The sequence below is a fragment of the Perca fluviatilis genome, chromosome 10 (assembly GCF_010015445.1).
Source record: "Perca fluviatilis chromosome 10, GENO_Pfluv_1.0, whole genome shotgun sequence".
NCBI lineage: Eukaryota > Metazoa > Chordata > Actinopteri > Perciformes > Percidae > Perca > Perca fluviatilis.
Window position 1 is genome coordinate 29,748,652 of NC_053121.1, and position 60,948 is coordinate 29,809,599.

General features: G+C 39.8%; 2 protein-coding genes and 1 long non-coding RNA gene across 4 annotated transcripts in view; 1 reads left to right on the forward strand and 2 right to left on the reverse strand.

Moving 5' to 3' along the window:
* LOC120567321 overlaps positions 1 to 1,860 on the reverse strand; it is a 197,077-nt gene extending 195,217 nt beyond the window's left edge. For both annotated transcript variants that reach the window (XR_005640541.1, XR_005640540.1), the window contains exon 1: positions 1,589 to 1,860. This is a non-coding gene — a long non-coding RNA (uncharacterized LOC120567321). The remainder of the gene's footprint in view (positions 1 to 1,588) is intronic.
* Positions 1,861 to 5,005: 3,145 nt separating this feature from the next.
* elovl6 (ELOVL fatty acid elongase 6) lies at positions 5,006 to 26,736 on the forward strand. Its single transcript, XM_039813924.1, has 4 exons — positions 5,006 to 5,283; positions 24,527 to 24,658; positions 25,479 to 25,630; positions 26,132 to 26,736. Exons 1-4 carry the CDS (start codon positions 5,201 to 5,203, stop codon positions 26,572 to 26,574), a joined length of 810 nt encoding a protein of 269 aa, XP_039669858.1. The 5' UTR covers positions 5,006 to 5,200; the 3' UTR covers positions 26,575 to 26,736.
* A 6,515-nt stretch (positions 26,737 to 33,251) lies between these two features.
* On the reverse strand, positions 33,252 to 59,387 carry egf (epidermal growth factor). The gene is made up of 24 exons (XM_039814431.1): positions 59,041 to 59,387; positions 58,742 to 58,938; positions 54,160 to 54,359; positions 53,798 to 53,979; positions 52,317 to 52,544; positions 52,019 to 52,221; positions 51,765 to 51,878; positions 51,377 to 51,499; positions 48,043 to 48,165; positions 46,936 to 47,061; positions 46,362 to 46,498; positions 45,919 to 46,067; positions 45,487 to 45,591; positions 45,081 to 45,304; positions 44,395 to 44,562; positions 43,408 to 43,557; positions 43,139 to 43,306; positions 42,925 to 43,041; positions 41,748 to 41,870; positions 40,285 to 40,450; positions 38,610 to 38,774; positions 35,897 to 35,999; positions 35,553 to 35,649; positions 33,252 to 35,255 (listed from the first exon to the last, which is right to left on the reverse strand). The coding sequence occupies exons 2-24, from the start codon at positions 58,866 to 58,868 to the stop codon at positions 35,050 to 35,052; spliced, it is 3,504 nt and encodes a 1,167-aa protein (XP_039670365.1). The 5' UTR covers positions 58,869 to 58,938; positions 59,041 to 59,387; the 3' UTR covers positions 33,252 to 35,049.
* Positions 59,388 to 60,948: the final 1,561 nt, after the last annotated feature.

Below are 60,948 nucleotides of genomic sequence, written 5' to 3' on the forward strand. Positions count from 1 at the left end.
TGCATAACTAAAAACAACATATGAACGAGCACATGTTCCACAAAAACAAATTCCTTCCCGAGGCTACTTTGCAGAGGCACAGTCGCTCCATCGCTTAGCACCGCCCAGAACGATTGTGATTGGTTTAAAGATATCCCAATAAACCAGAGCACGCTTTTCTACCATTCAGAATGCTGTGTCGACTAGCCAGACCCTCCTCCACGGCGCTGTGAGGAAGGTCTGGCAATGCAAGTCTAGTGGAATCACATTAAATGTGGCCATTCCCAAAAAAAGCACCTCCAACCATTGCAGGACATATACCACTTGGTGAACCTGGATCACCTAAACCCAGTAAACCACAAAGGCAGAAGCAGGTCACGACATGGCAGTACTGTATATGCATCAGAGGTATACGTGCAGTTTAGTGTCCAAAATTCCCTGTAACGTTACCCCATTTGTACAGGTCCTAGGCTATCCCCTGACCAATCGACTATCCTAACCTTAACCACTCGAGGTCAAATGCCTAACCCCAACCAATCGAGCTGCTTCGTAGGGTGTGTCTTGGCATGGCCATAGTGGAATTTGGAACACTAAACTGCACGTAAACCTGCAGCAGATATTGTACACGTATATCAAATCACTGACATTCATACACTATGAAATGCCATGTAGCATTAATAAATCAGCAGATGACCATCAGTAGGTGGACATAAACATAAGGCTGGCATTGAATCTGGCTGAGCGGAACAAACCACAGGAGCTGAGATTATAAGATATAATTATAATGATGACAAACAACCCGACACATAATACCATTTCTTGGGGGCTGAGCCATTTCTCTAATGTTCAGCTGAATATCAACAGAGCGTGGAAGAAACCTATCCTGTGTGTGACAATGACCGTGATGGATTTCCTATAAAGCCCAAATGAGAGAGAGAATTGTGCATGGGCAGTGTGTGGCAACATTAGACTTTCTGAAAAGTTTCTACTATTTAGTCCACACCACATTTTGAGTGCAGCCTAAATAACAGAAACACTATAATGCAATACAATTCAACAGCCCAACAACATCCTTCAAAATGATCATATAGTTGAATCAACAAAAACTGAATATTATAACCTCCATTATAATTACCCAAGTGTAGCCTATATTCCCCTCTACACAAGCCCCGGTTTACATTGAACCAATAGAAAAAAAAACCCAAAACGATTGTAATTGTCTGTAGAGGGAGATATAATGTAATCAAGGCAGCGCGCGCGCACGCGTACACACACACACACTCCCAAATTTGTCATATTTGACCCTAATGTAAATCAGCAGTATAAAATCATAATGCATCCACCAAACACCAATCAATGGCTACAACAAGAACTATTCACAATTAACACTTAAAAGCAAATATTGCACTTTAGATAGGAAGAAAGCAGCATCGGGGCAGAAAATAGGCTAATGGCTAGCAGCCTCCAAAGACAGTGTGAGCACAAGACTAGCAGCAACTAGCAGCATCAGCAACCTCAATGATACAGCCCATGCACACACAAAACCAACTGCACAGACCTCAGACACCAAGTCCAAACATGAATGTAAGCACAAGTACCAAGAACTTACTCGGTGAAGTGTCTCCGGGAAGGGTTGCAGTGAGTGGCTCCAAGCAGGACAGAAAACATTAGCTTGGTGGCTTTAAGCGAGCATTCAGGCCACAGCTTATAGTATGGAAGTCGGGGAAACAACTGATAGCGCCAAACGAAGCGACATTAGGACTGTTAATAGGCGAGCTTTATTATGATATGTATACATTAATGAGCAGCTAAAGTTCACAGATGTGTTACAGCAGAGTGAGCTAAAGAGCAGCTTTGCAGACCAAACCAGTCGTCAGGGCATTGCCAGTTTAAATAGACCGCCAATAGACCGCCTTGCAAAAGGGTGCGTTAATTATGGGTTGCAGCAGGTGTGTAATGTCACGTGATAGTGTAGCACCGCACCTGAACACCTGGGAGAGTTCTGTCAAAGAGAAGTTCACTATATATCACTCTTTACCACTGTTAGGTTAACAAAACAAAACATAGGCCTACATTAGAAATATGTCTTGCATTTATTGTTTGTGGTGTATGGATCGAGATGATTTCTTATTTCTATTGATAACTGACCAAATGTAGACAACAGTAAAGTTAATAAAATTGTATTTATATAGTATGACTATAATATTTGTCTATAGGGTGGGAGGAGTTCATGTCTTGTATTACATTTCTTTAAATTAAGAAAATTTACCATATGCCACATATAGCCTATGTGACAAATTACAAACTGAACAAACTCCCATCACAAATGTTTCCTTTATATTTCACACACATAATTCTTAATAAGATATGGCAAACATGCTCTAAAAAGGTGTCCCACTTTAGCTAAGCAAACATGGGAGAGTGCTCCAAAAGTTCTTAGTCCAATGTATTTGCTGGTTCACTTTCCCTGAATAAATGCCAACCAGTCTCTCTTTGGCTTGTAATCATTTCCACAATGATGAAATAAAAGTCACTGTTCAGTGACAAATGGTGGTGTGGCAAGATTTTGGGTTCCATTAAGTCCAATGACCAAACAAGTCAATGCCTAAAGACCCCACCTTTGCTGAACCCACCCATTGTAAATGTCAGATTTGTCATGAGTCCCTGAAGCAAAGCTTCTCTCCACTCCAGTTAGACCACAATGCAACAATACATTTTGCATTCAGAGTAAAGTGATCAATGGATATGTGTAAACTTCAGTTTATATCTAGCCTACAAAACAGTGATGTCTGTATCATACTAAAAAAACATATCTTTCATGTAAGACAACACATACACCTACAATGGATCATGGGATTTTACACGCAGTGACAAATACAATACAAATCTCACTTAAAGTGACTATATGTACCTTTTTAATGTTTCTGAAACTGTGTAATTTTCCATCTGATTATCATGACCTTTAACCTCAAACGAGACTGTTGAAACAGTGAAAAGAACACTATTTCTATATAGTTTTTATTAAGGCCTCTGCCCGGGTCCGATTTTTCCCGAAAAGTCACAAAATGAAGAAAGAAAACACCTTTACGACAGCAGGTGTGGTAAAAACGCTTTTGTCAAAAGTGGCCATTTGAATCAACACAAACTGAAAGTTACTTTGAGAACAGAAGTATTGTGATGTTCCGGGGGAATGTGGAAAGCCTTTCAGCATGCAGAGATTGACATGTTGTTCTATAGACTTCACACTGTTGCCCCAGTTGGTATTTCAAGCAGTATAGGAGCAAATATGACTGGACTGTGGATGTTGTGTTGTAGAATTGGTGACCCACTTTCAGATGTGAGTGCAAAGATGATTTGTTGCTGAGAAGCTTATAAAGCAAACATGTTTTTCCTGAGAGAAAACCTTAGCTTTACAGTGATTCTCCCATTCCTGCTAAATTCCTACATTCTTACAAATAGATGTCAGCAAATTGATTGGAGTAGAACAAACCAATGACAAACTGTTCAAGATGTGGTCAAATCTTTTATTCAGATGATTTGTATGCTGTCGATGATGTAACCTATGTGAAGAAAATGTCCCAAGAAAGAATCCATTCAGTTACCAACACGATTCTCCATGTTTGAATCAGGAGATTTTTGCCTCAATGTTTGTGTATAAGATAATGGGTAAATATGCTGAAAGTCCAAGGCAAGCTGCAACATCATCAGACAATATCATCAACCCACCATCCAAAGGTAAGTCTGCCAAAGAACACAGTCTGCATATCAGTGCTAAAAATTGTACAACCTGCAATCAAATTGGAAGAAAGTATGTGTAGTGTGTTTGCATGCATGTCTGGATTTGCCTGCAGCCCTGTAGACAGTATCTAGGTGAAAGTTTAATCAGGCAGTGCCAAAAGGGCTCACCCCACCTATTTGTCTTTGAATAGCTCCCACATGTATAGGTTGATACAGCAGTCATTACAACAGTATTTTAAAACATTGGGAAACAGCAAATAAATGTGCAACAAAGTGCCACATCACCTTTTATTTCGTTACGTGATCTGAAAACCATCACACCGTTTAAAGGCTGTGTTGGTTGGAAATTGCATTTAAACATCCATATATTGTTCATGCTTGAGACGGTAGACCTCCAAATCCTGTCCAAACCATCATCGTGCAACAACAGTTTTAGATTGGCACCTCTTTTCTGAGGTAATTAAGAGCAGCTCCACCTTGACCAGCGAAATAGAATGCATTTTACAGAATTGAGTTAGAGTTGAAATGATTGGTTGATTAGTCCATTAAGGGGGAGTTGGAAACTATTTTGGTGATTGGTAATTTTTGTTTTTAAGCAAAAATACGGAAAATGTCATGTTTATAACAACTAAAATGAGAATATTTTAGCTAATAGTGACTGAAAAACTTTAGTTTCTGGACTGAGTAGGTCTCTCTCTCTCTATCTATCTATCTATCTATCTATCTATCTATCTATCTATCTATCTATCTATCTATCTATCTATCTATCTATCTCTCTCTCTCTCTTTTTTTTTTTTTTTTTTTTTTTTTTTTTTTTTTTTTTTTTTTTTTTTTTTTTTTTTTTTTTTCTCTCTCTCTCTCTCTCTCTCTCTCTCTTCTTCTCTCTCTCTCTCTCTCTCTCTCTCTCTCTCTCTCTCTCTCTCTCTCTCCGCACACACAAACAAACAGTCCGGTTCTGGTGGTTGATGAACGCATAGGTGCTGATTAACGTTCTCTGTCAGGTAAATCATTAAGTCAGTAGGAGGCTATACAGTAGCCTACATTAAGTGGTTTATGGTCCTTCTGTAAGTAATTTTGGGGTACAATTTGGTTTTGAAGAAGCAATACCACAGGCCAAAACAATCGACCCGTTCCAAACACGCACATTTTCAACGGGAACTGTAGGGCCTACTAGTTATTACAATTAAATCAAATTTGAATTTAACTCATTTTCAAGTGCACTTTAATGACGGAGGAGAACAAAAATCGGCGGCGTTAGGACCTGGAGTCCACCTTCCTGCGGAAGAGGGCGTAGGCTCTGTCAGCCGGTTGAAGAGGAAGGGCCCGCGACTGCCGAGCTGCTCGCGCACGAACCGCGAGGTCCAGACAGCAGCACGAGCGATGCGAGTCAAGGGTTGTGAGGAAACCGACTAACCAAACAGAAACACCTCGACCGAGTATCGTCTTGTTTCAGCAGCGTGAAGAGAAACACAGCCCAGCGAGCATGTCGGTGCTAGCTCTGCAAGAGTACGAATTCGAGAGACAGTTCAACGAGGACGAAGCCATCCGATGGATGCAGGAGAATTGGTAAGGCTACGCTGCCATGTAACGTTAGCGCCTCGTTTTTAATCCCACATTACAATAAACGTTTTCAACTGCAAATTCAACGCGGAGTGTACGCGAGGGAGGCTGTAACCGTGCACTTGTGTCAGCCTCGCCCACCGGGATTAACCACGCCGTATCCTATTATGTCAGGCTCTCTGTCATCAGCCGCAAATTGCAGCTTGTGTTTCATAAAATGAACAAATTTACGCAGGCCTTCAGCCCCGTGCGAAAGCAAGGCTCTGCCACACTTCAAGCCTGTCTGAACTCATGGCACTCCGCTGTTGCATTGTGCATCTTTAACGGGTAGGATTTATTCCGTGATTTGTTTATTAGTTATTTTATTGTGAAGGTCATCCTTGATTCCAGCTGCCTCATCCATTTACAGTCACTGGCCCAATAGCATATTGAACCAATTCCCCTCAGTCATCCACTGCTTTTCTCCTTCAAACTGTACAGACATTTTTAAAGACTATATCACAGTAAGTCATCCTTGTGTTGTACAGGGGAATTCAAGTCAACTTACTGCATGTTAACCGTAAGGTCACTCAAAACTATTCTGAACCTTTTTATGTTTTGCTCTGTATGAAAATGTTTAGGGTTGAAACCAACCATTATTGTCATTATTGAGTCATCTGTTGGACTATAAAATTTCGAGTCCAAGGTAATGTCTTCAAACAGCTTGTTTTCTACAAGCAACTGTCCAAAAATCTAAAGATTTTCAATTAAAATTTTATATAAGACAGAGAAGAGGAGCAAATTCACACATTAGAGATAACGATTCAGTGTTTGATGTTTTTGCTTAAAGTGTTCATATTATGCTCATTTTCATTTTCAGTTTCATAATTGTATTTAGAGGTTGTGCCAGAATAGGTTTATGTAGTTTAATAAAAAAAAAAACAACATATTTTAGTTGTACTGCACATTGCTGCAGCTCCTCTTTTCACCCTGTGTGTTGAGCTCTCTGTTTTAGCTACAGAGTGAGACCTCTCACTTCTGTTACATCTTTGTTGGGAGTCGCACATGCGTAGCAGCTAGGTCCGCACAGCTAGCTTAGTCAGTTGCAGAGTATGAGGGCGTGCCACGCTAGCAGCTAGGCGAGCATTATAAAGTGACGCACGTTTGTCACGGAAGTAAAGGCTGGACTACAATAGAGCTGTTTGTGAACAGTGTTTTCTGTTGGAGATGGTAAGTCCCTTTGGGGTGGACTTTGGGCTTTTTCACTTTGTAACGTTCACAAAAAACACAATATATAACACAATAAAGGGAAAAAGCCAAAAAGCATAATATTAGCACTTGAAATGATTAATCAATCATCAACATAAGCCCTATTCGCATGGGATAAGTATTATCTAGGGACTTTGTGTGAATTATAAATTACCCACCCACGTCTGATTTTTTCATCTGGCGCATTCAAACGGGATAAGTGAAGCCTGTGATTTTACTCGAATTTACTGACATTAAGCAACAGTAGAAACATGGGTGTGGGTAGCTCTGCTACGTGTGTTTGTGTGTGGTCAGATCTCGAGGACACACATGCACACAATCTCAACCGGGTAGTCAGTCATCGTCCGAACTGCGACCTCTCCTTTTTCTTTCTCTCACTTTTTTCTCCGGGTGGTGTCAAGCAGGGTGCGGTTAGATGGATAAAACAAAACCTTTCACCAGGTTAAAATCTATTAGCTCAACCTTTTACGCTTGATTTATTTGTAACATTAACCTCTAATTATGAAGTGAGCCCCCTCACTTGATTGTGCATTATTTTTGATAAGCTATTGCTTGGAGATGTCTTGTCGTTATCTCTAGATGTATGATACAAACATAAAAGATATACTTACCGCATGCTGCTATACATGTCATCCATCGCCATCTAATCATTCTTTTTGTCTTTGCACTTGTGGTGGTTTTCATCTTTCTCTTTCTGCAAATTGTATATGATGTATAGCGACATGACCCAGCACCCAAAACACTGTCAAAGCACTCCAACGCACCCTCCATTCTTCGCGAAAGATGGATTAAAAAGGCGCAAAAGAAGGAAATGGGTACCTTGAAAAAAAACAAAAAAGCCCCGCCAAATCCTGGACAAATCAGAGATGCCGATTCGCACGGGACTAATATTATCACAGGACCTCCGTTTTCGGCGAAATATGGTAGGTCATTTGCGGGGGAATTATTGCTTCACAAATTACAGACATGACCGATTCGCACGGGATTAAGATCACAGACAACCGCCGAAATTATCACAAATGACTGGAGGTCACCAGGTAATACTTATCCCGTGCGAATAGGGCTATAGTTGACAAATTTCTCTAAATTGATTATTAGACTAGTTTTAGAAATGATGGAGGTTTTGGCAAAAGGAGTGGAGAACGCGGACCAACTTGATTAATTATTAAACAAGCTTCAACAGAGTAACTTGCGGTGTGTTTTTTTTGAAACCTTGTAATGACTGAGCATATGGAGTGTCATGTTTACCCAGGGCAGTGTCTGCCAGGCTTTACACAATCTACAACATTATCCTAGACAGACATGTCACTGTGGCTACTGCAGACTAGAGCTGTCAATCTTCCTCTGTAATACCATTCGAATTCCATTTGATTTTTTGTTATTTGAATAATATTCAAATATTTCATGCTCAATTGCAGCAGTTTATATGTACTACACTACTCTGGCTTATGCATTGTCAATACCACTATATGCTATAAGCATGTGGTTGTTGTTGTTACATGTTCGGTCCACCAGAGAGACTTCTAACATCAGCCTGGCCTTGAGGGGACCTGCACGCAACTTTGTTTACATAATTTTTTCACCACGAGCGACAAACATAAATCAACAGAGAACTCTGTAATGAAACATTCACTAACAAGTGTAGTGAAGCGGCATTGTTGTAAAGGCTAACGGTGCTCGGTTAGCTCAATGACATCATGTTAGAAAGTACAGCTGAAACGATTTGTCATAAACTAGGTAAGTAACAAACAATGCTAACTGCATTAATAACCAAGCCAAACCGTGCTGTCACTATTTTAGTGATTTATAAGCAACCGGTTTCTTGCAGATTGTCACGTTACTGAGAATACAACTGTTAGAAGGTAATATATGAAGTCGAAGCTAACTCTGACAGCTGTGAGGGCAGCTAACATTACCTTTAGCGGTCTCCATGAAGCTCCCAGCTACGCTAACGTTACTATACCTCACGACACAGTTCGAAAACAAGAACGAGCTGACAATAATGTTAACATAAGCACTTTGGCTCGGTGGATGTCGATTTTTAAAGTCATGTTAAAACTATTTCCCGTCCTTCGTTACGATTTCCAGCCGCAGCCTGTCACTCCCCCTGTACTAAGTTAACTCATTACGTAACGTTAGTTCCGTCATGTTGTACTAACGTACGGTACGTAACGTTAGCTTGGACCTCACAATGCCTTGTGTTTCTCACTCCCGCTAACTTATTGTTCATAAGACGTGACATGAGTGACACATGCATGTAGGCTAAGGCGAGAAGAGGGAGATTAGCTAACATTTGCCAACATATTTATAAAAAAAAGTCACATTTGAATAGTAATTTCAGCATATAGTACTGCTTTTTTAACTATTCGAATTATATTTGAATTTCGGTATTTGTTCCAGCAGCCCTACTGTGCCCCGGGCTTTGAAGCCAATTTAACATAGCGGTCAAAGAGTTGATTTACAACTTTTTACCATTGACTAGCATTGCTAAAGAGCAGTCTGTAGATCAGTGGATACATTTTTCTTCACAATCCCTTGCGAAATGACTCGTTTCCTGAATTTGATCCGATCTGTCTGAAAACCTTTAGAAAGTCTAGAAGAACTGCACAATTAAATAATTTAATCCCCATTCAAATTAGCATAGTGCTAACCTGGAGGTCTCTAGTGCGCCTGCTCTATGGGCCCCCTATTGCAGAAGCAGTGTCGATCATCTGGGTATTTTTATACGTGGAAGTTGAACTTTTTTGGCTTCTTGCTTCACTGAGCAACTCTCATAGTAATAAACTGGGCTCTGCCTCAAAAGCTGTATCCAGTTCTTGACTTGCATCCATGGGCTACTGGGGTTAAGTAGATATTGCTTTGTGTTTGTGTGCATTGATGCATTTCAAATGTAGGTCATGTGCTGGTCCATCCAACCATACGTTGCATGAACTCACTGTCGGGTCATTACTGTCCAGGTCCATGCCAGGTTGAGCAAAAAATGGTTCTAAGCAATACAAAATATGTCAAGCGTTAAGTTAGCATAGGCTTCATTATGCATTCAGTGGCACTAGGTTTGTAAAAAGCAGCACACTGTGAGCAGGAGGCATTAATCTCTGTGAATTGCCTGTGTGTTTTTAAAAAAAAGAAAAAAATCACATTTAGCATATTATTTTTTTAAACAAATTTGGAGTGAGTAGAGCTCATGGAGCCAGTCTTAGAACAGTTCCTTTTATTATTTATGGAAATGAAATCTGTGTGTGAGAGTGAGAGAGAGCGACAGCATGGGAGCAGTGTGTAGGAGCTGTCCATAGCCTGGTACTGACAACCGACCAATAACATTAATCTTCTGATGTCGGCTGACGGCGCATTAGCCAATCACATTGCAGCTGACCTATGCTGACTTTTCTCCTGCTCCTGTAGCAGAGGATGTCAGACTGGGCCAGTGCACATGGCTGATAGAAAATGGGATTTGATAGGTTATTTATTACATTTAAAATGTAAAGGGAGGAACGGACTAAGCTTGGCATGTTTTTATGAATTAAAGTTGAATTAAAGAAAAGGTTGACATGGTTTAATTTTCAAAAAACACCATATTTTTGTTGTACTGCACATTGCTGCAGCTCCTCTTTTCACCCTGTATGTTGAGCTCTCTGTTTTAGCTACAGAGTGAGGCATCACACTTCTATTCCATCTTTGTTGGGAGTCGCACATGTGCAGTAGCTAGGTAAGGACTGCTAGCCAGTCAGGAGCAGAGTATGAGGGCGTGCCATGCTAGCAGCTAGGCAAGCATTATAACGTGTGTTACAAAAAGGCTGGACTACAATAGAGCAGTTTGTGAACAGTGTTTTCTGTTGGAGATGGTAAGTCCCTTTGTGGTGGACTTTGGGGTTTTTCACTTTGTAAACGTGCACAAAAAAAGATATATAACACAATAAAGGAAAGGGGAAAAAGCCAAAAAGCATAATATGAGCACTTTAAGGGTGAGACAGAGAAAGAATAAAAGCAAACCAAAATAAACTAGTTTGATGGGAAGCATCATGCGAAATAGAAATAAAATTAAGCTGTTTGATGGTTACTTCAGTAGTTGAGCACTTGAAAACCAACTGCAATATTCTTTCACCATGAAGTCACCTAAAACACAGACTTGCACACCACACTTTATTTATTTATTTATTTATTTATTTAGCCTGGGGTCAAGCATATTTAGCAAACCTCTACTAGGGTCTGGAATTAACTTCAACTAAGCCAAGTGCAAATGCCAATCAAATTTAGTTTTGGGCTGACAATGGGTTGCTTAGCATGTGTGTTAAGATGGAATGGTTTCTCATTATGCATGTGACACTGTGTGACGGGTGAAACCTACTGCATCTTCATGAATTCCACTTCTGGTTCAGGTTTTGTGACATTTGAATGTAAACATCATAAATGTGCACCGATTTTAGGTTTTAGTAGGTCTTAGCTACTATTGCACAACAATCTGTGATGTGACAGCAGGTGTTTTACGTTTTTCACTGCTGTTGAGAAAAATGCCTGCAGTGACAAATCGCTGATTGAGGTGAGGCCAGAATTGCAACATGCTTTTAAGTCTAAACCAGTGGCTCAGCATTCAGTATTGTAAGTGAACAATTGAACACACCCCATGAGAGCTATTAAAAAAAAAAAAAGAAAAAGGTCCAACCAGATATGCCGGTTTTAGCAGTCTGTAACATAAAAGCCCATCACTACGAAGACCGAGCTGAAGGAGGTGGAGCATCTATGTTGTATAAATGATGGTCATGAAAACTATTCAGACCTCAAAGGTAAAACAAATTGTTTAAGTTTGGATATTGCCAGAAATTTAAAAAAATCAATTGAGGACTAGGGATGTTCTAGTGATGAATAGTTCCCACTTTCTATCCAGCAGTTTTAACTTATCGTGGCGGTTTGGACTCAGTTTGACTTACAGTGCATTCAATTCTTTGCGGTGTGTTGTACATGCTTATCTCATAGTGTTGATGATGAAACAATACATTGTTCAGCCCTGGTTATAACACAAGCCAACTAGTGGCTGATTTGGGTAGATAATCCATTTTAGCATTACTATCAGTGCCTGTAGGGTAGCTAGGTGAAAAAAAGTTGCAGGCTACTATTGCTCTTACTACACTCCAACTGATACTGTTGAATTTATTGAATCTTACATTATTATTATTATTATTATTATTATTATTATTATTATTATTATTATTATTGTCAAAGGAGGAAAAACTTCTATTCACTTGATTGCCCTTCATATATTTATAATTTGAGCTGTTAAATGAGCTAAGAGTTAATTTGCTTTGTTGAGCAGAAGTCCATCTCACATTATGTTAATGAATCCAATTAATATGCTGTTCTTAGTGTAGCCTCAGGTGTTTTTTTTACTTTTCATCACTTTTAGGGGTGATGGATGCAAAGTAAGATGTTTGTGTTTTTGAAAGGAATTTTCTGTACAGACTAAGTCCTTGGCTAAAGAAGTCTTTTAAAACTGACACAGTGAGAAATCTTTGGACATATACTGTGTATACATTGTTCTGCAGGGATGAATGGAGACTGGTACACTGATCTAATGTGTTCCCGTGAGACTGGCGGCAGCAGCTCAGCATTGTAAGATGATTTAAGTGGCCAGTTGTCAGAAAACTAGGAAGAGGAAGGAGTGGACATGGACCTAGATGCTGTTGTTTAGCGACATGCATGTGACCGTGTGACGGGTGAAACCTACTGCAGTTCCAAAGTGGCCTGTTGGGTTTTAAGGTTATTTGCAGTTTGGCCATACTGTCCGGAAGAGAATACGGTTACCTTTCTGTTATACGGACCTCTTTAACATGCTGACTCACTCTGTACTCCCACATATGTCATCATATTCCATTACCATGCAGGTTGCTTGGAATCTGCGTTCTCTGTTTTTGAAAAGCCTCTGGGGTAGATAGCATCGCTATGGGTCTCAGCACTTTTGATGGATCTCTTGTGGTTTACTCTGGACTGATGACAAAGGATGCATAGCCTGAAAATGCTGCAGTGAAAATGCACCAGTGAGAATGACCAATGAGATCTTTGTTGTGGTCTGTTTTGTGTATTTTTGTCTGTTAGTGTTTCCACCACTGTTTTATATGATTCAGCTGCCCCATAAGGGATATGGCAATGTTGTTCGGAAGTATCATAGCTCACTGACTAGTCTTTAAAGGTCAGGTTCCTATGGTACTTGATAAGTCTCATGTTACTTATTCAGTCCAAGGGTCCCAGAGTTCTTGAGCCCTGCTGTTGGATGGATGAGACCAATAGATACCCCCGTCTTAAATTTAGCATCAGGGTATCATTTAAGTGGTCATGAGATAACCAGTGTCTTTTCTTCTGTAGTTAAAAATTTGTTTGAAAACATTTTTTTATTTTTTATCTGAAGAATTTAGTTCTAAATAGTGGCTTGCACTCAACAGAAATAGGGGAATAATACATTTCTAGATGCCAGCATCACAGGCATGCAACCAACAAAAGATGCATAATTCAAAGCCACAATGCAGAAGATGTGGAAGAGGTGTTTGTAAGTAATTAGGTGTTTATTCAAGAATGTATTATTCAGGTGTCAAACTGGGGTAGCAAGTATTAGGTTATATTTTATAGTCACAGTCATCTGCCTTCTGTTTGTGTTTTTATATTATTTACTGTGCCCTGAATTCATTATATTTGCTAAATATTACTTGGTAAGTCAAATGTGACCACTCCAAAGAAAATGAAAGCAAACAACATTTATTTTGCTTAATGAGGAAAGTAAATAATTATTTCCCAGTGCATTTGAGAGGTTCTTCTTGATGGCCATAGATTTAAATCTAACAAGATCATGCTGCTGCCATTTTAACAAGAGCAGCACATGATGATGCTGATAATTTCTGACCATGTTAACCCAGGTCTACCTAGAGTGTCACTGTGTCTGGTTTCACTTTTAGATTTCATCAGGCTGTCAAGGAAAGCTTAGATGCAAGCAAAGGAAAGAGCAGTTCATTGTACCGTCTATTTTATTTTGTATCCATTAAGTTACTATGCATATGCATTTTTGTGTAATTCAAACAAAATATTTTAAAACCTGCATTGTTGATAGCTGTCTTCTTCACTGCCTGATCAGTTATTGCATCTTTTCTTGGCATGCTATCTCCATCAACTTTCAATCACTGAAATAGCATGCTTGCATAATTGCATTACTGCCCTCTGCAGTTCCAGGAATGTGTACTGGGTCACCCTTTTGCTTGACTGTGTACATGTATGCCATTATTAGGTGCTAGTAGAGCACAAGATGGCAACAAAATTGGCACCCGCTAATCAAAACATTAGATCATAGCGCCACCATCGGTCACAAATTTTGCTGTGTACCGTTGTCTGAGATTTTTGGACAGACAGAGAGACACAGCTTATCCACAGCCTTTAACTACACAGTCAAGGAATGTAGTGGCTTAACATATTTAAGCGCGATTGGATTGTCCATATTTAATGATCTCTATAAATTGATTGTTACACAAACAAAGCGAACCAAAGATTGGCAAAAAATGGCTTGGGGTTAGAGGACAGAGGGTTAAAATAAGCATGACTTAAGATGTTCCTAAGCACTTAACAGGCTGAAATAATTACCGCTCAACTAAAGAACTCATCTGTTTCCTGAATAGATACATTTTCCCCCATGTAGTTGCAGAATGAACTGGGTCTGGTGGGTGTGTTACTAACTGGATTACAAGTGGGTGCTTTGGTGCTTCCTGGTTGGGAAATTATTCTGTAATAGCTAGGTGTTACTTACAGCACCTCTTGGTCTTATTTAGTGGTTGGCTGCTCATGTTACACGGTGCCACAGTAACTGGTTGCCTTTCCACTGTTTTAGATACAGTGAAAAAAAAAAAAAGAAAAAAAAAAAAAAACTTTTGTTGTGGCTGCATGTGATGTAATGATGCAAGTGCAACTACATCAGACCCGTAAAAAAAAAAAAAAATGAAAATCTAAGTTTATCAATGAGCTGCTTTTATTCATCTTTCAAGCTTGCCAAGTGGGGGAGGGCAACCAACATCCTTATTATATTATGATCTGTACTACATAGTCTATATGCAGTAGATGCACAGACCACCTAAAACCACAAGGATATAGTACACACGTATTGTGATAAACTGTGAACAGTAATTTATAGAGTTGCACCAATTACAACTTTCTAAGCCGATTTCCGAGTTTGAACTGCCGATACCGATTATAGCCGATTCCTATATATAGATATGGATGGATGTATACTAAAGCAACACGAAATTGGAAGAGAGAGAGAGAGACTTTGTTTTTTACTCTGTCAGATATGAACACCTTTTTATTTGAATATCTCAGATATTCAGCATGATTTGGCAACGGAGCATACTGGACCAATGCCCAGCGTCACACCCTATGATAACACATGGGAGAAAGACATGTCATACCGAATGGTATGAATCGCCAAATGGTGTTAAAGGCTAGTTTTTGTCATTTTTGGTATTAGCGGGGTTTTTTAATGCAATTCGGTGATGACGTCCCGTTGGGAGACGTAGAAGACCCTAGCCTCAGTCTAGTACTATAACTATGGCGACTGACTGGGATGAGGAAGAGGTGGCAAGAACCACTAATAATATATATGATGGCCGAAGCCGTATAATTACGAACCTGTCCGACGTGAGAGGGCGAATGAGGAATTGCTGAGAACTGATGGCCGTCAAAGCCAATTAAATACGTGATCCGAGGAGAATGAGTGGAGAGTTGATGAAGTGTCCTGGTGAGTTGCTATCATTTAGCAATGCAGCAGCGCAGCAATGCATACAATGACAACTTTTTTGTTTTTGTTGTTTTTTTACGGTCAGTGAATAGCACTGAGTGAAAGTCAACGTTTTCTTTATATCTAGTGACAGTGATCATGTCGTTAGTTCAGATAAGTACCGGTAAACTATCTAGATCTAGAAATAGAAGGTATCATGCTAGCTATGGGCTAACTTGCCAGTCCCACCTGTGAAATCCCACATACACACATTTCAGGCAGAATCATGGTCCCCTTCAAGCCAAGCCGTTGGCCTAGCCTGCTAACGTTAGCAATTGTCGGCATAGCGTTAGCTAGCTGTCTAAACTTGTGAAAAGCCGAACAACATCCCTGTCCAAGCTGTGTTTCACTTTCCCTCCAATATTATTATTATTATAAACCTAATAAAGACACCTGGACTCGGTCGAGACCAAAAGCCATATTCGGCAAGACCAGTGGCAGAGACTGAGACGGGCTTTGGTCTGTCATCTTCCCAACGGAACACAGAGCATTGTGGGGGACAGGAGAATCATTGCAAACTGCTGTAAAATAGTACCTACTTTTTCATATTGTATTCCGTTTTGTGATACCCCAACAACATCAAATACAACGGATAACAGTTTAAATGTTGATTACCAACAAGCAAATTGCGCAAATTCGTTGGAAAATAAACCCTGCAACATGGGCTTTAATTTTACTTACACATTGTCCTGGTTACACATAATGATCGTGGTCTTTTTAGTCATTGGTTTTATTGTAAACTAATACTTTACTCATTACATTGTTTATGGAAAGAAGTTATATATGGTTGCCACATCCAGCTTTGTTTTTTTCCAGTTATTAGTTTTGTCATTAAAATGTCATTAGTAAAATAGTTTTTGCTTCTTTAGTAGTTTCTGGGTTATGTTGTAGATATTATTTGCTAAGTGAACTGTAGGAAGATGGGAGAAATGCATACACTGTAAATCCCGACTACAGCCAGAGTTGCTAGCAGAGCTTGTCTACGGATACAACTTTTAGCTAGTCTTCAAAGATCTTTTATAATAAGTACAAAATAAATAAATCTTATTTGTCAAAGCAGTGATACTTCTTTTGGCCCTTGGATCATTCAAAATGTAGCCTATCACTTGTTATTTTGGCTATTATTTTGAAAAACATTCAGTTGATTGTATCATTTCTTGGGTGAATCTGCATTCTGAAGGTCAGGGCTAGAGCTGTAGGGGCATCGTGAAGCATTCAAGGGATGATGTGAATTCACACTGATGTCTCAAATACATTCCTGTGACCGCAGACATAGCTTGGCTGCAGCTGGCACTTCAGATCCTTTGCAAAGACAACAGCAGCACATCCCCCACCACCCTGAACCAACTTGTTAGACCATGCCCTTGGGTTTCTTTACCCTTTTATTATTATTTTTTTGACAGTGTAATCCAGGGGCGTTTCTAGGACTGGAGGAGGTTGGAGGCTTAGCCCAGACCCATTTAAATGAACTGAATGCAATGCAAAATGGCGATTGCTCAGCTTGTTTATAGCCAGTGTATGTTCTTTTCAGCTGCCCACTTTGTAGATGTTAGTTAGATGGCACTAACATTTGGCCTAATCATAATTGGCCTGGCAACCCAAAGGCCAGGGTTTTATTTCCAGATTTGTGTGGTGACTTATGATGCAACATTTTGAGCATTAAACACTTAATTTCCTGCATTATGGTGAATTTTTATGCACCTATTTCTACCTTTTTCTGCATCAATTTATGCTGAAAATATATTTATGTAAAGGGAAACATAGATTACAATCCAAATATAAAAAGGAATATATTGCATTAAAGCTCTCAGGCATTCTGTATTGCTTTCAACTATTTATTCTCCTGTAGATCGACTTTTCTAATTATATCTGAGCCAGCACACATTTAGCCTAGGCATAATTTACTCCTCCCTCCTCTTTTCCGTCTTTTGTTTGGGAAGTAACCTCCTTAAATATGCAAATGGCAATTATTCACCTCAATGATACATTAATTCATTCATTGATAAACCCCTGGACTGTAATATTTCAGATGTGTTTGAGCAAGATTTCTGCTCATTTTCAAAACTTTGTGCACATTCAAAATATATTCCATCTGTGCTCTCTGAGATTTGGAGGAGTCGTGATATTTTATGAAAAATAAAGTTTTATAATTAATAAAAAATATAATATAACAAGAATAAAGTCACAATATTTCAGAAAATAATCTACCTGCACCATAGTCTGCTGTGCATTACGCGATTGCTCTGCTGGTTCGGTAGATCTCAGACCTCCTGACAGACCCAGAGCCCCGTTTGAGTCTCTGGTCTCCGAATGAGAGAAAGTTCAGGGAAGTGGCTGGACCGGTGTCGCGTTTGTGCTCCGTGTATTCCTGCCGCAGCATGCCCACAACAGAATGTCCATTATAAACCTGAAGCTGCACACACCACGGAAGCCGCGCTGCTCATCTCTATTTTTACAGCGACAGTGGACACTAAGCGACGCACGGGTCTGCTTCAGAGCTCCGTGTGTTTTGAGTCTGAACCATAGACTGTAAATGTTACGTCACAGGAACTTCAAACTAAATCATTAGTATTGCGCTCCTAAAAATGTATTGGACTGATTTGGCTATGATTCTTCCGAAAATTACACCTTTCACAGCTTTCCTCACTTAGAGACGTTTGCCAGGTGATGGCAACAAATACGGCATAATGGTTGGACCCCGTACGTAGCCGGCTGTTCTATATCGCCTCGGAAAAATAAACTGGACAAAGTTACAGTTCTACCATGAGTTCTACAAAAAAAATATTAAGAACTGAGAGATCCGGGGCTATTCATAAAATATTCGGGGCTGTAGCCGGGGATGCCCAGGCCTAACGACGCCTCTGGTGTAGTCCATCTTTTAAGCATAACGCAGTAGGCCATGCACATCGTAAACCTCTGGCTTAGTCTACTTGTATAAGATGATGATGATGATGATGATGATGAGGATGATGATGATGGAACGTGGAGAACAAGACAGAAAATTCATCCTAATCTTTGTACTCGGGCTGGATCATAAAAAAAACAGATTGCAACAATCATTGAGGTAGTTTTTAATACTGACATTACCTTTTGTTCTGATATTGGCTTACCTGCAGAAATCCATAGATAAGACATGAGAAACAAAGACATAATAAGGGCACATTATCTTCCAAAATAATAACATGATTGAAAGCCTTGGTCAGTTTAGAAAACCTTTTTAATGAACTGGTATATTTCAGAGGGTGTGTATTGTAAGTAAGGTCTTTTAGTGAAAGTTAAAGAAGGTGGTTGAGGATATGATTGCTGGAGTTTAAGTTTACCAACTTGCAGAGCCTTCGCACTTTAAGCTTATTACGTGGTGACATCAGTTTTGGCTCGCACACCCTCGCGCCTGGGACACTATGACGAGCATAAACCTAGCTTAGTAAAGAGGAGAGCCATTAAAGCATTTTTGAAAACAACTAAGATGGTTGCAGCTGATGTGGAACTTTCTGTTTTTAAAGTACTATTTTCAATAGTTTGATGGCAAAAATGGCAACACTTGTTCACAGACATTTGATTGGATCTACCCAGAGCCACTCTGGATCTGCCATAACCAATCGCTAACGTTTGGTTGTGACGTCGGCTTAGCATCGCTAGCGTTTGCCTTAGCCAACTCCTTCACCACTAACGGAGTGAGCTGGAAAATCAAACTTTCCCAAACCCCGTGGGGAGGAGGGCCACAACATCATGGACATCAACAAAACCGCAAAGATTGTTCTTGCTCTGGCTTTAACTTCTAGATATTCGGCAGCGTTGCCACAACGGACCGAATGGCTTCACTCGCATCTTTCTCGGCCGCCACTCAAACTAGCATACAACCTCAACGTCATCGTTCTCAGTCACTCCCTCTGTTCGCTGATTGGACCGGTTAAGATTTGGCCGGAGAAAACCCAAGAATATACCGCAAACCCAGACGGAGTACTGAAGGAAAATGAAAATTGAGCGGAAGTATGTAGGAGGGCGGAGCCAGGCTAGTTAATAATGCCCCTTGGAACTCGAAAATAAACTAAGAGGTTCCAGAATGATTTGCATTTGCAATTTAGTCTGCCGTTTACCAGACTATAATCACAACTCGGGCCATACATCACTCTGACATTTGGCCTTTCAGTTTTGATGGCAGGACATTATAGGGGAATGCTAAGATTGTTGCTCCTCTCCAGCCCAACCGGCCTCACTACAGTATGTGAGCCACTGTGGTTTATTTGTTGGCTCTGTTCTCCCCTCCTTCGTGTGAAGTTGAGAAACAGTGATGCCATTCTGCAGTCCAACCGTGTTGTCATTCTCTGAAAGCTACTTCTTTCGACTTTGACTGGAATGCTTTGTCCTTTGTTTTGTGGAGGTGGCCTAAATCAGTTTGTGGGCTTCCTGCAAGAACAGAAAAGTGGCATCTTTCACTTTCAGAATACTGACGCACAATGAAGTCTATTATGTTAAACAACTAACACAGTTATTGTACTTTTGTTCCTGTCTCTGTTGACCTTCCTTGTTGTTGGTTACTATTGATAGCAATAGTTTAGGATTCACATTCTGAGCATCATTTTCCTTTTCAGAGATAAACAGCTGAGGAACAAAAGGGAGTCGATCAACTCTGAGCGATAATAATGTAATTTCTTGAAATGTACAGCTTTTCATATTTGAAATTTATTGGAAAGACAGGTGGGAAGTAGGGGTGCCCCAAGCCAATCTGCAGGATTGTTATCAAGCAGATCTTGATATTTTTTTTAATCAGTTGGTATTGGCTAAAATATGACTGTTAATTGATATTCAGCTTAACATGACTTACTCTCTTACAGTATATGGCTGCCACAACAACAATATTACAAACTAGAACCTAAAAAATGACTACCAGGTTGAGTAAATGTTTTTTGTGACACAGGCTCAACCAAAACAGAACACTAACGAAATTTTTGTCCACTCCCTGCATATTACACAGCCACATTTCAAGTTTTTTTTTTTTTTTTTAAGTGGCTAAGAAAACCGCACACTTTTTTCTCTCGCTTTTGTGCCTGGCTACACACCTGATCAGCAAAACAAAGTGCTGTTGTTGCTGTGTACTGTTCAAGTTGCAAAACAGAATAGATTGCTGTTTCCAGGTTGCATATGTCACACTTCTATGAGAAATGTTTGCATTTGTAGTGTGGGTTGTGCACAGAGCATTTGAGTTGTATACCAGTGTGCTACTGGTCCTATCCCGAGGGAAGCGTGGAAATGATGCTGCCTGTGGACATGTACATTTACTAGGGGTGTAAACAGTTAATCGACTATCGATTAATTGTCGTTAAGAATTTACTCGATTTAAATTAATTGTCGGCTAACTGAACATTGCAATCTAAGACAGTTTTCCACAGGACGTAGGCCTAATTGAACGTAACGCGAGATTCTCGCGGCCGGCGAGAGACCCGACACAAACTTGAGGCGGTCAAAACGGAGCGGAGTGTGGGAGCTTTTCAAATTAATTAATGATGACAAAGACGCCCAATGTAAACTCTGCGGTACTACGTTTAAGTTCAGCAGCTCTACGAGTTCGCTAAGATACAACCTTCATAACTTGCACGCAGCCATGTTGCAGGGAGGAAGTCTGTCGCCTTCACAACCTACAATCGCTGCTGTGGTGGGAAGGCGAGTCTGACCACAGGAAAGCGGAGGGCATTACTCAGAGGATTTGCGGCATGATCGAAAAAGATAGGATGCTAATTAGCACCACTGACGGTGAGGGATTTCGGGAGTTATTACACTACATGGAGCCAGGATATAATATCCCTTCTCGAGCGACCATTACTACCCACTTGGAAGCACGCTACAAAAAGAAGAAGGCTGAGCTAAAAACACAGTTAGCTGCGGCTAATGTGGCTCTGACGACGGATTGTTGGACGGCACTGACTACAGAGAGCTACATAACAATCACTTGCCACTACATTGGAAACGACTGTCAGGTAAAGTCAGCAGTGCTTCTCACGTTAGAGAGACCTACAGCTGATAATTTAGCTGACAAACTCAACCAGGCTGTGCATAATTTATTTTGTTAAACTACATAAATGCAATTATCTGTACCGTATCCCAACTGGTACAATAAAACATCAACTGAGCAATATAACATGCATTTGTATTCAGTATATAAGCAATATTTTGCTTTTTATGTTAAAGACACTATTGATACCGTCAGAGATTTACATTCTCAGGAAAAAAGCCGCGTATCAGTTAATCGTTAATCGATCGATAAAGTCAGTCAACTAATGATTAATGAATTAATCGATAATTTGCATCCCTAACATTTACTAATTACTTATTTTCCTTTTTGGCTAATGCTGATCCAAACTATTCCTCTGTTCCCCTGTCCAATAGACGAAACTGTTTTTTTTAAAAGCTGCAGAATGCCCCAATCTTCTGTTGGTCCTACTCAGCATCCAGCCTGTCAAGTCAGACCACCTGCACTTTGTAATTGTGCTGAGCGCTGGGAAATGCTTTTCTTTTAGATTCTGTTGGGCCAGGTGTTCTTCAAGTTCTTCACTTCACGTTGCACAGCAGGGATCTCTGACAGGTCGATTAATACAAACAGGCATCACAGGATGGTGGGAGTTGGAACTGAATAGAAGCAATAACTGTAAACTGAAAGCTAAGCATTTAGTGACTGCTGGAGCTGGACTCAAATCATTAAATCATTACTTCAGGCATTGTTTGTGAAGTTAATACAGCTATTGTTTGTGTTCTGTACACAGAATGGTGTGCTTATTATAGTGGCGCTGCTGGGAGAGGAGCAGTTAGAGAAGCAGGGGTCTGTTCCAGAAAGCGTGTTTAGTGAAAACTGAGTTTTTTTTAACCCTGAGATGAGGGAAACTCTGGGTTTTCCGTTTCAGAAAGAGAGGTAACTTAACCTCAGAGTCAGTTACTATGGTAACTGAGCCTGGGAACCTAACCTGGTCGGCAGCAGCTTTCTTCTCACTCATTTCCTCATTCATTCAGTCTGTATCCGGCGCATTTTAATGCAGTTTGTTATCTGCATGAATAAAAAAACGTATTGGTTTATGTTAGGCAGATTATAAAATGTTTTTTTCTCAAACGTCATGTCCTTTTGTCGACGATCCCGTTGATGAAAAAGCTGTATTAATTCAGAGAGTTTACATCGGGAGATGATATTGAGTCCTGACTATAGATGTTTTTTCATTTTCACATAACCGATTTGAGAGGTATTTTTTTTATCACAGTCCATTAGATATAGATACCTTATCCGTCCTCATATCACTAAAATCGACCATCGTGGACCTGCTTTAACATCCAAGCAGATTCTTTGTGTCGCGTTACGTTTTTTGCAAACGGCAGTTTTCTTTATAACAGTGTAGCGGATCATACTGTAAGCCACTGTATGCAGAGCAGTCAGAAAAGTGTGACTCGTTCTGAAACGTTTTTAAACCTTTTTGTAGTGTTCCCTGGACACAAACCAGTGAGAGACATTAAAAAGAAATAAATGATTATACGTTATAGTTCTGTTAATGATCATGGTGCTGCAGCCTCAGAATGGGATTAGTATAGTTTACTTTTTCGCCCGCAGGATTGCACCTAAATGAAATTATAGGTGTAATACAATTCCAGTTTTCACCAGTAATATAAGTTAACTGTGATTAAATATGAAATTAATACACTGTTAATGCGTACGCATTGGCTCAAGCAGCAATTTTCTCCCACACCAATTCTCTCTCTTTTGCAGCAGCTGCCGCTGTCTTGCTTTTTTAACGAAATGCATGTTCAAAATCGCTGTTTGTGTGCATGAGTATTTTCGCCGAGCCGTTTCTTTGTGGTTGTTGCCATGGTGAATCGTAGAATCATGGCTCCATTCATGCTGCCTTTTTATAGTGGTTGTGCACGCGGGTAACCCTGAGTGAACCTACTCCGAGTTGATTGAACCAACTCAAATCAGCTGTTCTGGAACCGAAAACTCAGTTTCCCATCTCAGGGTAAATCAACTCAGACATCAGGGTTAGACTCAGAGGGCTAGATTTATCAAGCCGTTTGCGCCTGTTTCCAGGCGCTAATTGGTCGCAAAGACGGACGTAACCGATGCGGGCTATTTACAAACAGGGCACACTTGGGTAGAATCGCAGATTGTCTGCCACATGAGCGAGAAGAGACAAGTTGCGCTTTCAATATGCGTTCGTGGGAGGGTCGTGGGGAAAGTGGGAGTTCCACCCAAAAAGGTGGGAGGATAAGCGCAAAGTGCACCTAATTATATATTCCGTGGTATTTACAAAGACTGTCAGTAAGAGCCCGCCTCTATTCTGCGGGGGAAATTCTCCGCCTCTTTAAACCAGCCGCAATCGAGTTTCCTCGTAGACCTTTATGCCGCTGGTGAAATGGCAACAGTAATTTGAGCAAGACGAAGACATAGGCGAGGCTGAAAATATTTTTAACAGAAGAATCACACTTTGTCAGTGAACACAACATCATTTAGCGTTACAGATCAAGCAGCCATGCAATATTAGAGTTACTGGAAGAAATCAAAGATGAAATTGAATCTCCCACTCAGCGTTCACATCCCATTCCAGCAGTTGTTAAACTCCTCGCTACATTACAAATATTGGCATCAGGATCATTTCAAACAGTCATAGCATCAGCAGTGGGAATATCACAGTCTGCACTCAGCCATATCATAGCACCAGTACCGCTTTGCTACAGCGCAATTTACGGTATAGTGGGCGGAGGAAGACGCTGATTGCCTGATGGGTGTCAGGGTTGATAAATACTACGCAAAATGTGGAAGCATAGCGTGCGCTATTACCGAACTCGCATAAACGGACGCAGCGCAAACTGCGCTAGTGTTAGTAAATCTAGCCCAGACTTTGTTAAACCTCTTTCCTGAAACGGACCTTTGGTTATATGCATTTATTTTTAAACCTAGAAATTTAAAGGCAGGAGTGACCCTCACTACTCCTTTAGTAACCTCTGTTAAACTGTAAAACTCTGTCCTCTGACAGACGAGTCTGATCTCCGATTATACTGGAGATCAGACTCGTCCGCCGCAGGTTGACGTCGGGTTGCTTTTCTCCAAAAGTTGAATCCGTCTTGACTGACCAGACATAATCAGCACATTAGGCTGTGTAGGTAAAGGCAATGAAAAGTCAAAAAAGGTTAATGTTAAATCTTTCCTCTGTGTTTTTGTGTTCCCAGGAAGAAGTCCTTTCTTTTCTCTGCACTCTACGTTGCCTTTATCCTTGGGGGCCGCCATGTCATGAAACCGAGGGAGAAGTTTGAGTTGAGGAAGCCGCTGGTGCTATGGTCGCTCACGCTTGCTCTATTCAGGTAAGAAAGCACTAACATTATTAAAGGGAGCAAATAAATATCCTTTTTCAAACACGACGAGTAATCCTAATTATTTAAGGGCCAACCGTTTAACCACTTAGTGGCCTAATTAAATGACATTGTGTAATCAATAAAACGTAAGCCATTCATGCCATTTACAAACATTTCTCACGCTTTACTTTTCACAAAATGGTTTCTCTGGTTTATGAAGTGGCTCAGTAGACAGACAGCTGATAGAATATCTGCATTTGTCCACATTTACTTTTTATTTACTTGACTCAGTCATACTGATCCTTTTCCTGTGGTTTTCCTAGTTCGAGGAGTTAGTCAGTGCGGGGAATAACTTAGACTTGCTTATTGCGGGGCTTTCTTCTTTTCTTTGTTTTAAGTTATGTTTTTTTGGCATTATGTTGGTATAAATACAGGTACAATGTGCAATTACTTTGAAATTCTAGAAATCTTTCACATTAGATACTACCAGCAACAGAGGAAAGCAGGTGCTATGTTGTTATGGATTATTGCCATAGCACCTCTTTACACATCAAGTACGTATTGTGTAACATTATATTCATTACTTCGAAAAAAAAATGAGCCATGGTTTATTTCAAGCTAACGCAAAATGTGGTTTAATTCACACAGGATTCTTTGTGGGGTCTATTAAAATAGGTGATATGTATAAAAAAAAAAAGTATGCATATTTGTAACATGTAACATTATTTAAGGTGCAGCTGAGTTTGACACTACATGGCATAGACTTCACATATCAACCACAGCAACAAAATAACCACACATTTCCCATTTTGTCTCTCTGTCCTTGTAGTATATTTGGTGCCATCCGTACTGGGAGTTACATGACGTACATCCTGATGACGAAAGGGCTTAAACAATCAGTTTGTGACCAGAGCTTTTACAACGGGCCTGTTAGCAAGTTCTGGGCATACGCCTTTGTACTAAGTAAAGCACCAGAACTGGGTAAGTCATGGCGTTTTTTTATGGCATGCCTCATAGTGCCCGCGTACTGGGTACAATATATTGTTTCCCATAAACCATCTTTCCCAAATAAATTAACAGACCAAGTAAGGTTTTGTTTTGGATTAATTTTATTGTCATATTGTCGTGCATGAAGCTTGTGCTCTTTAGTGATGCTGCTTTCAGACAGCGAAGACTTCCCACTGCCAAATAGCAAAGGCATGTTGGCGAACTGCAATTACAATAATTAGTCATCCCTTCATTACAACGGTTTTGTTGCCAGTGTTACCCAATATTAGGCTAAACACATACACATTAGGCATTACATACAGGCCTATAGTATGCTGCTGTACCAAAGTGTAGCCTCACAATTAGCATGCTGCTGCTGACTCTTTTACCACATGCACATAGTGGTCATATACGTAGTGTATTTAGTACTGTACATGGTCTCCACAAACCTCCCCCATGTCTTGAACAACCCAACTTCCTCTGTCATACCTGCAGGTGACACTCTCTTCATTGTCCTGAGGAAACAGAAGCTCATCTTCCTCCACTGGTACCACCACATCACCGTGCTGCTCTACTCCTGGTACTCCTACAAAGACATGGTGGCCGGCGGCGGATGGTTCATGACCATGAACTACTTGGTCCACGCCGTCATGTACTCTTATTACGCCTTGCGGGCTGCCGGCTTTAAGCTGTCGCGCAAGTTTGCCATGTTCATCACACTGACCCAGATCACCCAGATGCTGATGGGCTGTGTGGTCAACTACCTGGTGTACTCGTGGATGCAGCAGGGCCAGGAGTGTCCATCCCACATGCAGAACATTGTGTGGTCCTCCCTCATGTACCTAAGCTACTTTGTGCTCTTTGTCCAGTTCTTCTTCGAGGCCTACTTTGGCAAGTCCAAATTCTCTGCCACGGCTGTCGCCAAGAAGAGCGAGTGAACAAATGCCACAAGTATGAGAAGAAGGGAAATAATGACGACAAAAGGGAGTTAGAAATGGAAAACGGGGACCAGTGACTTGAAAGAATTTGTTAGGGTTGGGTAAGGGGATGTTGAAATGAAAGATGGGTGATGGAGAGGTGGCATGGAGGCTGGGGTGGGGGAGTAGGGGTCAAGAAGATGGCTGGTGTTTGTGCTTAAGCATTACTACTAACGTGCAGATCTAAAATGCCTCAAAGAACACGATATCTCCGTTGAGGGATGCTGAGGAAGCAGCGTTGCCATGATCAGAAGCCATCATCGAGTTGTCCACCTGAATTTTGAAAGGCCCTTTTTGAATTCATCGTGAATAGTTTTTAAAACCTAAAATTAAACAAACAGACAAAATCGGCAGATTTAAAAAAAAAAAAAACCTCTTATATGTTTACTTGATATTCAAATAATTTAATTGGTGCATATGAAGATGGATGGAGTCAGCATTGACTATGAAGATGGATGGAGTCAGCGTTGACTTGAACCATCGGAGTATGTTTTTGTCCGTCTGTTGTCAGTGTTTGTTGATTTGTTTTGATCGGTTTTAAGAAAAAGTTTGAAACACTGGTGAGTGGTGGTGGTTGATGTGAACTGATGGGGTGAACGGCACTGTATCTTCTGTGTCTTACATTGCAAAATGCGATATTTTCTCAGGTGTTAGGTTATCTCTTTCTTAATATAATATGCATATCAAGACAAAGTAGACGTGTTTAACATCAGCACCGGTTTACGGTATGGCTGAAACTCATCCAGTACGGCCGCATAGTTGATTAAAATACAAATGAAGCTGATTGGACTGACTGACTTAGATGATCACAGTGCTCTTAGCATGATGGGAAACAGATGCGGACAGTGCCCTGCTTCACCACTTGTCATGACCATGCAGAAGTTGCCGACCACACTTGGAAAAATGACTTGCCATTGATTACCAAACGCCTCTCTGTTAAAAGGGCCCCCTACAAGTGAAGAAAACTGGTCTTTTGGATTACATTGAGGACAAACATTTTTATGTTTAGCAAAAGAAAAAAAAATTCAAACATGCTGTATTGACTTTGAAAAATAGTATGTATCCTTAATGGTGTCTGTTGTGCTATTGTGCATTTGCACTGTATCAATGTCAAAAACAATTGTTGCTGAACAACTTAACGTATGAACAAAGAGTGCAAAAAATGTCATACCTGTGGTGTGTATTTTTTTTTGTCTCATCTGCGACTTCTTGGGTGTTGCACATACTTAGGCTAATCACTTTTTTGGTGCTGGACCTGGAAATCTATTTTTTTTTAGGGACTACGTGGCACATTTAGAGGCAGCAATGTTGAAAGGTTAGAGGGTGTTTATCACTTCCATGTCTGTTCAGCAGACAGCGTTTTTGAATACTTGTCAGACTTGATTTAGTGGATCTTATGTAGCAATAATTACTTTAACTTAAGTTGTCTACTTGCTGTCAGCTCTTAAGCATATCAATGATTCCACTTTCTGGTTTCACCTAGGTCACTTAAGTCAATATAGATCATTGCTGGATACAATTGGCTGGTGGTGGAAACAACCTACATGACTTGAGTAGTGGAGCTAATTGGCTCTACCAATTAACTATATCACAATTGGTGCTGGACCAGCATTCAGAAGTATCCACTGGACCTGACCTCCCTCTAGAGGTTTAACTGTGCAAGCAAGCTTAATCATTGAGACCACATACATATTCCACATTCTTTCCTGTGATTAATTGTTGGAGATATATGCATAAGCACACGTTTAATCATTCTTGCTGCATTCTACAATAGACACCCTAGACTGAAAACTTTTACTCAAAGAAAAAGTCCCACTTTGTACTATGTAAGCAATGTAATGTATAGTAGACCAGGTAGAGAGAGAGAGAGCGAGATAGATACAAGAAGGCTAAGTTTATCCCAGCCCAATGTGTTTCTGTGTTTAGCAGACTATTGTTTATTTTTAAATAAAAAAAATATATATATTTTTTTAAAATAAAAGCGAAGAAAACATAGTAGCAAGAAGCGACCGTCTCCTCTCACTTTCTGTGGGACTACAAGTGGATGTTATTTCCGACTACCGTTTTTATTCGGTTTCGAAAAGACTCAACTTGTAAAAGAGTTAAAACTCTTATAAGGGATATCTTTGTTCGGCTGGATGCAGGAGTCTGAGGAACCTGAACGTGTCCTACTGTTGTAACCGGTAAGTGATGTCAAACGACCAGCGAGGTTGTTCATAGGTGGGTTTAGCTAACTAACCTTAGCTAACGCTAACCGCCCCACACGTGACTGCTAATCCCATGAGATGGTAAACAAACATTTTAAGATGTAGCTAACTCACTTCTAGGAAATGGCTATTATAACGTTAGGGATTTATTTTATTTTAGGTGGCGCCCATGTACACCCATGCAGAACGAACTTGCTTGTTGGGGAAATAGATTGCAAGTGTCAACACCATGGCACACTCAAAACGGCATACAAATTGACTCGGAAACGGAAATATTAGTGGCATAACGTCGTTAATATAAATTATTCCCTTTACTGCCAGTGTAACTCCAACTTCCGATGCATTATTTTAGCATTACCAAATGTTCCCCTCACATATATTATCCTTTATATTTTTAGACTATAAATCACACAATGTGAGAAATTTAATGGAAACAATAGTCATATAATGATATTAGGTATATTGTGAAAACAAGCGGCACTAACGCATCAATACATTTCAAGGCACACACACTATTGATCATAGCAGGACAACCACAGGTGTGTCTAATGACAAGTGATGCGTTCTTACAGCCCTGGAAGAGTCCAACCAAAATGGAATTTATTGATGCTACCAGTTACACCTGTGCTGCTATGACCGTTTAAAAATACTGTGTAACCTTACAAGGGATTTAGACTTTCAGGCTGACTTTTCAAAGTTGTTTTTGTGACAGTTGAATATCTTATCACAGTTTCTCAAAGTTGACTTTGCATGAAGTGGTTTTCCTTGTACAATACCGCCATCTGCTGGAACAAAATGGGCATGACAATAAATTCAGTTTCAGACAGTTTTAATTTTATTTGGTGAAATCCAGTTGCAATTATTCTAGCGACGTGCCTCCTATAATTCTCACGTTTGACTTCTCACTGTGTTTTGTGTGTCCTGGCTGTAAGACTGTCTGTTAGAGTGAGCATGTGAACTGCAAGAGCAACTTTATTCATCAGCCATTTATCGAAATATTGGTTTCTAGACAGTGAATGAGGTCTGTTAAAGTATGATGGAATTCTCTCCAGGACCATATACCAAAAATCTGATTGGGTGGTATCTCTTTATTCTTAGTCATTTATTGGTATAAGATAACTATTTTACCAGACTAAAAACTAGGGGTGCATGATATATCGACTCAATATCGTTATCGCAATATCATGTTGCACAATATATCGAAAGTGTCGCGATAAGTATGCAATATTTTATTTATATTGTGGAGTGCTGCGTCCCGTCTGTTGGCTGTGTGGCTTAGTTGTGTTCGATTTAGAGCCCGCTTGAAATGCTAGAATGATCATCATTTAATTGGCCAAGTTAGCGTGCCACTTGCACATATTAGTACACGTCAGCGCAAGGGTCCACTACGTGACAAACCCTATGTAGCGTACTACGGGTGTGCATATTTCGACAGAGTGACCGTTTAAGTGAAGAAATAGATAGAGACAACTAAACGGAAAGAATCAGAAAAGCGAAAGAAAAGTTGTGTCCCGTTCTCTTTATTTATATATTTTATACTGTCCAACCAGTAGAACATGTCCTGTTCTGTAGACGTGGTCATTATTTATCTATTCATGTTGTACCAGTCCAATATGACCGTCAGTTGAAATAAACCTTGTGTTGTAAGAAAACCTTTTTTTATGTGTTATGAATCTATTTCGATGAGTTTTCCCATAACTTTTCTAATTTTACATATGTTTAAAAATATCAAAATGTTTATATCACAATATTGCATTGCGTGAGAATGGCCAACATTAAAATGAATGAATTAGAGTACTAAATAATATTATCCATAAGCAGTTTCTGCTTCCGGGGGTTGACTCCAAATAATATGTTTTCATTATGAATATGTACTATACGGTTAGAAAGATGTGACACACAAATGCACATAAGCATCATCTGTTTGACTGGATATTTTGTAATGGATTCAAACTTAGGTTGCAGTAAGGGTAACGTAACATTGACGTACAATTACAATTACAATTAACGATTACAATTGTATTGGCTGTCACTTAACATATTGTTATCTTTACAATTCAAATGTTCCCTGCAGCTGCCCCTCAGGAGACAAAACAACTGTAGTGGAGTGTGCACCCATAGATTCTGGCTCATGTGTCTATGTCCAATACATGCATTAGACCCCCCTCCCCTTTTGATTTCAAATCTGCCCAAATCCTTGCAAACTAGTGTTACTCTGTCCTGCTCAAGAGCTGGAGGGACCAACTACTGACCTGAAGGATCAGAGCAAAGCCTTTGAGTGGGTAGCTAATTCCCTCTTTAGCCCTCATCAGCTGTCCTCTGGGCTGGCATGGAGGCGTGAGCAATAAAGCAAAGCTTGTCCCATCTGGCAGAAAAATACCAAGATAGCTAAAAGAGAAGAAAGGAAACTACTGTAGTTATTTGTATGGCACTTGTCCAATCTTCTCCAATTCCTGGACCATTTCAACATACATTTAACGAACATATTTATTTACTTTGGGTAACTTTCATGTTTTTGCCTTTTCTCACTGTGTCTCTGTGGTAACCCATTGACACGTTAAACCACTCACACCACTCTTTTTATTAGATTTTTAAAGTATTCAACATCTGAAGCCAAACTTAAAAGTTCATACACATCTACAACAAATGACTTGAGACGAACCTATCGCAACAAATAATACATATCCAGGACTGTTATAGTAGGCTGCATTAGTTTTAGCTAGGTGTACCTAATAAACTGGCAACGGAGTGTATATTTATAAAACATTTAAAGTAATGGCACCGACAGAAAAGATAACAAACTGAGGCCCCTTGAGGCCCGTGCTACTTATAGTGTCTGTGACTCTATTGCCCCCTGTTGCCCCAATTGAGGAGTAATACAAGATAAATTGACACTGGCCCAATTTCATCTTTACTTGAAGGCTGAACTGCTGCTGTTTAGAGTGGTGCCCTAACCTATCTGTTAGCCCTAATAGAGGGCAATATATAGATAAGTGTGTCCTGCCAGGAAAATCAATATCGATGTGGCCCCTGATGGTTTTTGACTTAAAGTGCTTTGTTTTCTGCCATTGCCTCGAAACAAAGAGGCTGCAGGTCCTTCTATTAACAATTCCCAGTCAACCCTGAGACGGAGTCGCAGACTGAGTCAGAGATAGAAATAGACAGACAGATGGGGTGGTGGAGGAGGGTTGCAGCATTGGTAGCAACATCACTAGAGCGTTAGATTTGGTGGAGGATAGAAAAGCATCATCAATGGAGCAAGAGCTTTGAAGAAGAGTGTGATGGGGTGGAACGAGACAGAGAGAGGTTATGAATGGCCAAAATAATCTTTCAATTGTAAGAAAATAATGACATTACAAAAGTGTATTTTGCAAAGAATACTGTCTGGAAAATTAGAACGGCAAAAGTTTAGTGATTTAGTTTAGTTTTTATGTGTGCCTTAAACTTTGATGCCAAATGTGTTGCCAGCCTGGTCTCACAGAATCCCGTGAAATGATCACGAACTGTTAACAGCGCATTACGTGGTGCTGGCACGGAATGTGTGAAAATTCTGTGTGGCCACCACGGAAAACAATGCCAATGTAAAGTCAATGGGCCTCATTCACCAACCGTTCTTACGAAGAAATGTGTTCTTAAACCCTTCTTACGAACTTTTTACGAAGATTCTGGCATTCACTAATGTTTTCTTAACTTGGATTTGTTCTTAGCTAAGAACAAAATCTACGAACACTGAAAAGCACTCTTACGCACATTTGAGTGATGACAATTTGCTCCAAATGATTGGTTACTGCATTTAATTTAAGTTCTACAGTCGTTTACAATGATAGTATTGTAATGTATTTCTGATCATTTGTTGAAAAAGAAATCATATTATGCAAAAAAACACAAACGTCATGAATCCGACGTAGACTTTTCTTAGGAACCTTCTTAAGAACATATTTAAGAGAAAACTTAGGAAGATATTGGTGAATGAGGCCCAATGAGAAGAGGACGTAGCATTAAGAACGACTACGGTAGCGAGTAGAATGAAAGGCCGAAAATCCGCGTAGGGAGGTTGGTTGGGGTGGTGGATGGGTCAAACACAGGACTTCCACCCAGGAGACCAGGGATCGTGTCCCGCGTGTCACGTTTCCTAAACCCAACCGGAACCGTCCCGTTCTTCTTTTCCCGCGTCCCATTAATGTTTTCCTAAACCCACTGTTTATTGTTTTCCTAAACCCAACCATCCCGTTCTTCCTTTTTCTTAGAACCAACGTCCCTCTTTTCCCCCCCCCCCCCCCCCCCCCAAAAAATTTTTTTTTTTTTTTTTTTTCTGGGCCCATCACGGAATTTTTTGCGATTCCGTGAAACTGCCACAGATTTTGAGTTAAGGGGCCGTGTTCATTTCACGGAGTGAGATCAGGTTGGTGTTGCAGTTATTGACAAAGCACATTTTTTGGGAATATATATTTTATTGATGGAAATAAAAGCAAGCCTCATCTTGCCATTTGGTAATCACAGTTATAGTACACGGGCTGAAAGGAATACATAACCAGACAATTGAATATAGTGTGAATGACAACTCTGGAAGGGGGTTGTGTTTTTCATACAAATATTACCATCATTTTTCTTGTTCAGATATAATAAGGCCCCTGGCTTGTTTGTATTTCTTTTAAACCAATCACAACCATCCTGGACGGCACTAAGCCCTAGATGCAGCAACGGCTAAATGTGCTAAATAGATAGTGGAGATAGAGGAAGGGACATCTGGCGCATGAAAGAAACACCGGATGTCAGGCTTTATCCCAGCAATGTACATCTGTTGAGCCAGAGTACACTGCACCCATCAAAGCCCCTCGTGGCGTTTACAATACAACACCCTTAAAAGAAGACCTCTCACATCCAACTATTCCATGAAATAAAAGAACAAATGGGGAAAACATAAAAGTGATGTGGCCAACGTCAATTATTTAGTGGTAGCCGAAATACAAAAAGAATATTCAAAACACCCTGCGGAGTACAACTAGTTTGGTAGGCAAGCCCATCGTGAGCAAAGCTAATTGTTGTGATGACTAAAACATCCAAAACACATGAGGTAAATTTGTGATTTTGAGCTAAACAAAATTGGGTAACCCTTTACTTGAAGGTATCTACATAAGAGTGACATGACACTGTCATGACACAGTCATGACACATGAACCCTAACCCTAACATGACAAAAACCAAATGACACTTACTAAAAGAAGCTTTATGTCATAAACGTTTATGACTTGTTTATGAAATGTTTATGACACGTTCGTGACAGCGTCATGTCACTCTTATGTAGCTACCTTCAAGTAACGTGTAACCCAAAATTGACTTGACTTTAAACTAAAATGTGAATTAAGTTCCTAGTGTTTATGCTAGACCAGTCTTTATGCTTTTTGCTAGACCGAAAGTAAGTTGTTTTTCTTAGATGGCCCATGATAACTTGACAAGCGGTACTTTATTCTTTAATAATTTATTTTCAAAAGCAAGCAATGGAAGCAGTTGTTTTTTTTTTGTCAAAATGATGTCCAGATTTTATTGTTTTTGTTTGCTTGTTTGTATATGTGATTAGTTTTCTATATTTTTGCCTTCATTATCTTTTGCAACACTTGATAATCTGATACTATACTTATATCTACTTTGGAACTTTGTAAGAAAGACATAGGCTACTGTACATACTGTATGTATTTTACATGACATAATATATTCTGTTGTCAGCTAGTATTAGGTAAATGTTGATGCAGGGAAGAGTTTCATTCTAAATACTGTATTTTGGAAAATGGGTCGTCATAAAACATTTTTGCTAGGTCTTTGCTTTTAGGTTAACTAAGTGTGTTAACTATTGTTTCTTTTTACCTTGCATCACTTTTGGTGGACTTTATGCACAAGACGCTCTTTTCCTTTGTCGTGCTAACTAGCCAGAGTTTTTTCTGTGTCAAACATATTGCTCTCACTACATCTTGTAATATCATTTTCTATGCTACCAGATTATTGTGTTTACAATAGCTTTCATTGATCTGGTGTGGCATTAGTAAATTGTATGTGTAATAAAAATTTACAGATGAGCGTTGCAAACACAATATTTGTTCATGCAAAAATGCAACAAATAACCTTTAGGTAGGTAACCGCTGCGGTGGCATTTCTTTCATTTCTTGGTACATCAGCCAGATGTTAAGAGTGTGCACAGTTTTAACTGAACAGCTGTGTCGGTCTCTCTGGTAATCTAGGAGGCAGGGGACTCTGGCCTGGGAGTCTGGGAGAACAGTGGTGGCTTGATGGACGTACAAGTGTATGAGCTTGACAGTGACGGACTTGATTGATGGACAGTGGGTTGTGCGGTCTCCATGGCAACAGTTGACACCATGGAACACTCATACCCTCTGTTGTGCTGTGACAATCTTCCCAACTCTTCAGACACAAGGTTGTTGCCTGGCCAAAAAAAACATGATCATTTAGAAATTAAATTGCAAACACAATGGCACAGTTTAGTTGCAGACTTGTCTTAGTTACTTAGGAGGAAGAAAAAGCAATAAGGTCAATACTGTCTACAAAGATGAATGCCAGGGTAACATAGTAAAAAATTGAAGAAAATTGCCGGTGCAACACAGATGTCTTCTTACTTGATGGTTTTATTTCTTAAGGTGCATAACAGTGACTACCGTTTCGATGTAAGGTTACATCTTCATCAGAGTCCTTGACCAGGGTGTTTCTATCAGTTACAGATACCTGTTTCTGAAGAGCAGGATGGACAGACAGCTCTCCTGGGACAGCCCATTGCAGGGATCACCATTCCTTCCACACCATTTTCTGCTACCATGGAGAACTGCAGGGTCATACAGTAAAACATTAAGACCTTTGAGTTTTTATGAACAATTTTATAACTATCGCTCCATTTGTTATGATGTCATGTCTACATAACACTGGCTTCTTGATCTTTTGTATTTATTTGAGCGGAACCTTTTACAGTTAATTATGTAACGCAAATGTATTCACATTAATTTCTGGTTCTCTAAAAATCTTCCTTAAATATGTCAGTTATTTCTGACAGAGCTTGGTGATGAAAGTCTTACCCGCGGCACACTGGTTGTGGTGGTCTCTGACATGCTCTCATCTGTCACGCTGGTCTCGCTCACGCTATCCTCTGAGGGCTGTTTGTGGAAGAAGTTTCTAGTTCTACATAGAAGACAATAAGCAAACATGCAGTATTCTATGTAATTTAATAAATCACAAGGGTCCTCAAATGATCATGTAAATATTCACTGACTCGCATGGCATTTAAATGTTATCAAGTCACGGAGGTGGGGCCCTCGCAGATAAATTACACATTCAAATTCAACATGGTAGGAAATATAAAATTGACCTGTGTTCTGCATAACCTGTAATTAGTGTAATGCCCTGCACCTTACCTGTCCTGCACACACACATACACGTGTTAAAAATTATTTTAAAAAGTCTGTTTCGTTGACCAGAAGTGTTAATTTTAGGGCTGTCAAACGATTATTTTTTTTTAAACGCGATTAATCGCTGAATTTCTATAGTTAATCGTGATTAATTGCATGTTTTATCACATGATTAAACTGTTATTGTATTATTATAGAGCAGACTGTTACGTCCTGGTGTTGGAATCCTCTACAGTGAAATACAGTCACACTTTACACTGTTTAACGTTAGCTGTCAGCATTTTAACCGTGTTTAATCCAGCTGCTAGCTAAAGGTAGGCTAACGTTACCTGCTGTCAGGTATAGTGTAAAGTCAGGCACCAAAATGAGGCATCAAAATTTTCGTTCTTATTCGGTCTCGTTACTACCATTTAGATCGGCACGTTCCGGTACCCAACCCTACTTACCAGAGTCAATGGTGCAATAACTTCTAAATAATTTTGATTACTCACTGACGTCCATTGATCACCGGTTGATGAGACAGCGTTTGCACTTTGGTTTCAATAACAGGTCAGCGAGTAGCACTCTCCAAAATAGTGCTTTGCCTGAGCCCACTAGCATCAACCTGAGTCACGTTAACTGTACAATGCCTAGCTCGTAGCTGGTAGCTCAAGCTTGACTTGCTTCGGTGATATTTTAATTTGGCTTTACACAATGTGCATATGGCTTTCAATTTGTCTACGAGCCGTCCGGGAGTTTTGGAAAAAAAGCGCCATTCAGAATTGTGTTGCTGCTGCATTTCTCCATCATGCCTGCAGCCAGCAGCAGGAGGATGTGTTACTAGTTAGTATGGCAGCTTGATGATAAGTAAAGGTGCGGCAAAGGGTCAAAATAGTAGCCTGTTAGGCACGACGTGAAGCCGAGTGAAGTGAAAATAAATTAATAAATGGCGGCATGCGATTAATGCGATTAAAAAAAATTAACGGTTATACTCCACCATTAAATGCGTCAAAATGCTGACAGCCCTAGTTAATTTAGGTTAAGAGAAACTACCTCAAGGACTGTGTGTCTGTTTTTGGTGCATTTCTTTGCATGTTTGAGCTGTGTTAAAAAAAAAAAAAAATGTGTGTGTGTGTTTTTTTAAATTTTTTAGCCCATATCACTGTGTACTGTATGATACTTGTGTGTGTTGCAGCTTTTGAGTTTGGTGGTTTAGTTTCCTCTGCAAGTGCACTTGCAGTCAAGTGCAAAAGGCAATTTGAGGCAGAGCTATTGGCGGCCATGTAGCGTTTCACCGGGGTCATACCTCAGCGGCTCCATTTTGTAGCTGAGAAATGACCTATTTTTATGTGTAATTGCTGTAGAACAAGCTAAACCAAGCATGTAATTGAAAGCGTGCTGCTTCCACAGGGGAACCCAGACTGCAAAGGTTAGGATGTAGTAGGTGGAGGGGAGGGGTGTGCTTTGTGAGTCAAAAGAGCGGAGAATGCCAACAGCCTTGTCCATAAGCCAGCCAAACAACCGTAAAACAAATCAGCTACTTAGTGACAGCTCAGGTGGAAATAAAAGGGAGGAGGGGTCGCAGTATGTAGTTTACGTATGCTCCTCAGTCAGCTACCCGGGGTTGCATGCTGCCATTCGTTCCACATGTAATCTGCTTCCCGACCCCCTGCTGTCATGCTGAGACACCTACATTACACGGCTCATGCCACCCTGGGTTTGATAGACACCTCTAAATGCTGTCAGCTCATTCATTTGCTGGAGCAGCTCCTCCCTGGCTATCTGTGCTGCCCTATGCTTCCAGTGTCCAGAAGACTGAACACAACACTGCTTATAATATACAACATTATTGGAATGCATACGTCACTGAAGTATAGATAACATAACTGTCCCCAGATCTTTTGTTCATATTTTTTTTTTTTTTACCATTAGGGGGTGAAAAAGCTTACGGAATCCACTTAAGACCATAACAGGACTTTCACATGTATTTCTTATTTTAATAAATCTAAATCTTTTGGGGCCATTAGTATCTTATTAGACTGTTTTGTAATGCATTTATTCTTAGGGATAAACAATAGGTGAATTTACTGCAGAGCTCTTTCACTTTAAAAACAGCTATATTTTTATACATTACTTATATATATTTTATATTATGTCTCTTTAATTTTCCACTGTGTTTATTGTTAGGCACCAAAAAACCCAAGACAAATTCCTTGTATGTGCAAACCTACTTGGCAATAAACCTTTCTGACTGTGATATGGGATATAGTTATGAGCAAAGTGGTCCTAAAGGCTGATAATAGAGCATTTTAGCGAGGACAAGATCTCATACTTCTCCTTCCCTTCCTTGCATTTTTAATGCCTTGACCCTCATTTACCCCTTCTCCTCCTTCTCCCCTCTCACCCGTAACAGTAGGTGACACAGGCAGCGATGGAGAGCAGGGAAACGAGGACCACCATGCAGGCGGCAATGACCACGTTCCTCCTCTTCTCCTCCTCAGCCTGCTGCAGCTCCCACCACTCCAGGTCACTGAACTGACAACGCTCCCCCACGTAGCCTGCTACACAACTGCAACAGGTGAAAAGACAAACAGCATCATGATGTAGTTCACGATCACAATCTCTTACTGAGCGTCGGCGTACTTACAGTAGAAGAGTTCAACTTAGTGGGTCACATGCGTCAACTCAATGCTAAATGATTTTCTTCCAAACATTATGAGCAAAGGTTCTGTTCGAGCCTGACTGATTGCACTTATTGGAGGCTTTAGATTTTGGTAACCACAAAATTAACAGCAAAATACATGTTACAAACTTTATGTAAAGAATCTCTTTTTTTTTAAGATAATTTCTTTTGGGGCTTTTCCCTTTTTATTTTTGAAAGTGGATAGACATGAAAGGGGGAGAGAGATGGGGGATGACGCGCAGCAAAGGGCAGCAGGTCGGATTCGAACCCTGCCTGCGCTGCTGCAGGACTCAGCCAATATGGGGCGAACACTCTTACTGGGTGAGCTAGAGGCCGCCCCATGTAAAGAATATCATAATGAGCAGTTGCGTTGGACACTGCAAGGGAAGAAACTACACGTTTGCTGGAATAATGTTCTCAAATTATTAAATGGACTTACATGTCTCTTGCACAACGCTCATTAGAGCTGGGTATAATTACTGTATGTCACATGTGTCAAACCCAAGGCCAAATCCGGCCCCTCACATATTTTGATCCGGCCCGCAAATCAATTTAGGTTCACACTAGACTTTGGCCCACATAGTTCTTGTAGCTTTTTTCAATGTTTTTTTCTGACCTTTTTGCCACTTTTTCCAATGTTTTTTGGCCCGTTTTACGACGTTTTTTTCCCAGTGTTTTTTTGCTTTTTCAAATTTTTTTCAATTTTTTTTTATTGATGGCTAAGTTACTTTTTTTGCTGACTTTTTGGGGTCTTTATGTCGACCAAGCTGTAAGTGAGGAGATTATATGAGACATGCAATAATACAATAAAAGATGCTTGACTTTTACGATGAAATAATAGCCTGTGAATAACCTAAACATGTTTGTTTTCCAGCGTGGCCCTTCGTGGAATTGAGTTTGACACTCCTGCTGTATATCATGCAAGTTGACATCCAGTCAATGGCTTTAATCATGAAACAATAGTGACACCTACTGGTTGTCAGCTGTAGTACATAACATTTGAGCTACTGTAAGAAGCCAGAGAGCCTGCACTGTGTGATGGAGGAGGTATTCTCATACTTTCAAACAATATTGGCATGATGTGATGGGATTTCATTCCATGTGTTTTTGTAGTGCTGCTTAAAAAGGAGAATACTTTCCAGAGATCAGTTAGTTATTCTCCCGATTGAGTTTCTAGTTTGAGTTACTGCACACTTTAGAGTGCAACCGATCATTGTAGACTCTCTTGAAATATAAAGAGCAGCTTATATTTAACCTCATCTACTACAGAACAGATGATCAGACGGATAACAGTTTGGGAAAGTTAGCATTGTGTACTTACACACGATGTCCGTAAACTGTTAAACTAGGCGATCAGGGGTCATACTGATGGATTACGTGGTGGGGGGTTATTTACTTGCAAGCATAGGACTCCATTTCAGGAAAGTAGAAGCAGACACCCTGGTACAGACAGTAGGAGTCGTGGGTGGAGGGGCAGCTCTCTATTGAGTTACTGTTGTGGTGCCGGGTGGTGACATCAGCAGGGCTACCGGTCGTCACCCATGGCGATGTGGTCTCCAACTCTTGTAGATTCAGGAAATAACGTCATTAAATTAGACACATATACAAACGGCACACTGTTACCTTTTAATACCTTTAATTGTAGTCTGTTCTCCAGAATACTAGTCCTCCTTTGAGGTGACTCATGTAAACACTGTATTCCATGTACTGTATAATAAAAGGGATTAGATTACATCCCAATAATGTTGTTAGTTATATAATAATAATAATAATAATAATATATTTGATATAGCACCTCTTACAGACAGTCACAGAGTGCTTCACACAATAAACATTTGTTAAATTATAGTAGGATCCAAAACAGAAAATAAACAAGCAAAAACAAATACAATACCAATGAAGGTAAAAGATTAGGTAACACTTTACTTGAAGGTATCTACATAAGAGTGACATGACACTGTCATGATCACATGACATAGTCATGACACATGAACCCTAACCCTAATTCTAGGGTTGGGCATCGTTTGGATATTAACAATTCCGATTCCATTTCCGATTCTTCCTTTCGATTCCGGTACTTATCGATTCTCGATTCCGATTCTTTGAGGGGTGGAGTTGAAACGGGTCACATGCTTATTTCACAAATAAGAGGAAATTTTTATTTTGATTCAAAGGTGGTTTGCAGTTTGACGGGGCTTTTTCAATGTAAAATAAAGCCACACTAGAGCACCGCTTACTGTGCTCCATGGCTGTAACACAACAAGCGCCTGGCCGCTATGGAAACCAAAACTTGCGCATGTTAAATTTGGAACCCATGGTCAGATTTGAAACCAAATCCTCCAAACGATTCCAATAAAGAAACGATTCCGATGGAATCGCAATTTTTGAAACGATTCCAAGTAGGAATCGGTTCTCGATGCCCAACCCTACTTGTCATGACAAAAAAACAAATGACACTTACTAAAAGAAGCGTTATGTCATAAACGTTTATGACTTGTTTATGTTTATGACTTGTTTATGTTTATGACATGTTCATGACAGTGTTATGTCACTCTTATTTAGATACCTTCAAGTAAAGTGTAACCAAAGATTTAAAGACTAAAACCCCCAAATTATGAAAAATGGGACAAAAGCGAGTAGAAACAAGTGTGTCTTTCAGCTGCTTTCCAAAAGCGTCAACAACAGTGTACTGAGCCATACTGGATACAAGCCTCCACTCTCTCACCACTTTAAATAGCACACCTGATGATCAGTGGCGAGAGCAAATACATTTATCCTGTCGAACACAGTTTTTCTAATGTTCTAACAGTAATAACCATGGTACTGAAATTGTATGTGCTGTAAATAATGGAGACACACCTTGACAAGTCTTCCCATCGCCGTGATATCCAGAGTGGCACTTGCAGAGATACTTCCCCAAGGCATTTTGGCATTCTGCATGTTTGTCACATTTATGTGTTCCCTGTTTACACTCATCAATATCTGAAACAAAAGGAAAGGATACCTACATTTTTACAGTTCACGAATATGTATACAATTTATGTTATCAGCTCATCCAGATAGCATTTATTTATATTTTTAAGCATTATGATTAAAGGTCCCATGACATGGTGCTCTTTGGATGCTTTTTTAAGGCTTTAGTGGTCCCCTAGTACTGTATCTGAAGTCTCTTTCCCGAAATTCAGCCTTGGTGCAGAATTACAGCCACTAGAGCCAGTCCCACAATGAGCTTTCCTTAGTATGTGCCATTTCTGTGTCTGTAGCTATTGAGGAGGAGAGGGGGGGCAAGGTAGAGGGTGGGGTCTGTGGCCTTGACCAACTGCCACTTTGCTCGTTTGAAAGCCATGATGTCTCTCTCTCTCTCATGGGTGGGCCAAATAAGGGCCAAAAAAGCAGAGAAAATGGAGGTAACCTTCCTCCTTACGACCTCATAAGGAGAAGATTCCAGATCGGCCCATCTGAGCTTTCATTTTCTCAAAGGCAGAGCAGGATACCCAGGGCTCGGTTTACAACTATCACCATTTCTAGCCACTTGGGGACCATAGGCAGGCTGGGGGGATGTATATTAATGTTAAAAAACCTCATGAAGTGACATTTTCATGCCATGGGACCTTTAAAGAAAGGAGAACGATGATAAACAATTTCTCAATAACATGGCCCGCACTTCTCTGATACATTGGTACAAGTATTATTTTAGCTGTCAAATAAGTTGACAACTGACCTCTTACTACTGCAGACAGACAAACTTAGCAAAGGAATTAATAATAATGTGAAGAGTAAAATTTTTTAGACTTGCCTTTTAAGGCATTTTGGCTTTAGCTCCTGTCATTAATGATTATGTTAAATATTGTGATTATCATTTCTGCTCCTTTCTCAGTGCTGTTACAGTATGTATGCCAAAAATGTACAATTTAAACCCCTACTACTGTAAGTGAGATAAAAGTGTCCCTGTATCAAATGTAATTCCATAAGCTTTCTTGAGGATATGTCACTTCATCCCAAGACACATTTGTTGTACAGGAACAGAAATACTCACCCACACACATGTGTCCATCACCTGTAAAACCGTCTAGACATAGACAGCTTGGGCTGCCAGCACTGAGCAGGCACTGTGCATTTACATCACAGCGAAGCGAGTAACACTCATTCTGGTCTGACGGAGAAGGGGACACATGGAATCATGACATTTATTTAGAGTAAGACCTTGAGTGGGATGCACTACACACAATTTGCACTGTTTACACTGTTACCTGAAACCATCTTGTCTGTGAAGAGAGTTGGCTCACTGCCCACATCCGATTCTAGATCAGCCGCCGCTCTACCGGCTGACAGCCCAGGTGTTGTCAGGGGGGCGCTCTCATCGTTGAAGGTTTTGTTTTTGAGAGACGTTAATTCAGTGGATTCACTGTCTCCAGATTCTACACAATAAAGTCAGATAGTTAACAATAAGCATTCATCATTGGTCAGTTTTACTTCATAGCTCATTCAGAAGTGTATTAAGTAAGATATCTCAAATCACCTGCTGTCCCATTCGAAGCGTCGGCAGGCAAGCAACCTTTTCCATCAGCTGATAGGTGGAAGTGTGACAGACAGGAGCAGTGGGCCAATCCCAGTTTGCTTTCACACACCTGGGCACAACCTCCATTTAGGTAAATGCAAACGTCGGCCCCTGCAGATGAGGATGCAATATGTATAAATATAAAGCTCAATCATTCACTTTTAGGATGACTTGTTTTATTGCTGCTGGACTACACGTATCTTATCATTTATCCTAAATTCTTAACGTCATAATTTAGAAATATTCCATCTGCGATAAATGTGCAGGAATTTGTTTAGTCAGTGTTTTTTTTTTTTTTTTTTTGCATAGCTTAGTAAATACTAACACATAGAAAGCAGTGGAAAGACAAAAGAGGCTGCAGGATACATGCTGTATCATAATGCACAATCTTTCAACTTGAGATCATTTTGTCATCCTTCCTTTGCTTTTTGCTTGTGTTACAAACAGTGTTTTTACCCCTTGTGTTGTCCTCGGGTCGAAATATGAAATTTGATTTCTAAACAAAAAATATGGGTTTGTTTCAACTAAATTGCCCACAAATAACATGGATGGTTCCGTACACGAAACAGGCTGTGATCATCCATCGACATATGTTCGTCTGATCTTAACTATTAGCTAAAATAATTCTGAATTTCTATTACTATATATAATAACATGTATATATATAATACTTCTAGTTTTATCTAAAAATGTAGGCATAATTTAATATGAATGAGGTTTATTGACTATGAATTCCAAAAGTAAGTGTAAAACTAGTGGTAAAAACTTGGAATAAAGTTGGCTAAGAAGATTTAACACAGAATTGGCTGATCATTTATAAAACAGGCAAAGCTGACCGGGACAATTTTAACCATGGTTGAAGGGAAGACAACACAAGGGTTAAACCTCTGTGTATAGTTTCTGAACAAACTAAAATCTCTAAAATGAATCCCCTGCGTCTCTCTTTACCTGGTTTAGCAAGGGGATGAACCACCACGATGGATGCTGGTTGGACCATGTTGCCATGGATACGTTGCAGTTTTCTCCCAGTCCGCTTGTGCACGCTCCGCAGCTGCTGGTGCTCCTGATCAGATATCCACAACCTGTCCTCAAACACTGCCAGGTCAAAAGGCCGACCTGGAGGCATCAGAATGGAGGGAAAGAAGACTTTGAGTTCACCAAGTGTTTTCAAGGTGAGAACTATTCGATATCTTGTGTTCATATTACCTAAGGGAGTAGTGTGATTGCAAGGACATTGGTTAGAGAGGGATTTCAACATATTGGAATGATGTTTTAGGGAGATGGGCAGTTAACTGGGGACATCACTGAATGAGAGAATGAATAATAAGTGCCCATTTATTTCAATTTCTTCCCCTCCTATGGCTGCTGTAGGACATCTTAAGTTCGGTTCGTTAGCCTTTGCTTTAATTTGTCAGACTCGGCTCTGCTTTAATCAGTCTAAGGCACGCTTTGTCAGGCTTAGGTCAGCATCTACCGGACTCTGCCGTACTTTATCATCTGTAGTTTTTGAGTTTTTATTTTTTAATTTCACTTAGCCCCTGATGACAAGCAAGTCTGTATAGAATTGTAATCAAACGTTTTGTCAATGCAGTGAACTTGTATATATGTGTGTGTATGTGTCACACAAGCCTCACCTACTTGGTTCTCTAACAGGACCTGTCGATCTGAACCATCCAGAGCTGCACTCTCCACCATGCCCCTCCTCTGGTCGCACCAGAACAGACGGTCCTCTGTGAAATCGATGGCCAGGCCGCTTGGTGACACCAGGTTGGTGCTAGCGATTACAGAGCGGTCTTTCCCTTCCAAAGAGGCGCTTTCCACAACAGGCACGGCCCCTATATCAGTCCAGAATAACTTCCTCAAAAAGTAAAAAAAGCATTGTAAATTAGACATAGAAGATGTATTATTCCCACAGAACCTTAAGGTGTCACATGCTCTATGCACTGCTGTTTATTAATATTGTTAATCCCTGTAGGTGAATTGCAGTTAGTTTGTAGCTTGAATATCTGAAACTATCATACACATACACGCCACACTCACTTTGCCAAAGGATGAACTGCGATTCCTCTTGGTTTTTCTAGCCCTTTGCTTACAATGGTTATTTGGTCCAATCCAACCAAGGTACTGCAGTCAACAGTTGACTGGCTGGAGGACAAAAGTATAAGTATAGTATTAGTGTAAAACAAGACAAAAACCATATCAATTCTGATAATGTTTAGTAACGTAACTGTTACTTAAATATGCTATAAAAACCAACTCCAAAAATAGACTTTTAAACAAATTTGAGTGGGACATTTAAATTCCCAATTGTTTTTATTGAGGTTTAATAAAAACAAAACAGATTAACAAAAATCTTACATTGAAAAGCAAATGTCTGATATACAAATGTTCAAGTTAAATCATCCAGGACTTAATGAAACAACCTTTTTTATAAATAATCCTCAACATTTACTCTCTGCAAACACCACACACCTTTTATCTGTCCAGTACATCCTGCGATGGACCCAGTCTATCGCCAGTCCTTCGGGAGAGTCCAAACCATCAGAGACGAGAACGTCCCTCAACCCGCTGTTCAAATCAACCCGCTCAATTGTCTTCTGGCTTGTACTAGCAAAGTACACCTTGAAAATGCATATAGATGAGCAGTAAAGCATTCAATATGTTCTGTTTTGCTACTATAAAGTAGAAAAGATTGTTTTACGTTGGTGAACCCCACAAGCCATCAAATTACAGTGTCTGTCCACTAGGTGTCTCTGGATGTCTGCACCAAAACCTGACTCTGCTCTTCCTAAATTCTGTTACTCCAGACTCATGACACCTTAGGGCAGTATAGTACATACTCTACTACTTTTGCTTCTATTGAAAGAAATCTGAAACAAAACGGCAATAAAAGATGCAAGGAGTTTTCATCTTACATTATTCTGGACAGGGTCATAGTCCAAAGCTATGATTGTTCCTCGGGGCTCCTCCACAAGGGCTTTATCCCCAGTGCCATCAAGATTAATTTGTTTTACATCCACTAGATTGGCAACTAGCAGATAAGGTGGTGGTCCTGAAAAATAAAAATATTACTTTATGATCAGATGTACTATAGTAGATGTAAACCCACGCACGCTCAATGGTGTTTTAAGCCCCCAACGTCTCCTTCCAGGCAGCGCTGCGACCGTTGACTTCAAGGCACCTAACCCTAACTTTAACTTTAACTTTAACTTTAACTTTAACTTTAACCCTAACCCTAACCATAACCATTACCTAATCCTAGGCAGCGCTGCCTGGAAGGAGACGTTGGGGGCTTAAAACACTGATAAACGTAAACCCACTAGACTATTCTTTTCTATTTTACCTTGTTATTTTTACCTTCTTTTTTTGGAATAAACAGAATTGTGAAAGATTAACAGTAGAACACACCGTCAGATTAGATAGACAGAGAGTGTTTGTCTGTGTGGGCTTATCCGCCTCAGCTGACTGCTCTGCCATAGTATGACTCACCAGAGGCAATGCAGCGCTTTCCATCTCGGTGGAGCTGGTAGCCAGGCAGACAACCACACTGCCACCTAGTCGGGGTGACAGGAGTACAGAGCTGACTGCAACCCCCTCTGTCTGCAGACAAGCAGCCTGCAATGGCGACAAAACTGTGTTACACATACACATATAAGCTTGTGTTCTCCACATAGAGGCTCTATTTTCTAACAGGACTCCCACAGCATATTGATTTAATCCTACTTCATATCTTATTACTGGTAAGACATTTGTATGTAGTGTAGGGCACTTTCTCTTTCCTAATTTTACCCACTTATCTTTTGGCAGGACAGTAAAACTGAGGCGATGTTTTTCAAATTCTTATTCAGTTCGGCTTAATGCAGTAGAAAGTGTTACATATGGATACATTATAATAACAGGGAGCCGTTCACAGTGCCACACTGGTGAATCATTGGCTACGGAATACCTCTGGAAGGTGACACATTTTAAAGAATCCAGAAGATCTAGGCAGGTAAATTTAAAACTCCTAATAAAGTCTTCATAGATGATGTCTTACTCTAAATGGATTCCATCACTTGTACAGTATGATCATTATCTTTTGGATCAACTGGTTACTGCACTGGTGTGCTGTCAGACGTTTGATCCATCTGACCACTTTGATCCAACTCTTGCCTTCAAGATACAGTAGTAATTGCAATATCTATCTGACACATCTTACTGTTGCACTAAATCATTCAGTGTTTAGCTTAATGTTATTAGTTCAGTTGTTTCTATTGTCATACTATATTTATATTTCTACAATAAGATAATAAAAGCACTTTCAGTGGGAAGATAACCATACTCTTTACATTAAACTTCAGCATTTAAACACAGGAAAGAATACTTTCTACACTGGTGTATTTGTGAAAACGTAAACACTAAATTAAAAATGTAACTATATGCAAAATAACTAAAATGCAAATTTTTACTTCAAATAAGATTTTAAAAATAGTTTAGTCTATAAAGATATTTACATATATATATATATATATATATATATATATTCAGATATTCTGAAAATTAGGTAGATTTTAAGTTTCAGATTAAACGGCAGATAAATTGTGATGTAGTCCCTACCAGTACAGGCTCGACCATCCTCCTGCAGTAAAGATCCCTCTGGACACACACAGACAGCACCCTCGTCTGTTGTCAGGCACCCATGGCCACACTTGGTGATATTGCCTTCACATGGTACGATCTCTGAATGTGGAAAGAAAATGTATATCTTGTATCAATAATCTGGTGCATTAAGGCTTGGTGAGTTGAATGAAAGGTTAAAGGAAGTTAAAGAATGTCATACAACTGGTCATTTATGGCTGTATTAACAAGATCAAAGGGATGTTACATGTTTAAGATATGTCCAGGTTATTTTGGGGCTCAACAGTCAGTAGAATCTAACAGCCAGATGGACAACAAGCTTCTTAGTAAAATCATTTTTATGAAGTCAACCTTAACCCTATCAAAACAGATGAAAGTGTGATGAGAATGCAGTCAAAGCCTACACAGTGAGGGTGATGTGATGTTAGCTCACAGGAGTGTGGTATCTCCTGTACCTGTGAATATGGGCCAGGTGTACAGAGGCAGGCAATACAGATATGAACCTTATGTGAAATAGTATCTGTTGCTGTGCCTCTGACTGGTAACTTCTCCCTAGTGGTGAAAAAAAATATTGTTCTAGCCTTCCAGCATGTCACTGAGTAGACTAAATATTAATTGAATACATTATGAGAGAACAGTTTTGTGTATAAAAATGATAAAAGAATGAGAGACAACAAGAAAATAGAAGGTTCTAGTCTTAAATGAAAAATTCACTTAACCAGATGAGGATTTGAAAAAACAAATTAAATTATTTTTCCTATTTGTTTTTATGGAATCAAAAATAAGACATAAACAGCCCGGCTATATCCTCCGGCATGTAATCTCTGTTGTCGGCACCATTGTCTAGCCTGCCACTTGGCTGCATATTTCTTTTCTCCTGGACTTGAAGGTTGTCTGCTTGACATTTTATAGACAGGCAAAGCTGCTGACCAGATATGTTTCCGATTGCAAGTGTCACCTCGTCATCTAATCTCATTGTGTCTGTGAACCATCCCTGTTCTCTTGGCCTCATAGCTGTGAGATTAGAAGAGATTAGGATGTGTCCATGTTTTACTATGTTGTGAAGTTAATTACTGTGTAGATACTATGGAAATAACGGTAACTAGAGGGAACATTAGAAGAAGAAAAAAAACTCTTAATAACACAAAAAATAATGTCACCAAATCCTTAGTCTATATCCTAGACGTTACACTTCCGGGATTGCTCCGGTGCTGCAGGAAATTCCACCGGATGCATGTATTTTCCGTTTCCTTCCACTTTCTTTGTGTTGGAATTTTAAATTCGGTGGATTATTGAGGACTATTGTTGACTGCTCCTCAGATGTCTGCATGGTAAATTGAGACAGCTAGCTAGACTATCTGTCCAATCTGAGTTTTCTCTCGCACAACTATTTTGCAGCGGCTCTGTGCGGAGTTTAGTTCCACCCATGACAATTCTGATTGGTTTACAGAAATGCCATTCAACCAGAGCACGTTTTCCTCCCATCCCGAATGTTTTGTGGAGTAGCCAGACCCTCCTTCAGCGCGCTTTGGCCTGGCAAAGCGAGACTACCAAATCCTTGACAAAATAAATAGGTTTTAGCAGTTTATTTGACTAAATAAAGATGACTATACATTCCCTCATGACTGCAGTGCATACGTTTGTGCCAACACATGATATTGTCTTAAGTATCTGTTCACTAAAAACTAATTATGTTATGCTGGCAGACAACAGACCTGCATTATGGCTGAGAGAAATGACCAAATACAGACTGAGGTAGATGTATATCAAATACCTGGATTAGTAAAACAGTCAAATGTCTCCAAACAATACATTTTAGTATAGCACTTTTGACAGAAAACTGTCTGCTGTCCAACAAGGCTACCAAAAGAGAAATTGGTCTAATCCTAACAATAAATTGTTGAAAATATTTTTTACTAACTTTAAAATGATATCCCTACTTGCAACTACCTTACACAGCCCTTCAGTATCAGCACAACTAGACCTATGGTGACAAAGTGGCAGTGTTTTAACCCAAGTTACTTAACACACAATTGGCAGCTCACATACGTCTAGTCTAGTATGTCTAGCATATGACCCAGCCTTTTTATTGGCTCTGGAGGGTCAAAGTAGTGTCTGGGGGACAAATGCCACCTTTCATAGCACCACAAAAAGAAGAGGATCTAATCTGAAACCAGAGCTTCTTTCATTATGCTGACGAAAACAAAGCACAAGTGGTACCACTTTTTGAATACAACCTACATTTTTCTTATCTCATAATAATGATTATTTTTTCAATTTCTTATGCAGTCACACTTTAATTTCACACTGCACTTGACATAGCTTCCCATAAAAGAAAAAAACTGCCCAAATTGAACACTACATGAATGCCAATTTTTGTCAGTCAAGGGGTTTAGCCAATTTATTGACGTCAACATAATCCAGAAGTGTATTCACATTTTTTTTTTTTTACTATAAGTCATTAGATCGTCACCAGTGAACTATCAATCCACAATTAACAGCTAGTGCTGTTTGACTTCCCTGCTACCTAGCTTTATTGCTATATAACTTGATCTGTTAATGTATTTTCTGTGTGCCATATATAAAGTATAATGCCGTTATGGAATCAAAACTGAACTGAAGCTTTTTAAGAAATTAGAATAGAAAATACATTAGAAAGAAATTAGTTCATATGATCAACATAACAATAACACATATGTTTCCACCAGTAGCGGAGATAGCGTGGGTGTTTGGGCCACCCCAAGGCCCCATGCCAATTAGGGTCCCCTCATACACTGCTAATCTTACATCACTTGACAAGACAGGGCCCCTCGTCAAGTGACACTTTTCTGATTATTAGTTGAAGGAAGCTAATTACTGCATATGATCACAATCCAGCTCTTCTTATCAAACGTAACAGTCACTTAATTCATGGTTACAATGGAAAACCAGCACAACAATGACAATTACCAGGCAACAAAACACTACATTCTAAACAGACACATTAAAAAAACGAACCTCATAAAGTTACATTTGTATTTTGAACAAACGGCAAACTTATCAGCAAATTTTCTATTTGCTCTATTTACCGCCTAGCATCATGAGCCACGATATCTTTATTATTTCACGTCATTATTTCGTTCTTGAGTCAGTTTGACAGTATAACCTACAAATGCATAATGCAACCCCTTCTGCTTGCTTCTTTCTCAAATAGCTTTTTCGTTTTTTTCCAAAAATTATACAATATTTATCCAGGGAGTACAGTTAGACAGTGGCAGCGCCATAGATATATATATACAGATGCCAATCTATGTATATGAACTTTCATGCATACCTCCACATGTCTTCCTGTCTGGTAGGAGGGCATATCCTTTAGGGCAGGTACAGAAATAGGAGCCTGGGATGTTTTCACAACCAAGAGAGCAGCCGTGGTTCCAATGGGCACATTCATTAACATCTATGGCACAAACAGACAGAAATAGTGACGTAACTTCTTTATGTTATTTAAGTAGACACTCTTATTTGAATGTCCTGCCATACTTTACTTATACTCTATGTGTGGCCACAGGGGGAGTATATAGGATGGGTAATAGACTGCAAATTGTGAGACTCATTCCAACTTTGGTAATAAGCAGTCAATGCTGTGGCTCGTTTCTGAACTAACTGGACAAAAAAAAAATCTTGAATGAATTTTTAATTTAATTAGTGGTACCAATACCAACCTTCACAATAAGTGCCTTGCTTACTGAGAGCAAAGCCTTCACTGCACTGGCAAGGCCCTTGTTCGGCTAGACTGGAACACACATTCACGCAATTTCCACTCTGTTCGTCGCAACCTGTTTGAAAGGGTTAACAGTAATACATTACTAAAACATTGCCATTTCAGATATAGCTGCTGTAAAATAAATGTAAATACAAGTAATACAATGGAGAGAGATGCTACAGAGCAATTTAAATGTCAAAGTTAAGCTGTAACCTGGAAATGGTGATTGGGAGTCTGCCATTGGCTGGTTGAGGGGATGTACCACCTTGATATCAACTGGGGGTTTTGCCATTTGTTTTATGTTAACAGTCAGTGGCTCTCCACCAGTGTACTTGTTGACTTGTTTAATAACCCGAGATGCGGCATCAGTGTAGTACAAGTGCTCCAGAAAAACTGATATCCCCAGTGACTGAGATCTGACCAAAGAAGACAAAAACACAAGTGCTTTATCCTGGTTTGCTAACAAAAATAAAATGATAGATAAATGAACGGAAAACAACAATATGCTCACTGAAGGGGCGTATCTATAATGTGCAGGACGTTCCCGTTGTAATCACAAGAGGCAATGGCACTTTCTCCTTGCAGACCAAACTGAACCCAGTACAGTCTTTTATCCTCTCGGTCAATCGACAGTGCTTCCAGTTGTTCTGCTATCTTAATAAGTGTAGTTTTCATCTGTCCTGTCGCATCAGACCGCTGAATACTTGGAGTCATCCCGCCAGACAGCCAAAAAAGAAACCTGCAAAATATTAGTTTTGAACTGAGAAAGGGCTTTGTAAATAAGTATTCCCAAATATCTCCACTTTTTTCTAAAGTTGTTTGGTTACTTTTTGTGTTTCTCAATTACAAAACAGTGCCAGTTAAAGGTGCTCTAAGTAAGTTGTTCCCAAACTGGGGTCCGGGCACCCCAGGGGGCGGCAAAGATCACAAGGGGGGCGCAAGTCTTTATCTGGTTTGAGGTTGAGGTAAAAAAAAAAAATATTTGCACATGGTAAACAAATTATGATAATACACCACTAGAATATATAATGTATACAAAAGTCTGTATGAAAACTATATATTTTGTTGTATCCTCGTTTTTCCTGCTGCCACGGCATCACTATTTTATGAATGAAACATGGCGGAGAAACGTAACAGTGCTGATAACTCCTCTGTATCAAAAAAGAAAGTAAGGCTCTATCTCGAGAGTTACCTCAACTTCGGTTTCGGGTGGGGGGCTCAGCCTTTCTAGACATGAGTAGGGGGGGCGCCAAGGAAAAAAGGTTGGGAACCACTGCTCTAAGTGATGTGACGCGTTTTTTAGGCTACAAATTATACATCTCCTCACTATCCGCTAGCTGACTGTCCCCTGAACACACTGTAAAAAAACACGGTCTCTGAAGACAGCTCAGGCTGTCAAGAAGGAGCTGGTTGAGTCATGAATACGCATTAGCGAAGTAGCCTACGTGCTAACGCTGCTGCAATGATGGCTCAACCAGCTCCTTCTTATCGGTTATTGGCTGGAACACTGTTTGTTATGGTTCATGGGGCAGGTTGGCACAGTTTGTTTTTGTTGCCGTTTGTGGAGAGCCCGTTTTTTTGTGGGTTTTCCGGCGCCCGCCCCCCGCGCGGTTTGTGTTTTTTGTTTTTTTTTTTTTTTTTTTTTTTTTTTTTTAATAAATACAACAAAAATAAAAAACAAATTTTTTTTTTTTTTTTAACCCCCCCCAATGCCCCTGTTTGGGAATTTCGTTATATGAATGCTAACATGAATGCCCCAACATCAGTAGTTTTATAATCCCATTGCCTCACAGTCATATTTTAGTAGTGTTTAATAAACAACAAACTAAGTACAAAGTAATTTAAACATGCTCTAGGCATGGAGAAATATTACTCAATGTTAATGGAAATCTTTCACTGCCATTATTCACTTTTGCATATCCACTTGTCAATCTGCTCGACCAAAATGCAATAAAATCAAAATCATCAAAATTGTAATGCAGAATGGATTACCTGTTAGTGGGGTCAACGTTTATACAACTGGGTTGGGTCAAGTGTCTTAAAAGAGTCCTTTCATTTTTCCCATTTATATCCATTATCTTGATTTTTCCCTTTTCTCCACTTGTCCAATATACACTGTTCCAAACCCAATCCACCGCAAGTCCCGAGATATGTTTGTCAGATGAGTACAGTTTCTGAAAAACAAATCAAAATGAAATGAAAATTATCTTAATCAAACCCCAGACAAATGCATACTTCTCAAATCTTACGAAAAATACACTTTTGATGAATTTGAATGCATTTTTCAGACAACAGACTGGAATCTATTCACACCAGCTAAGTTCTCTACAACTTTAGAGTAGTTACATAATCACCTGTCTGTTTACTCCTCTCACTGATGCTTTGTAGATGACCCCACTGTGTTTGTCAGCCCAGTAAACTCTCTCCTCTCTGAAATGAAAGTCCAGCAGGATCGAGCTTCCCACGCCAGCCACAAGCCTTCTCTGGTTCTTCCCATCGAGGTCCATGCGATGAATAGCTTTCCCATGGCCGAATATGAGGAAGGGCTGTGAGGCTTAAAAAAATCAAACACCATGTCTTTAATGAATCTTATGAATTCCATGCTTTTGATCTCTTCAGTATGTTGGTTTTGTCTGACAGTCCAAAACCCAAAGATATTGAGATCACTGTCACATGACAAAAGGAAAGCAACAAATCCTTTCATTTGAGGAGCTGAAACAACAGAATAGTTGAAAAATAACTGAAATTATTAAACGATTATCAACATAGTAGCTGATTTATTTTTTTGTGGTTCGACTAATACATGAATTGACTAAACCTTGCAGCTCTAAATATTTAGTAAAATACGGAGTATCTAGTCTGTAGTATTTCCCCCTTTTTTTCAACCACAGATTTTCCTTTGAATAGATGCAGGTTTCTTCCTTTCTTTATTCTTGACAAAATGAATCCCAGGGACAGTTAGGTAACCCTGGCAGTATTTAGCATTTCAATAGCTGCTTCTTCCCTCCTTGTGTTCGCAGTTGTTGTCAAATTATCTAATTTAAAAAGCCTATTCACGGCTGTATTGGGAGGAATTTCAAGGCAGACTCGGCTGCTTCTGAATAAAACATTATCCCTTAGCAACACATTACTCATCGTTTGACTCTGACAATACTCTGCAATGAATAAAGTTGAAGGCTAAAGGGGTTAGTGTTTTTTCTTTCTCTAACAGGTTTCTGCTTTAGTACACAACATTTATACACTAAAGCTCTGATAAACCGTAATGACCAGTAAAAAAGGGTCAAAACTTCTACATTTGTAAATGGTAAATGGATGTCCATTCCAACATGTCAGTTGGAAACACTGAGTTAGGTTTTATAATGAATGGACGTAGTTTGCTTGAGAGCCCATTAAACTTTGACAAACTGGTCTACGAGTAGAAACCAAATCTGTGTTTGCTGTCTGGATGACTATTGATAGAAGGTGCGCTGGTCTATCATGATAATAACACTGTCATGTGCAACCATGGATACCTCTCTTAACTCTATGGAATGAAGAAAACAATGAGAAACACCAGACAAACAACATAATAATGTCTGGGCTGAGGTCCCCAAGATGGCTCCTGGTGCTGAGTTGCTAGGAGGCATCCTGATGAGTCATTAATTGACAAGTTCACATGGTGGTCAGCATGATTCTTGACCTAGTAAGCTCAGTTCATTGGAATTTATTGGAAAAACGGGTAATTTTAAAACATTATTTTTAATTTTACAATTCAAAAACAAAACAAATGTAAGCCCTTTCGGATCAGTTGGCAAAGTCACACAAAAACACAGTTGCTCCTAATGCATGCACAGGTAGGCAATTAATATGGACATTGATTCCCCATTTTACTTTGTTGTTAACATTCATTAGGGCAGTTTGAGTAGCCATTTTGGATGCTATGTTCAGTGGGTTAACCAATGCAATCCTCTTGCTCATCAAAAGAACCAACTGATTGAGTATGTTAGCTGTGGATGAGCTGTTAAACCAGACATGTAGAGTAATGATATTGAACGCAGCTTACAGTACTTGGCCTCTAATTTATTGCACAACTTTAGAGTCTGGCCAACTTTGATTTTGCTCTAGTGACTAAAGATGTAGGATCATTCTTGGCACAGCATGGTGCAAAGTGGACAAGGGCCTTGAGTCGGACAAAGACATTTTCAATAGGAGCACAAAAGGTGTTGGTATGTTGGGACAGCCAATGTTGCTGTTGAAGCCACAATACGTGCTGCTTCATGGTGCTATAACGTAATTCTTTTTTAAAGGTCCCATGGCATGTCACTTTATGAGGTTTTTTAACATTAATATGCGTTCCCCCAGCCTGCCTATGGTCCCCCAGTGGCTAGAAATGGCAATAGGTGTAAACCGAGCCTGGGTATCCTGCTCTGGCTTTGAGAAAATCTAAAAAAAAAGCTCAGATGGGCCGATCTTGAATCTTGCTCCTTATGAGGTCATAAGGAACAAGATTACCTCCCCTTTCTCTGCTTTGTCTGCCCAGAGAATTTGGCCCACCAATGAGAGAGAGACATCATGGCTTTCAAACGAGCAAAGTGGCAGTTGGTCAAGGCCACACCCCCACCCTCCACCTTGCCCCCACCCCCCCTCCTCAATAGCTACAGACACAAAAATGGCACGTCCTAAGGAAAGCTCATTGTGGTACTGGCTCTAGTGTCTGTAATTCTGCACCAAGGCTGAATTTCGGGAAAGAGACTTCAGATACAGTATTAGGGTAACACTAAGGTCTATAATAATAATAAGGGTATTTAATTTAATCTGTAATTGTAAGGCTGCTTTTCTCATACTGTACTAGTGTTAATTTCGTCAGAAGAGACAAGACTAAATCAATGACCTTGTTTTCCATGACTAAGACGAGACGATGACGAAACTGCGCCAATGTCCAAAAACGCTGACTAAGACTAAATTAACATGCATTAGAAAAAAGACGAGACTAAAATGTTTTGCATAAAATTAAAACTAAGATAAAATCTCTCTTCATTTTCATCTCTAATCGTCTCTATTTTTTCATCATGAGATAGAATATTCAGCTGTTATTAGGGTTGGGTACCAAGACCCGGTGCGACGGCACCGACAGGTGCCTTAACGACCGTTATCTACCGGACCGAATAGCAACGCGGATTTCGGTGCCACTTAAATGCCTGCGCTTCTCCCTGATGCTCATTAACGGATGTTAGAGTCAACCGAAACATCGCTTCACGGGACCCTAGTTAATACTACACTTGGCAGCAGGTAACTTTAGCCTACCGTTAGCTAGCAGCTGGAGTAAACACGGTTAAAATGCTGACTGCTAAACGGTGTAAAAGTTTGTCTGTATTTCACCGTTGTCTGAAAAACAACACATATGTTGCGTTCACTTAAAATACGCCTCGCCAGCTTCGTGCTGCATTCAAAGTTATTGTAAAATATCTTTTTCCCATGCAGTGGTTGTTTTTGTCGTTTAACAGGAATTTACTGGTGAAATAAGGAAGAGGCTCAATATTGATATAACTTCATATAATTTATTTATGTTTATAACTATTTGACTGAAATGGTTATCCGAAATAAATTATTTAAAAAAAGACTAAAATGTTTTGACTAAAACTTGACTAAGATATATTGAGTTCTGTTTTGACTAAAACTACACTAAAATGACGAGACTTTTAGTTGACTAAAACTTGACTAACAAAAAAAGATATGTGAATGACTAAATATGACTAAAACTAACAAGGACATTTGGCACAAGACTAAGACTAAATTAAAAATAGGTGACAAAATTAACACTATACTGTACAGTAAGGTGTTGATGAGTATCAACCCTGTTAGAGTGGAGAAGCAACTAAACCAACTGATGTTCTTCATGGGATATATAAAAATATCACATTATTACAATTCATTACAAAACATATTATTTTTTACCTAACTCTGCCAATCTAGCATGACAGCGGCCATTCCGACAAGATTTTGGACATCAGTGATCACCATCTGTAAGCTTCAACTGATGTCCTTGTGGCATCCCACAAAAAACTTGGGCTCAGCCTGAGATACTCCCACTCAAGCGCAGGCCAGTTTACTGTACCTTTGCTACAATGCATTTTATTGTCTGCTTAGCCAAGTTAACTTTGTCACACGTGTTGTAGAATGCCCAACTTTTGCCCTCTGTTGCCTACTGCTTCCTGAGATGGGGTACTTCTTGTGGGAGAAACATTTATTTCACTTGATCACAGTTTTTTTGTTTATCCATGACCAGCACCAGCCCAAGACAGAATAAGGGTTGTATCAGTAGTTTTAATAGTAGTCAACAGTGTAAAGTCTTTAGGGTGTAATATCCACAAAGAGTAAATTAAGTTTATATTTGAATTATGTATCACTGAAGCAAAAGTGTATTGTTGAAAAAAAAAACACATACAACCTAGGTTATCTAGGTTTAGATATAATACATAAACTTCAAGTTATATTTATCTACTTAAATAATTAATAGAAAATTGAGCAAATAAAATGTGCTCAAGATTGTACATCACAAATTTGGATCACTGTGCTGTGTGGCACTCTACGTGTGTATAATATGATAATATATATTCATATACATATTGAGCATCATCACATTTTACCATTATTTATATGTGCCTTATGAAAGTAGTTCTTCCCTGGCCAACCTGCCCTGTGATAATGCCATATTACTTACAATTTTATCAGAAGTACCAACTATACTCAGAAGATACTGTTTTTGATGGTTAGGATTGTCATCTTAACTACTTTCTTTGCCAAGTACACACAGGTACATCTACAAAAAGAGTATACTTCTGACACACATAGTTTAAGGACAAAACAACCTCATATACAGAAGAGTATCCAGTAGTCAGTACTTTACCATGAATTGGGAGTCACAGTTTAAACAGGAGAGGTGTCAAACAAACTCACCCACACAGCTGTTGTTTCTCCCTGCTCGCGACAGACGTTCATCCCAACATGCTGTACCGAGGGCCAAGGTTCCAGAGCTTTGCACCATAAAATAGATCAGCGCTGCTGTGATCGTTGCAGCCAACATAATCCTGCACTCCTTCCTGCCTTGGGAGCTGCACTTGTTCACTTTTTCTCAGGCATTCCCACTATTAGCACTGGCACACAAGAATTCCCCAAAATTAAGCAACATTTGTTTATGGACTGTTGGCATCCTTGTCCAAGGGTTCAACTTAAAGAGACAGCAGAACTTTACATACCAGAAGACGTTGAACTAAAGAGAGATGGAAAACCACAATGAAAAGATGGAGTACTCAGAATAAAGACGGTAACACTGCCGGTGCAGTGTTCAACCAACATAACAAAAAAAAACGGTGTGGGATCCTGCTCACTCCCTACTTTGGCCCCTAGGCTGCCAGTCTGTTTTGGAAGCAAAGATTGAAATTCCTGACACCCCCGTGGTAAATTTTGCACATGTTAGTCCAGCATTGGAGCAAGATCTTCTTTAAGCTGCAGTCAGTGTCTCAAGCAGAATGTGGAATATGCAGGCAATGAGGCTGGGCTGAAGAAAGGTTCCACATAATAACAACATCTTCCCCTCACCCCACCCCCTGTCCTTTCTGAATGTGGATGTTTGCGACAGAGTTTTTGTGTCTTGGAGAAAGAGACTGGGAGATGGACGTTGCATTTAAGGATATTAGACTGAACACAACCTTAAAATATTAATTTATTTATTCATTGGGAAAAATAATTGACCTTTGGCATCTTTTTTTTCAAACTATAACACCATTCATAAATTGTATACACTTACAGGACGAGTGTAATTTACACATGCCACACACACACAATAGACACACTGTTTTCTGTCCTGTGTGTGAACGAGGAGTCAGTGTGTCAGATTGTCTCCTGTTGAAGTTCATCTGGCTCCCGGGGGGAATCGGTAGAATGAGTAATTTATAGAGAACGGAGGAGGAGTGGAGCCGATTGTCCCTAAATTGTTTGTCCTTGTTTTACCCAGACACACAACTAACAGAGTCCAGGAACCAAAACCTCTATTCATACCCTCCATGACTAGGTTATTGTCCGCAACAACGTCACCAATAACCGTGTAGAGGGTCAGTTCAAGATTTACATGGCTGAGAAAGTTGCCTTGTCTCCAGACTAATGTTAGCAGTCTGAAGGGCGCTGACCTTTTCCCACGATATAACCCCTAGCAGATAACAATGAAAATGTCTATAATTTCACTTCAAGTGACTAGTGTGCTGAATGACAATCACACATGGGTTTAAATCATCAGGTAGAGTGCGTATCTAGGAAACAGGGAGAGTGTAGATGCTGCTGCCGTATTAAATGCCACCTCATGTCATTGCTTTTGTAAAATACTTCCAATACAAAGCATTTAAGACTATGTAAATAAGATAAGAGATACAATACGGTGCTTTATTGTCACTGCATGTTAAACACAATGAAATTTAGTTTAGCAGGATTGGTTAGCCGCTGCCTTAATATGCTGTCAGACTAAAAAAAAAAAAACTATTACAGTATATTTTTGTACAAATCTGTTTGGTTCATTGTAGCTGCTTAAACGTTTTCCATAGTACTGCTACTACTACATACCGCTATGGAAAAATATTGACCAGGATTGGCAGGTCACACATGTTGGTACCAATTCGATTTGTGTTATAATATCAGTAAATCGTATACTGTTTGTGTTTACATTACTTGGCTGTTGATTTGGATATTCTAATGTTTGATGTCATTTTAAAAGAGTGGAAAGCTGATGGATTGCAGGTTTACGATTGACTGCACTGACATATCAAGCAGCAATGGCTTTGTGCTTGACCTCTAGATAAAAAGAACTAAGGATAAGCTTATTGTTTCATATTAACATCCATTCATCTATCCACCGTCGTCCTCTTATCCGGGGTCGGGTCCTGGGGGCAGCAGCTCCAGGGGACCCCAAACTTCCCTTTCCCGAGCCACATTAATCCGCTTTGACTAGGAGATCCCGAGGCATTCCCAAGCCAGGGTGGAGATATAGTCCCTCCACCTAGTCCTGGGTCTTCTCCGAGGCCTTCTCCCAGCTGGATGTGCCTGGCCTGACTAGATGCCCAAACCACCTCAACTGTCTCCTTTCGACGCAAAGGAGCAGCGGCTCTACTGCGAGT

Coding starts and splice junctions, on each gene's coding strand:
- elovl6 (XM_039813924.1), top strand. CDS start 5,201: ATGTCGGTGCTAGCTCTGCAAGAGTACGAATTCGAGAGACAGTTCAAC. Junction 5,284..24,526: donor CGATGGATGCAGGAGAATTG/GTAAGGCTACGC, acceptor TTGTGTTCCCAG/GAAGAAGTCCTTTCTTTTCT. Junction 24,659..25,478: donor CTCACGCTTGCTCTATTCAG/GTAAGAAAGCAC, acceptor CTGTCCTTGTAG/TATATTTGGTGCCATCCGTA.
- egf (XM_039814431.1), bottom strand. CDS start 58,868: ATGTTGGCTGCAACGATCACAGCAGCGCTGATCTATTTTATGGTGCAA. Junction 52,545..53,797: donor AACGTTGACCCCACTAACAG/GTAATCCATTCT, acceptor AATATTTTGCAG/GTTTCTTTTTTGGCTGTCTG. Junction 43,307..43,407: donor CGCTTCGAATGGGACAGCAG/GTGATTTGAGAT, acceptor TTTATTGTGTAG/AATCTGGAGACAGTGAATCC.